This window comes from Silene latifolia, chromosome 2 (assembly GCF_048544455.1).
Source record: "Silene latifolia isolate original U9 population chromosome 2, ASM4854445v1, whole genome shotgun sequence".
Classification (NCBI taxonomy): domain Eukaryota; kingdom Viridiplantae; phylum Streptophyta; class Magnoliopsida; order Caryophyllales; family Caryophyllaceae; genus Silene; species Silene latifolia.
Genome location: NC_133527.1, coordinates 13,019,970 through 13,092,058, shown reverse-complemented (window position 1 = coordinate 13,092,058; position 72,089 = coordinate 13,019,970). Strand labels below are relative to the sequence as shown.

The 72,089-nt window shown below is 38.0% G+C and overlaps 4 protein-coding genes, 1 long non-coding RNA gene and 2 other non-coding genes across 7 annotated transcripts; 5 read left to right on the top strand and 2 right to left on the bottom strand.

The window, feature by feature from the left end:
• The first annotated feature begins 851 nt into the window (after nt 1–851).
• Nucleotides 852–1,325, top strand: LOC141634154 (uncharacterized). The gene has a single exon (XM_074446434.1). It carries the CDS (start codon nt 852–854, stop codon nt 1,323–1,325), a length of 474 nt encoding a protein of 157 aa, XP_074302535.1.
• Nucleotides 1,326–10,497: 9,172 nt separating this feature from the next.
• LOC141645071 (small nucleolar RNA R71) lies at nt 10,498–10,603 on the top strand. Its single transcript, XR_012544664.1, has one exon. It is a non-coding gene; the product is annotated as a small nucleolar RNA R71 (small nucleolar RNA).
• A 20,158-nt stretch (nt 10,604–30,761) lies between these two features.
• On the bottom strand, nt 30,762–30,868 carry LOC141644792 (small nucleolar RNA R71). The gene has a single exon (XR_012544399.1). It is a non-coding gene; the product is annotated as a small nucleolar RNA R71 (small nucleolar RNA).
• Nucleotides 30,869–31,976: 1,108 nt separating this feature from the next.
• On the top strand, nt 31,977–32,945 carry LOC141634143 (uncharacterized). The gene has a single exon (XM_074446428.1). The coding sequence runs from the start codon at nt 31,977–31,979 to the stop codon at nt 32,943–32,945; it is 969 nt and encodes a 322-aa protein (XP_074302529.1).
• Nucleotides 32,946–52,439: 19,494 nt separating this feature from the next.
• On the bottom strand, nt 52,440–53,534 carry LOC141634127 (uncharacterized). Its single transcript, XM_074446419.1, has 2 exons — nt 53,176–53,534; nt 52,440–53,064 (listed from the first exon to the last, which is right to left on the bottom strand). Exons 1-2 carry the CDS (start codon nt 53,532–53,534, stop codon nt 52,440–52,442), a joined length of 984 nt encoding a protein of 327 aa, XP_074302520.1.
• A 185-nt stretch (nt 53,535–53,719) lies between these two features.
• LOC141642294 (uncharacterized) lies at nt 53,720–62,612 on the top strand. Its single transcript, XR_012543237.1, has 6 exons — nt 53,720–53,845; nt 58,285–58,322; nt 59,814–59,938; nt 61,771–61,899; nt 62,082–62,168; nt 62,403–62,612. It is a non-coding gene; the product is annotated as an uncharacterized LOC141642294 (long non-coding RNA).
• A 5,064-nt stretch (nt 62,613–67,676) lies between these two features.
• Nucleotides 67,677–68,774, top strand: LOC141634123 (protein FANTASTIC FOUR 3-like). The gene is made up of 2 exons (XM_074446417.1): nt 67,677–68,321; nt 68,748–68,774. The coding sequence occupies exons 1-2, from the start codon at nt 67,677–67,679 to the stop codon at nt 68,772–68,774; spliced, it is 672 nt and encodes a 223-aa protein (XP_074302518.1).
• Nucleotides 68,775–72,089: the final 3,315 nt, after the last annotated feature.

Below are 72,089 nucleotides of genomic sequence, written 5' to 3'. Positions count from 1 at the left end.
TAAACTCATACACATAAAAAATCGGTTTTTTTTTTCGGTGAAGTGTATTGAAGAATTTTATTCAACGGCTGTTTGTGTTATTTGGGAAAAGTATTGAATAAGGTTTTAGTTGACAACATTAAAAAAAAGAAGGGTAAAATAGGTAGACCAAAAAGAATCAGATACCTGATTTCTCAACTGATACATGAGGTAGCTTTTCATATCAGATATCTTTTTTGGTCAAAAAAGTTAGTTGCCAAACACTTTAAAAAAAATAAGGTACTTGATTGTTTTTGACAAAAAAAACTACTTGAGGCAAATCAGGTACCTGAAGTGTACTGCCAAATTGAGTCTAATATTAATGAGGCAATTGACATGAGTAACACTTTAATAGTAGTCTAACATGTCTCTTTAGAGATGCTTTCTATTGGATATATAACTATAAGTTAGTTATGAGTTAGTTAAACAAAGTTGTTACAAAAGTTACTTATAATTAAGTCGGTTTAAGTTAGTATGTCGGTTAAAATAGGAAAGCTACATAGCCTATATATACTCAAGACATACAATATTGTAACTTAGAATTTCATATATACAAATTCAATATTTCTGATTCAAAGATTATACAATAATACTATTCTCCCTCTAAATGTCTACATTCTATAGTTTTAACATGGTATTATTGGTTTCATAATTTCTGGGTTTTCTCGTTGATTTTTCTGGGTATTTTCTTCTGTTTTTCATCCCAGAAGCATACTATAGAGGAATAACCTTCAGTTGATTTGATTCTTTCTTCATCTTATTTCACTCTTCCACAACATAATTCATCTTTATACTCTTGTTTTTCATTACACATTCATTAAAGTTATGTCAATATGCCTGAAACAACTATCAATTCTGGTTCTAGTTGTGAGTATTTTGAAGATCCACTTTTTCTTTCACAATCTGATCAGCCTACTACTACTCTTATCACTAACCCTTTTTCTGGTCATGATTTCTTGGGTTGGAGGAAGGATGTCTTAATGGCCTTAACTTCTAAAAATAAAGATTGTTTCATTGATGGTACTTTTACCAAACCTCCTTTAACTGACAAAAAACACAAGCAGTGGGTCAGATGTGACTTTATGGTTAGACAGTGGATTTTGAACTCTTTGCTTCCTTCCATCAAAGAAAGTTTGAAGTATGTTAATTCGGAAAAAGAACTGTGGTCTGAATTGCTTGAAAGATATGGCCAGGCTAGCGCTCTTGAAGTATATCAACTAAGTAAAGAATTAGAAGGAGTGTCTCAAGATAATTCATCTTTAGTTGATCATTATTATGGGAAAATGAAGAATTTATGGGAGACTTAAGATGGTCTGGAACCTTTACCTATGTGTTCTTGTGGCAAGATCAATGAATGCACATGTTCATTACTGAAAAAGATCAATGAAAAGGAAAATACTGCCAAATTGTTACAATTTCTAACGGGTCTTAATAGTGATTATGATTCCATTAGATCTTAGATTCTCTCAATGGATCCATTGCCTTCAATAAACAAGGTTTTGGGCTTATTACAAAAGATTGAAAAGCAGAAGCAGATTACATATTGATATGACGATTTTGTACCGTCTTTGCCAACCCAATTCTTAGCTACTTTATCCCTTAATTGTGTTATTTATAGTTATTTCAGCTCACTTATGTATTAGTGTAGCAATTGTGTTGTTTGGATGTGTTTTTGCGCATTTTCGATTTAATGTGTAGGTGATGTGATCAAGAATCTTATTCTGAGTTTGAGAAGCGACTTGGACTTTGACAGGGCTGTCGTGTACCTATCAAAAATAAACTAACTAAACTAACTATATAGCTAGGGAAGTCAGGTCGATCTCCTCAGGGAGGCAAGATATCTATAAAAGTCCGTCTATTTGGTCACAAATGGGGGGAGGGGGGGGGGGGGGGTTGTTTAAATTGGTTTTCTAAACTAAAAGGTTTAAAGGAAAGAGAAATAGAGAAAGAGCAATAAAGGTAGGAAAATAGAATTAAACTATCAAATAAGGAGGGACATGTCAGGATTTCGGTTCACTACGGTAGTCCAGTGACTCAACTGTAAATAACTTAGACAAATTAATGCGAGACGGATATGGAAAGGTCCTTCCGGTCCACTTTCTATCCTAAATTACCACTAACTTAACTTCCGTCCTCATCAGGGTAGTCTACTGTTCATAGCAGGCCTATTTAGTCCAATCTTCTGATCCAGGATTAAATTTAGCCAGATTAAAGGGATGACTCCGAAGCGTGCACTCAACTAAGTCGGTAAATACAGTTATATTGCTATGGTGACAGAATCTCACAATTAATTCATCTAACTTATTCACTACATCGTCACATTTCTACCGTAGATCCCCTAATCCTAACATGAATTAGATTTAGCTACTCATATTGCTATTAATACTATCAAAACTAACAGCAGATAAATAACCAGCATTCAACATATTAAAACGATAATTAAATTGCATAAAAAGTGAATTAGGGCAGAAATTAAATAAAGCAAAACAAAGAATTAAAGTAAACGAAAGATAGATTATTATTAAGAAAGGAGAAAGCGATTACAATCGTGAGAATCCGGCGTAAAGAACACACAAATCCGAGCGAAATAACCCCGAAAATAAAGTTACAGTAGAGAAGGGAAAAGCAACGTAATGTTTTTACTGTGAAAGCTAAAACTGATAGATGATAAGATAGCTAATGACCTAGTAAAGTTGCGTTTAAAGAGAAAATAAACTAAGTCCAAAAGCTAAAACAAGCTTACGGGCTAATTAAAGCCCACGCCAGACCAAACCACTCGATCGAGTAGAATAAATCCACTCGACCGAGCAAAACTCCAGAAAATCTACTCGATCGAGTAGAATAGTTACTCGATCGAGTAACCTCTCTTTTCATCACTTCTTGATCAAGTATAAAAGTACTCGATCGATCAACCAATGACGTGGAAACCATTCGATCGAGTAATAAAACCACTCGATCGAATGTTCTTCCTTCAAATCAGCTCAAACTCGTGCCCGACTGCCTCGTAAACCGTGTCTTCACGCATCTCAATGTAGAAACTCACTCCGGAAAATCCCGTCTCCTCAAAATGCATGCAAAAAGGACGAAAAATGGTACGATTCCACTACTTTCGCGTTCATTTCTACAAAACGGACAAAACGAACCAAAGTAGCCAATTTGGGGGCAAAATGCAATATAAACAGTACAAAGTACATGGAAATACGTGCTAAAATAGGCTAAAAAGACTATACATTATGCACGTATCAAATCTCCCCAAACCGAACCTTTACTCGTCCTCGAGTAAACTAAAATGCAACTAATGGAACGGAAATGAAAACTCAGAGCTGCTTAACTTGTCTACTTGAACCAATTTAATGCAACAAAAATTAACAGTCATAGCTAAGCAGTCAATACGCAAACGAGTTATAAGTTGTTCAGAAATATAGCCAACCTATTGACCTTGCAAGACCAACAAAATCGGACTCTCTCGTGGTCACTCTTCTCTCATAAAGCAAAGGGTGAATGTTATATGTAAAAGAGAGAGAGAGAAGGACAGTCACTCACCTAACTGCGACCTACATAGCATGCATGCAACAAAAATGAAAGACGATTCAAGTACTAATGCATACACTCCAACCAATAATGTCCGTCACAGCCGAGGGCTTACAAATAATATGGGAATAGTGAGGTTCAGGTGAGAAAAGGCAAAACAAGTTTTGGTAATGTGGAGGTAAAAGCGTCAAGCTAGTTCCTAACAGGACCATATAAAACCATCCGAATCTCAACTGACTGAAAAATAAAGTACAAGTGCCCTTCATTTGGCACACATCTCACTAATCTCATACACAATCTCCTCAAAAAATATGGAATAAGAACGGAGGAGTTAGACGGTCACAAACTTTCCTTTTTTAACACCGTCTAAATGAAATGACTAAAGCAAATCAATTATTTTCAAACTTCTTTTTTTTTCTTTCTTCCTTTCACGTGAAACTCAACTCTTTTTTTTTCATTTTTTTTTCTTTTTTTCTTTTCTTTTCACGTTTTTCTTCTTTTTTTTTCAATTCTTTTATTTTTTCTTTCTTTCTTTTTCTCTTTCCTCTATTTACACCAACTCCATACAAAGAGATACGGGCCAAACTGCAGACGGAAAATCATACCACAAGAGACATACTAAACTAGCTTGACTAGGCAAGCTCAGTTTGGTATGTAGCTAATGGGTTAAAAAGGCAAGTTTTGGCTTAAGTGTAGCTAAATGGGTGAAAAATATAAGAAAAGGGGAAATTTGCAAGCACCTCTCTGCATGTGACACCAACCACAAACCCAAATGTGTGCATTTGACAAGAAATTGAATGTCATAAAAGTGCAAAAATGATGAACATGCTATGCAAGGAGTACTACTCTCAATTCCTAATGAACTGGTCATGAATGTCACTAGTTATGGGCTCTAAACCTCAGAAATTGTAAAGTAGGTTGCCAATTTATCAGGTAAAGTCTAAACAGTCGGCTATATTTGAACAGAAACTCGTAGACTATGTGTATGACAAAGCTAATAACTATCAACAAAAGTGCAAGGCTCAAGTAAAAATGACAAGTTATAATGCAGTTTCATCACGGAAATCTACCGTTCCGACTCACCCTATATGCAAAAATAAACGTGAAAATTTTTTAATTTATTTTGATTTTTCTAATTTTTTAATATTTTTGATTTTTAATGAAATAAATAAACAATGCAAGCTGAAATAAATAAACGTGAATGCAAAACAAATGCAAACGCAGACTCAAAAGGATGCAATACCCTCCCCAAACCAAAACGGACAACGCCCTCGTTGTCCTCCAGCATACACCAGCAGATAAATACAGGGGAACGAGAATATACAACCAATAAAGAATAAAAATAAAATAAATAGGAGACAAAAATAAAAGAGTGAGATGTACATACAAAACACGAACTTCCCCAAATCAGCCATAAAACTGGGGAAGTGAGTAGACCAGTAGCTACTCGTCAGCCTCCTCGTCGCTGTCGCGCACGTCCTCCACCCTCACTGTGAAGTCCGGGTCCACCTCCCTCCCTCTCCTCCTCCTCTGCTCAGCTCGAGCTCTCTCCGCTGTCACCGCCGGGTCCTCGTCCTCCTCCTCCTCCTCGTCAGCAGACTCCGGGTACCTCTCAGCTGGGTACCGGTAAAAGGAAGGGTGTGGCCAACCCTCTTGGATCGGACGGTGTCGACTCAAGTGGTACTCGTATAGAGGGAACAAAGTCAAAGCTAAGCCCCTCTCCATACGAGCCTGTCTCTCTGAAATCTCAACTAACAAACCGTCACGGCGCCCTTGGTCCATGACCGAGGACGCCTCAAAGGGTGGTGGAGGTATAAAATTAGCCGGTAGGACTAGCTGTGTCTGTGTCTGGTCGGCGGGTGCGGAAGTAGGAGTGGAGGTAGGGATCGGGGTAGGTGTAGAAGTGGCCGTGGAAGGCTCGCCGCTCCCAGAAGGTGTAGACCCCTCTCCAGTCTCAAGTCTACGCCTCTTCTTAGAGGCGGGTAAAGTAGTAGGAGGTCGGAGTGAAAGGTGGTAGTCAGGCAGTGGTGGAAGTCGGGTGCCCCGTGCGACAGTAGGCAAAGGGGCTAGACGGGGGAGAGTGGTGCAAGGTAAGTCCACAAACAGGGAACCGTCTATCTTCCATGTCCGGAAGTGTGTGGTCAGCCAATTCTGAGAGTGCATGGAAGCCATGCTCAAATACCTCTTTCCCGTGAGGTACGGTAAATCACGAGGCCAGACAGAGAAAAGGGAACGGGCAAGAATGGTGGTCATGCCATCGCAGGCAATAGATCCCGTGACCTTCTCCCCCTGGGCCTGGAAGTACTTGGCGGTCAGATAGGCGATGTTGAGGGTAAAAGGACCCTCGCAGTCAATGTTCAGGTTACCGCCTAAGATGGAGAGCTCGTTGTTGTTTATGTTGTTTGGCTCCTTTCGGCCAAATATGGTGCTCCCCATCAGTCTAAGAAAGTAACGGGCAGGGGGAAGGTGGACCTGTGCGAGCTTGCGCTCGGGAAAGGTGGTCTGGGCCAAGGTCCGCCAAAGCTGACGAACGACCCTCCTAGGGGCGACAGTGTCGCCCGTAGAGGAAAGGCCAAGTCTTCTACCAAACTCCTCCAAAGTCATCGAAAAAGTCTGGTTGAACAACCGGAAAGACACAGAAGAACTAGTGGGGGCAGCGATGTGTGCCCCGGAGGAGAAGGTGAAGGAGCTGAGGAACTCAAGACTCAGCTCCAGAAAGGTGTGGCCACTCATAGTAATGAGTCCGGCCATCCCCGTGCCCCGTAAAAGCTCACAAACTGACTCGTAGAAGCCGAGTCTCTCAAGTGCCGGTTTATCTAAGAACCGGGTAGGTAAAAACTCACAGCCAACGAGGTTATAAAACCTCTTACGATGTACACCGTTAACGAAAATTACCTGCGGGTACTCAGGGTGGGAGTCGAGGGAGTTGTCCCCTCGGATGGTAACCGTGCCACAAAGAGCAGCACAAGTAGAAGTGGCAGGAGCTGGTGTAGCATGAGCACGTCCACGACCTCGGCCCCAGCCTCTAGAACCCGAAGTAGAAGCCCGTGTAGTGACGGTGCGAGGAACTAGATCCGCCCGAAAAGCAGTTGTAACTGCTGGTGAGTCCGCCACAGGTGTGCTCGTCGTGACTGAAGTAGAGGTTGTGGCTACTGTGACCACCACTGAGGAAGAAAGACTAGCAGCAGTGCTAGCAGTGGTGGTGGTGGTGGTCAAGATGTGGCAGTTAAAACAGGGCTAGCAAGTGCTAGCAGTGTAAAAACAAGATCTGGCGGTGGTGAAACTAAGAACACGAAGTGTTGGCAAGGAGACGGTAGTAACAACAGGGGACTACCGTCTCGCACAGATAAAGACGGATCGCGTAAGAGCTCGACGAAGGCATCGAGCTAGAATCCATCCCGAATAAATAGGGCAGGGGAATTGATAAGAAAATAGCAAAATAAACAAAGATGAAAATCAAAGATGAAAACGGCATGAAAATTCCCCTGGCCAGTCGAAAAATTCGACCTTCAGCACATAGATTCCCAACTATTTCCTCAAAAATTCGAATACAGCAAGTAAACAACGATAGGGGAAGGGTAGCAGGTATCAATGGCGGCAAATTAAGCATCAATAGAGACGAATTAAGCATAATGCAGCAGCACAGACCAATTTGCAGTCGAAAGTTTCGACTGTAAAAACCCCTAAGCGCAAATGTCGCGCAAAATTCGAATTTAAACATGTAAAAATCAATGAGGAATGGGAATTGATCATCAAGCAAGACAAATTAAGCATTAAATCGAAATTATAGTCGAAAATATCGACCCAAACAGAAAATCGAAACCTTAATCCTTGATTATCCTCATAAGAAGCAAAAATTAAAGAAACTAAAGGATAAAGAAGAGTAAGGATCACTTACTTGATGATATAAAACCCACAAAGAACAATTAATCGACAAGAAATAAGCAAAATAGGCGATTTTTTGATCGAAAACCGCGGAACCCTAATTCCCTCAATAGACCGTGTAAATGAGCGTAAATCAAAGGGAAAACAGAGGGCAAATGACGATTAATCAACAATAAGCACAATGTAGGTGACGAATTTGGCAAAAGGGCAAGAAATATGAGGGATTTGGGGTGTTTTTGTCGCAAAATAGGAAGGGTGTCGAAAATTTTTGGGGTAAAATGAAATAAGAACAAAAATAAGGAAGTTAAAGAAAACTCCCTGCGTGTCATTTCCCATTTCTAAACCACTCGATCGAGGACTTTATGGATCCATCTACTCGATCGAGTAGAAATTCACTCGATCGAGAACTCCCCTTTTCAGCTTTACTCGATCGACTAAAATGGAATCACTCGATCAAATATATTTCACTCGATCGAGTACAAAAAGTACTCGATCGAACTCTTTTCCTCGTGTAAGCTCTTGAATTCGTCATTCTTCCTTTGAATTTGCGTAAAATTCCCCAAACCTGCATAAAAACACTTGCAAAAGTATCCCAAAATACCAAATACGCAAAGTAACAGTCTATAGTCTCTAATCTACGCTAAAAATTGTCTAAATTCTAATTGTCCTAATTAAAAGCAATAAATAAAGTTCAACGGAAAATTTAAAAATTGTTTTTACAAGTTGGTACACGGGGCATTTCCTCCCTCACTTCCCAAGGCAATTCAGTAGCCCCTCGGAGGGCTCTTGACTGGAGGACGTCATCTCAGCAACATTTATTGTCCTCTTCAGCTTCCACGAGCTTGAACTTGAATCATTAGGAGGAGAATAGTTGACATCCACATATACGCGAACTTTTCTCATCCTTGCTCCTTTCTCACCGGCTTTAACACTGTCACTCCCACCTTGACTGACATTAATTTCACAATGCCCTTTGACAGCTCCTGCAATATTTTCATTTGTACCTACAGCAAGGAAAACAGACGAACTTTCCTCCTTTTTGCTCTCAACCTGAGGCGGAGGGGTCATAATAGCAGCACAATGTTCCAAATTCTCATTTGGAGTGTCAATAGGAGGGTCAATAGAAGAGAGGGCATTGCAAGGCTGAGCTTGCATAGGAGCCCTCCGGAACTTAGACTGATGGAATATCAGCTCCTCGTCCCCAACCTGAAAAGTCAATGTCTTGCCCCGACGTCTATTACTGCACGGGCAGTAAACAAAAATGGTCTCCCTAAAATAATAGGGGTATGGGCATCTTCGGGGATGTCAAGTACAACAAAGTCAATGGGAATAAAGAACTTCCCGATCTTAACAGGTATGTCTTCTATTACACCTAGTGGCCGTGATATGCTACGGTCGGCCATTTGAACAGTCATGTTTGAGCAATTAAACTTTGTCAAACCAAGTCTCTTAGCCAAAGACAACGGTAAGACACTCACGCTAGCGCCAAGATCGCATAACGCGTTATCAATCAAATGGGTACCAATATGACACGGAATCAGAAAACTACCCGGGTCTGACTGTTTGGGAGGTAACTTATTCTGAACTAGGGCCGTCCCTACCTCAGTCAAAGCTACCGTCTCATGATCATTAATGTGCCTCTTACGCGATAAAATTTCTTTCATAAATTTAAGGTAAGAGGGTACTTGTGTCAGCAGTTCGGCGAATGGCACAGTGACCTGCAAGCTTCTGAGGATTTCGGCAAATTTGCCGAATTGTTGATTAGCTTTAGTACTTTGCAAACGCCTCGGGAAGGGAACCGTGATGGGTATCTCGAGTCCCTTGTTCCTCTCTTCCAACGTGTCAGCCGGATCAAGCTCTAAGTCCTTCGGACTCTTCTTTCCTCTCGAACGAGGTCTTTCAGGTGATTTCTCACTCGATCGAGCACTATCAGCCTCTCAATCAAGCTGTTCCTTATCCATACTACTCGATCAACCAAAAATCTCATTCGATCGAGTAGTTTCTTCAACAGAGTCACTCGATCGAGCAGAAATTTCACTTGATCGAGCAGTTGCTTTTTCCTGTTCACTCGATCGCGTAGAAATTTCACTCGATCGAGCACTTTATTCAACACTTTTACTCAATCGACCCCCAGAAACTAGTCGATCGAGGACTTTCTTAGCTGTCAGCTCCTTTTCTTCGCCAGAACACTGTTTATCAGCAGTTGTAGCCTTCCTCGGGTCTGATTTCAACACTTCTGGTCCCTCATATGAACGACCGCTTCTCAAATTGATTAAATTTACCGTCTCATGTGGATTTTTGTCAGCTTGTGACGGTAAATGACCCGGTTTCCTTGCAGATTGGTTCGCGGCTAACTGGGCAACTTGAGTTTCAAGTGCCTTGATGGATGCATCTTTCTGTTGATCACTCAGCTGCCACTGCTTTGTAGAAGATTGCAACATCGTCTTTAGCTCACCTATCTCACTCACCCCTCCGGAAGATGATGCACCGTGATTGGGAGGAGGGAAACAAGGAGGCTTCTTAAAGCCTTGTTGATTCTTATGTGGAGGGACATACGACTGTTGTTGGTGCGGAGGAGGGGTGGGATTGAGCACATTTTGACTTGTCCACCTCAGATTGGGATGGACTGTCCCTTGATTGTTATAATAGGAACCCCCTCCTTGTCTATATTATTGAAAGGTAAGGACCTGCTCCTTCTCTGTAAGACAGCCAACAGCAGTATGGCCGTCGTTGCTACCACACCTCTCACATGTGACGGTCTCCCCTCTAGTAAGCATATGGACCGTCTAAGGCTCCCCAGCAGAATGTAACTCCAACTTATCAAATCTAGCATTCATGGCTTCCAGCTAAGCCACAACTTGCTTATCAACTGTATGAACTGTCCTAATACCATCCCTCGGGTTTCCATACTCAGCACAGTGATTCGCCATCTCTTCAATAAGGCCCCATCCCTTATCATCGTCAGTGTTCTCTTGGAATGTCCCATTAGATGACGCATCAAGTATGGCTCTGTGATCATCGTACAGCCCATTGTAGAACTGGTTAGACAGAAACCACGGATCAAAACCATGGTGAGGAATAGAACTCACTAACTTCTTGAACCGGGACCATGCTTCATATAAAGTTTCATCAGGTGCCTGCTTGAAACTTGTGATCTTAGCCCTCAGCTGATTGGTGCGATGTGGAGGAAAATATCTCTTGTAAAAAGCAAGAGCAAGGGTCTCCCAGTTAGTAACCCCTGCGGCTGTGCGGTCCAAATCAGTCAGCCACTCCCTGGCTGAGTCAGTCAAAGAAAAAGGAAACAGAACCTCCTTAATCTTGTCTTGAGTTACCCCCTTTGTGGCGGGGATAGTAGAACAGTAGTCCGTAAAGACCTCCATGTGATTCCTCGGGTCTTCACCTGCCACACCTCTATAGAGATTTCTCTCCACCAGATTGATATAGGAAGGACAGATGTCAAATGTATTCTCATCCTCAGTCTGGAGATTGAAACCCTTTGGAATTGAGGCTGCTTTAGGCTCCGAGTGACTAGCAATGTTCGGCATCTTTACTGGTTGATCGACAGAAATAAGAATGTCTTCTACTAAAGACTGGTCTTCTGCGAAAAGAAAATGGTGAAGCTCTGGTTCGAAAGTACTCAAGCCTTCCTTTCGTGATTCTCTTTGCAGACGAAGTCTATGCCTAAATAGTCTCTCTGGCTCAGAATCAGCTGCAACTAACTCAAACCTGTCTGACCTGGGCATACACAACACTGAAAGAAAATAAATAAGAACTGCCTCAAGGAATAAAAATTCCCTGAGACGGATAAAATAAACGAAACAAAGACAGATAAGGCAATTGCCTCCTGATATACGATTAATTTACTTCTAATTCCCCTCTTTCTTTTATGCATAACGACTCGTATCGAGTCGGTTTCGGTTGCTTTTCCTTGCATTTTGTGCCCAATCCCCGTACTTGTTATCTTGTGTATCCTTTTGCAGGAACCGATCCGAGTATAGAGGAATTGGGGCAAGGAAGGCATCCCATTGCCTTTACATGAAGAAGAGGGGGAAGAAATGCTGAAGGCAGTGTTCTGCCAGCAGACCGGCAGACCGGTAGCCGGTCTAGCCACCGGCAGAACACACACCAGAGAATTGCCAAAGAAATTGAAGAATTAACCTGAGTGCTGTGTTTTGCCGGCAGGCCGGCAACCGGCCCACCGGTAGAACACAACAGGACGAATTAATTGAAGATTTAGAGGAAAAGGAAGCTTGACCTCGCTGCCGGTAGGAGCACCGGCAGCCGGTCAACCGGTATAACACACTTCAAGGAAGAAGAAGAAGACCTGAAGGTTGTGTTTTGCCGGCAGGCCGGCAGCCGGTCTACCGGCAGAACACACTTGCCACATATTTTATTTATTTGCACGGTTTTGCCGGTAGGAGCGCCGGTAGCCGTTCTACCGGCAAAACACATCGAGCAGCGAAATTGGGCTTTTTCTCCCTTTTCTCCTCTTTTCTTCTTAATCTTGTACAAGCCTATAAATACCCTCTCCTTAAACCCCTTGTACACACAACCCTAGATCTAAGAATATTTCCTTTTCCAAGTTTCAAACTTTGTTAATCATTTTGTTAATCATTCCTTAATTAGACTAGTTCATCAACTAATTTGTAATTGAAATTGGGTTGTAAGAAGATTGAAGGTTCCTCCTTCTTTATTTTTCTATCCTATTTCCTTTCTTGCAATTGAGTTGGTATTATTTCTCTCCCTATTTTCATTTGTTTACATTTTGTTTTTCCTTCAAGTTTGTTTGATTGTTTATGTTAATTTTGCATTGTTGTTGTTTGGTTGTTGTTGTTTTCACCTTTGTTCATCCTTTCATTGTTCATCTTTTCATTATTTCTCTTTCCTTTGTTCACCCTTGCTAGTTGTCCTCAAAGACTTAATCTTTGAGTTGATTGTGTTAAAGATTGTGTCTTTTTGTTTGTTCATCCTTGTTATTAGATTGAAACCATCTTTCTTTATAATTATTGTTGGATTGGTGCATGTTTAGAAGTAGAATTCATCCTATCACCATGTTTATGCTTAAAGACTCTATCTTTGTTGTTTATTTTGCCTTTAGAAACATGATTAGTGAGTAGTCTTCTTCTAGGACTCGGTTCGACCCGATATGGGTAATTTCACTAACTAATTGTCACTAAGGCTAATTTGTGGGGAAAATTGGTGAGGGTAGTCTAGGGGAATTTGCATGTTTAAGGTTTGGGTTTTGGGTAGTGTCAACTTGTGACCCTTGTCCACCAACGGGAGTTGGTTAAGTTGTAAATTGGGTACCCGAGATTTGACCTTGTCACCAACTAAGGTTGAGACCGGAAGGGAGAACCGAGGGAGGGTGCCTCTAGGCTAGCGTTTGAAATCGACCTCCGGAAGGGGGAGTGGGATGACCCGGAATATGATGAGGGCTTAATGACCTTGACCATTTACTTGACCTCCTTGGGAAAATGCATGTTCTTGGGGTTGTCGGGTTTTGAGTTAGGGATACCGGCTTTCGAACCCAAGAGGGGGGTTAGTCGGAGTAGCTAGTGTTCTATTGCGAGACCGGAAGGGAGGTTCTAGGCGAATTAGAGCCATCTCCTGTTGGGAAATGTGTCCTCAACAATAGTGCGATCACATGATTTAAATATCATTATTAAATCTCATTTTAAGAATACATGTGGGATGTAATATTTTACATTCAACTGGTCCACACATATCGGTAATGATTGGCTGACTAGAGTTTGACATTACTGTCGTGCGACGGTGGTGATCAGTTGATCCCCTTAGGTCATATCTATAGGGAAATACTCTTAATTGATTATTTAATTAATCGTATACCGATACGAGTTAATTAAATTGCTTAAAATTGACGGATGATTTTGTGAGTATAATTTACGTATCTTATTGTAAATATGATTAAATGAGACACGGTCTAAGTAATCGAATTGTTTTATTACTTAGATGAAATCATTGTTTACAGAAACAATTGAAACGGAATGAATAAATTATTATAAATACAGAATGTTGTAATTTATAATTTGGAAACATTTTTGGTACGAGTAATTACGAATTACTAGTCGATTTTGTAAATGACATATTTTATGAGTATGTTGATTTTTAATAAGTTAAAAATACATTACATTGTGACATGTCATGTAACATGTTACATGTGACAAATTGACAAATGACAAAACAAAATGGACCATCCATTTTATAATGAAAGTGCCGAAATTATGGAGGGAGTTAGTGGAGAAATTGTGTTAATTGTTTAAGTGGAAAACACAATGATGAAAGCTAACAAGTAGCCATGCAAACCTAAGCTTTTGAGAAAAGCAAAAATAAAAGGCATTGGGCATACTACCCAAGGCCAATTTTTCGGCCAACCATAGAAGAAAAGAAGAGAGTTTTTCTTTTCAATTTTTCATTCATTCTTATCATCTTATTTTTCTAGTGTAAGAAAATCTATCAAAAACTCTCTACAATTTATGATAATTCTAGAAAAATAAACTCACAAAAATTACTCCCTCTTGACCGAGATATTCAAGAGAAAAACACAATTTATTTTGTGTCAATTTTATAGTAAAACTAATATTATTACTAGATCTAAATAATGTTGGTTGTTATGAGTGTTCCTTGGGTATATGTCTTTGGGAGAGATCCTATACTTGGATCTTAGTTCTTCCACTAAGGAAAGCACAAGAACAAGAGAGAAAGGTGATCTCTCTTGTGCCCATTTGAACCGAAAATCCAATGTAAGAATGGATGTTTCTTCCTTATTTTGTTTAATTGTTTGCATGTATAAGATCATTAGTTAATTTTATGACAAATTAAATTTAAACATATATGAATATGTTGAGTATATAGATCTACTTTTCCTTCAATTGGTATCAGAGCCATGGTTGTTTGCATGCAAATCGGTTAAAAGTTTTTCCGAATTATAAGAATAACATATAAAACTTGAATAATTTGTGTTATTATGAGATATCACGAAATTAATTTATGCATATTAAATTTCTGGTCCTAAAATGTTTTTTAGGATATTTTGGTTAATTTACGGATTTTTATTGTTCATATTATACAATAATGGCATTTAAATATGATTTTATGAGTAAAAATGTTATTTTCGGTCTAAAATTAGCTATACTTCGAATTTTCAAGTGATTTTTGGATATGTTGTCACATATATTATTTTGAGATAACCTGTAAATTTTCATATTTTTTGGACTTCTTATGCTCGAAAAATGGATTTTTCATTATTAAATTCGGATTTAGGTGAAAAATAGGTTAATATGAGATAAATTTCGAATCTGGTCATAGAAATTTAGTATGTTGTCACATGCAATTTTACAAGATATGTGTAAAATAATAGGCTATAGTGAAGTCTTTTTGCATGATTTATGGATTTTTGAAGAAAAATGGCATGAATAGTGACTTAATTAATGAAAAATTAATAAAACATACTCTATGACTAAAGAAAAACATCATATGTTGAATTTTATTATCTTTTTCAGATCTAAAATTGAAAAGTTAATGAATATAATTTTTCACATGTTTTTATGATTATTTTGTTAAAAACCGATAAACCGCAACATTGTTTTTCCGGAAACATTTCGAAATTTTTAACCTAAGTTTTTGAACATTATGAGTGTCATGGTATTTTTACAGAATGTTCATGAGTTTAAAATTTCAAATTTCAAATTTATTTGAAATTTTGTGATTTATTTGAAGTTTATAGCTTATTTTTATAATTTTAAGTCCATTAATGAACAAATTTTAGAAATATGAGTTAATTATGGTCAAATAATTAGTGAAGACTAAATTTTGAGTCCTAAGAGGTTAGGGTAATTGACTTATGCATAAATATGAATTTATGTAATTTTTGGTGATTATAAAATGTTGAATCACGCAAATCCGTAAAAACCGAGTAATATACGATATTGGCTAATTAAAGGCGATTTAGCATAAAATTGGGCATGTTCATACATATTATAATACTTCATTTTCCTTATGATTGTCATAATTTAATTTATGTAATTTTTGAATTATGTAATTTTACTTAGTATGGCCTTAGTTTTAATTGGTATTTCCCAAAATGTATGGGAATATCGATTCGGTTGTAATTTTATTGTGATCTCGTATCACCATTTTTTAATTTAATAGATTTATTTTATTTTAGTTACAAATGTATAATAGGAAATTATGTAATTTGCTATGTAATTTAATTTATCTCGGAGTTCCCCAAGACGGATTTCTTCAAGATGGCGATACATAAAGACGGTATTACCTCGAGATGCGTGCCACAACCGAAGTTCAAGGGACCAATGGAGTTGGTTTCCGAATGTAACACCCCGTAAATTTGAAGACCTTTATTATATTTTAAAAGTAATATTTTAATCTATTTTAATTTAATATTAATTTATTTGAAATAAAATTTATTTGATAAAATATAATATTATTTTATTTTGAAGAAATGTAATTATTTTTGATAGTTTAGAAATGTTTAAAAGTGATTTAAACTATATTTAAACATTTTCCCTTGATAAAATAGATTTTGGATAAAAGTCGTAAAATTGGGATTTTCCCATTTCTTACGGTCGTTGGGTAAACGAGTTTGGATATTGGGCATATGAGTACTTAATCTTTTAGTAAAATCGTGTTTAAGAACTTTAATTTTCTCGGAAATCGCGTTCGACGAATATTTCTAATTTCCGTCGAAACGAACCAAAACGTAAACAAATGATCCATCTCTCCATGCCTTTTGGCTGGCCACCTACCCTCCATTTGTCCCCTCTTTCAATCTTCATTTCCTCCATTCTCAATCTATCTCCTCCTTCTCTCAAACACCAAAAACCCACTAAAAATCCTCCTTACAAACCCTAAATCCTTCATAAATCCTTCATTCCTCCACCAATTTGCATAAAAATTATATATTTGGAATCCTCTTTTCATCCTTCATCTACTAGTAAGCTTTATTTTCATTTCCCCCAATTTTTGTTTAAGACACTTTTTTTTAGGGTTTCGAATTTAAGCTTAATAATGGTGTTTTTGTTGTTCTTATAGGTGAAGAATTTGAAGATGAGTTAGGTGACTCATATGTTGTTGAAGATGAAGAGTAAGTTTGGGTTTTAGAAGCTTTCTCAAGTTATTACTTGTCTCTTTGCTAGCTTAAGGTAACTATTCTGAGTTACTCGACGAATTAATGTCACATTAGTAGTTGTATTTGTAGGTGATGCATATATGGGGTACATGGACGAGCTAGCGAGCAAAGTAACCTTGGGACCTAGATTGGCTTTATTTTATTGTGACCCTTAAACACTTTTTATGTCATATATTTCTTAGGGACATATGTCTCCCTTTTTCATATTTGGGTTGTATAACTTTGTTTCGCGACTTTAGCGATGTTTTATTTATGAGATTTATTTTAGACCTTGCATGTTTGACACCTTCCCATTTGGATATTTTTGATAACAGGTTCAGGTTTTTGAAAATTACAGGTTTTTACCCAAATGAACCTATTACAAACATATCCATGCAGTTTTTATCTAGAATTATGTGTTTACTTTTCCGCAATAAATGAGGGTGTCACAGTTGGTATCAGAGCATATTTGCTCCCGACGCACGTTTGTGCACCCCAATATAAATAACTTGACCTTAAAATAATAAACTTGAGAGATGGGTAGGATGGGTAGACTTAGGACCTTATGTTGTAGTCTCTGTGTGTTTGCTCTTTGTTAGGTTCTAACATGTTTGTTGATTGCAATGTAATATTTGTTGTGCCTTGTATCAATAACCGTATACCTACCAACGTGAAGATCAAGATTTGGTGCCTATTGCCGAGGACTGAAGATTTGTTTACCTTTGAAGAATGCTTCTACTTCCTCGAAGATGTTTCTCATTCTTTGTGTACCTTGTCTTATTCTTTATCTCTTGGTGCTTATTCTCCTTCTAAACTCTCTTTTCTCTTTCCTTGAAAGTTAATCTTGTACCCTCCTAACTTGTCCTTTGTTCCTTGCTTATCCTACCTTAACGCCTTTTTGATAGTACTCTTTCTTTTGAGGAACGTTGACCTTGGTTTGGAAAATTCGACTTTTGAGGAGATTGTTTGTGGTTAACCCATAACCCTGGTTTTAAGAGGTTGTGATGTTGGAAAGACTTAGGTGGAATTGAGTGGTGGAATCGAAGGTGTAAGATTGAGAGAGTAAGTAAGTTGAATTTACGATTGGCTTTCGTGATCACTTTGGATATGAGGGTTTTATAAGGTATATGTTACCATATGAGAAATACTAATTTTGGGATTATTAGTTGGTATAAGTGAGTAATCTTAATTACTACTTGAGGTATGGAATGAGAGTGAGACTAAGCTACATTGTTGGGAAATCTTAGCACTTGTTTTAGTAACTATAAAGGATAATGGTATGGTTGACGCCAATTGTTAAATTGAAGGACATAGTTTTAATTTATGGTGTTAGAATGTGGGAATTTAGAGATTAGAATTAGGACCCTTGATTGAAGATTTTATCATTTTGTGAAACCCATGGTTGACACTAGTTGGATATGAGTATAGCTTTGTTGGAACTTTGACCTTGATCTTGTGGAAGTTGTTTGTGGATGTTTGAGGATTTGGAGTGGTGAAATCACACTTATAGTGGAGTACCCTGTTTCAGGGAATAGATTAGGATGAAGTAACATGAGTGTTTTGAGGAAATCCTTGGGAGTGTTTTGGTCATAAGTTTTGTTGTTGGGAAGTTTTCGGAACCGTTTAGGCTGATGTTGTAATTTGGGATTCGAGTACTTGGCGTTTCCTTCTTGTCTAATTCCCTTCTTCTTTGACCATGAGCGCTGCGGTTCATACCTCCTCCCCTCGCTTCATCTTGCTCCTCCCGTAAGTTTGATGCTAGTGACCTATAAAAACTCTATCTTTGACATCCTTGTTGACCTTACCTGAGGATGGTGTGGACTACGATGTTTATTGTGATGCTTCAAAGCATGGCCTAGGTTGTCTCTTGATGCAAAACCGAAGGGTTATTGCTTATGCTTCTCGACAGCTGAGAGTTCACGAGGTGAACTATCCGACTCATGATCTTGAATTAGCCGCCGTGGTACATGCCTTGAAGACATGGAGGCATTACCTTATTGGAGTTCATTGCCGCATTTATACCGATCATAAGAGTTTGAGGTGTATCTTTACCCAGAAAGAATTGAATATGAGGCAAAGAAGATGGCTAGAGTTGGTGAATGATTATGATGCCGAGTTGATTTATCATGAAGGGAAAGCAAATGTGGTGGCCGATGCTTTGAGTAGGAAGACTAGTCACTCTTTGAGCACTATCCGTGTGTTACCTGACGAACTTACCACGGAATTTCAAAAGTTAGGGATAAGCCTTGTTGGGAAGGGCTTTGACCATCTTAGTGCCTTGAGTGCAAAACCCGATTTTTACCGTGAGGTCCGTACTTGCCTACCTGAGGATGCTACTTTCAAGACCATTCAAGCAAAAATCCAACTTGGGCAAGCTAAGGATTGTGTGGTGGATAGTGATGGATACCTTCGTTACCAAGGTAGGATGTATGTTCCGAGAGTAGCCGAGTTGAGGAAGAAGATCCTTGATGAAGCTCACCTTTCTCCTTACTCTATTCATCCGGGTGGTGACAAGATGTATAAAGACTTGAGATTACAGTTTTGGTGGCCTAGGATGAAGATTGATGTCCTAGAGTATGTTAGCAAGTGTCTTACCTGTCGAAAAAGTTAAGATTGAGCATCGAAACCCGGGGTTTGCTACAACCTTTGGATGTTCCCCTTTGGAAATGGGAGTCCATCTCCATGGACTTTGTGATGGCTTTACCTAAGACTGCTAGCGGAAAAGATGCGGTTTGGGTGGTTGTAGATCGATTGACCAAGTGTGCTAGATTTATACCTATCAAGGAGACATGGAACTTAGTTGTCCTAGCTGAGGCCTACGTGAGGGAGATAGTACGCTACCATGGAGTGCCTAAGGATATAGTTTCAGATCACGACCCTAGATTTTGTTCCTGTTTCTGGACTGCTTTGCAAAAAGCCATGGGTAGTAAGCTACTGATGAGTACCGCTTTTCATGCCGCTACAGATGGGCAGACTGAGAGGACTATCCAGACTTTAGAGGACCTCCTCCGTGCTTGTGCTTTAGACTTCCACACTTCTTGGGAGAAATGTTTACCTCTTGTCGAATTCTCCTACAACAATAGCTATCATTCCTCTATCAAGATGTCACCTTATGAGGCTTTGTACAGTAGGAAGTGTCGTAGTCCTGTTTGTTGGGATCAAGTCCAAGATGCTCATGTGTTGGGACCCGATTTGGTGACTGAGACCATCAATCGAGTTCGAGATCATTCGAGAGCGTATGAAAACCGCTCAAGACCGACAGAAATCTTATGCCGATGTCCGTCGTCGACCACTTGCCTTTGAGGTTGATGATCGAGTGTTCCTTAAGGTATCACCTATGAAAGGGGTGAAACGGTTTGGTGTGAAAGGAAAGCTGAGTCCCAAATACATTGGACCTTTCCGTGTGCTTGAGAAGATTGGCCCCGTTGCTTACCGTTTGGAGTTGCCCCGAATTTGAGCAAGGTTCATGATGTCTTCCATGTATCTCGATTGAGGAAGTACATTAGTGACCCGAGCCATGTCATTCAAGAAGAAATCCCAGATTTGGAGCCTAACTTGACTTTGGAAGAAAGGCCAATCCGAATCCTCGAAAGAGCAAACAAGCAACTTAGAAACAAAGTTGTGCCCCTAGTTCGTATCCTTTGGCGTTGTGGAAATGTCGAAGAAGAAACTTGGGAGCCTGAATCTTCTATGTTAGCTAAATATCCCGAACTCTTCTCGTGAGGTACTTTCCGTTCCTTTATCTAATTCTTGTGAGTTTAGCTATCCTTTCGAGTGTTCCCTCTCCTTCTCTTAAATACTCTCCGCGTTAGTAGTCCTTTCTTAGTTGTTTAAAAGTCGTAGTTAGAGTTTGGTCATAGCTAGTGGAGTTATTATCCTTATTATAGAGGTTCGAACTAAAGATTTTTGAAAAATGTTTTAATGTTTTCCACTGGTTTTAACGTCAATGAGTGGTAAAGCTCGTTATTGGAGACGTCCGATAATTGGTTTTCTCATTTGTTGGTGTAAAAATATATATTTTTATGTCTTTGATTTGGAATGTTGATGTTCTTGAACGGCCGACGAGGATTTTCCGTTCCATTGAAAAGACACTTATACTTCATACGTCCATATTTTGAAGATTTTGTTTACTTGATTTTAAGGAGATAGACCTAGATATATACAATGTTCCTTCTTCTAAGTTTCGGGGACGAAACTTCTTAAAAGGAGGGATGATTGTAACACCCCGTAAATTTGAAGACCTTTATTATATTTTAAAAGTAATATTTTAATCTATTTTAATTTAATATTAATTTATTTGAAATAAAATTTATTTGATAAAATATAATATTATTTTATTTTGAAGAAATGTAATTATTTTTGATAGTTTAGAAATGTTTAAAAGTGATTTAAACTATATTTAAACATTTTCCCTTGATAAAATAGATTTCGGATAAAAGTCGTAAAATTGGGATTTTCCCATTTCTTACGGTCGTTGGGTAAACGAGTTTGGATATTGGGCATATGAGTACTTAATATTTTAGTAAAATCGTGTTTAAGAACTTTAATTTTCTCGGAAATCGCGTTCGACGAATATTTCTAATTTCCGTCGAAACGAACCAAAACGTAAACAAATGATCCATCTCCCCATGCCTTTTGGTTGGCCACCTACCCTCCATTTGTCCCCTCTTTCAATCTTCATTTCCTCCATTCTCAATCTATCTCCTCCTTCTCTCAAACACCAAAAACCCACTAAAAATCCTCCTTACAAACCCTAAATCCTTCATAAATCCTTCATTCCTCCACCAATTTGCATAAAAATTATATATTTGGAATCCTCTTTTCATCCTTCATCTACTAGTAAGCTTTATTTTCATTTCCCCCAATTTTTGTTTAAGACACTTTTTTTTAGGGTTTCGAATTTAAGCTTAATAATTGTGTTTTTGTTGTTCTTATAGGTGAAGAATTTGAAGATGAGTTAGGTGACTCATATGTTGTTGAAGATGAAGAGTAATTTTGGGTTTTAGAAGCTTTCTCAAGTTATTACTTGTCTCTTTGCTAGCTTAAGGTAACTATTCCGAGTTACTCGACGAATTAATGTCGCATTAGTAGTTGTATTTGTTGTTTGTTGTTGTTTGAGACGATCTTGTTGATAAATGAATGAATGGAGTAAGATGAGTATGCTTATGTTTAATTTATGTTACCCATTTGTATATTATTGTTTGGAACAAATTTGGATGAGGAATTATGTGTTGTGACAAGTCCGTGTTTTGGCTGGAACGCGTCAGTACCAGACCGAGACGGTTTCCAATGTTTCCAAAAATATGACAGATTGAACGGCGTCGAAAAATTAGGTGGTTTAGCCACTTGAATCACTCAATTCGGAGTCCGTATGAGTAAATGGCGTCGTTTTATCGATAAAATTTATAGAAAAGTTTACCCTTGTGTGAGACGGTTATTTATGCTATTTTATTATGTGAGAATTTTGTGGAATTAGTTATTTTGTAAGTTGGAATATATTTTCTTATGTTGATAGTCTTTCACATGATAGAAATTGGAATAGTTTATGAAAATGATATTGTAATGAATTTTGTGATTTGGGCCAAAGTAGGCCAAGACTCTGAGCTGGGCCAGATTGACCGAACGAGTTTGGTCAAACTAGGTTTAAACCGGTCAGCCTCGATTTGACCGATGACCCGTCGCGGGACTCGGGTCGAGGGTTTGTCTTTGAGGTGATATTGGTTGTCATTGGATGTTTTATGTTGATTCCTTGATATTTGTAATTATCATTTCACATGTTGGTTGTTGGATGCTTTGGATGCCTTATGCTTGAGTCTTGTTGTCTCTTTGCCATTTTAGCTTGTTCTCATGGATTATGGTACTAGTGGTTAGCTGGAATTTGGATTATTATTGATATTGGAGATATTGTTGGATTGTCAGCTAAATATGCTCTTGCGAAGCCTTTCATATGCTAGGGTGTGTATGATCATTTGTGTGTGAAAGTTTGAAATATTTGCCCCTTTTATGGTTAATTGGGTGTCCTACTTGTCTTGTGTGGTGTGGGCTAAAGTATTCAAGCTGGGACTAGGTCCTAGGTGAGTATTTCGGCCTTCATCATAGATAGGCCATTATAGTCTTTGACGAGTGTATGTTTGCGGCTTAATAGCCTTTGTGTCTTAGCTTGGTGGGTTTATATCCAAGTTAGGGCATGACCTCCTGACGTACTCGTAGAAGTATGTGGTCAGCTTAAGTACTAGCCAACCCTTTGGTGGACTCCTTAGGGGTACTCATGTGTGTGATCATGGGTCTTGGATGCGGTATTTTCCGCATGTCGCTAGGTCTCGCGCGGTTTAGGACTAGGGTGTTTACCTTACCTTGTGGTATAGACTCGAGTTCTGAGTGACTATTGACCGTCCTAAGAACTTATGCCTGTCTCTAGATATATTGTCCTTTCTTGTTTGATGATTCTATGAATCATAGAAGGTGAGATGCAAGCCGGCTATGGTTGATAGAGTTTGGATTCCTGGATGTTATGTGATTCACATGATAGTGTAGTATGAGTCGGTCTAGTATTCACATGCTAGGACTATGTGTTGTTTTATTGTTGTTCACATGATAAGCACAATTGTCTAGCATCTATATGCTAAGGCTATGTGTTATTCATATTCATATTCTTATGTCTACATGTTATATTAATTATGACATTTCGTGGCTGGGAGAACTCGGAGTTACTCCCCACTGACTGTGGCTTTCGTATTTGTATAAAATGCGATTGACAGGTAGGTCATGCATATATGGGGTACATGGACGAGCTAGCGAGCAAAGTAACCTTGGGACCTAGATTGGCTTTATTTTATTGTGACCCTTAAACACTTTTTATGTCATATATTTCTTAGGGACATATGTCTCCCTTTTTCATATTTGGGTTGTATAACTTTGTTTCGCGACTTTAGCGATATTTTATTTATGAGATTTATTTTAGACCTTGCATGTTTGACACCTTCCCATTTGGATATTTTTGATAACAGGTTCAGGTTTTTAAAAATTACAGGTTTTTACCCAAATGAACCTATTACAAACATATCCATGCAGTTTTTATCTAGAATTATGTGTTTACTTTTCCGCAATAAATGACGGTGTCACACCGAATATGTAATAGTTAAATAGTTTTTCTATTTTAGGAAGGCCATACTAGGATTTATTTATTTTATGCTTGCATTTTATTTTATGTCACATGCATTGCTAAATCGTCATAACTAAAACATGCATCATCTTTTAATCGAGTATATCGACCGTGTCAATTATAATTATCGTAGTTCACCGCTTTAGTTCACTTAAAACGTGATAGATAATAAATTGACATGACCTCTCGCTAAAATAAACAATTGAGACTTAGCCTTACCAAATAGTAGAAACCATGAAAACCTATTTCGTGAGGGAGTGCACTCGGCCACACCGGGGTACAAACCTTGTTACGTAGGGGAAGTGGGTGATAAATGTCTATCCACCGAATTCATGTTGATAAGGGATGTATCGGCTACACCATGCCCAAGTTGATGTGGATTTGGATCATGGACACATTTATTCGAAATTTGGGTTGAACTCAACAAAAGTTTTTGATAAGGGATGTATCGGCCACACTGTGCCCTTGTCGGATGTGTTTTGGGCTAAAGATAAATGTTAATGTAATTTTATCGACCAAGAGTTCTATAAGTAGAATCGATTAAAGAGTTAATCCACCGAGTTATATTGATAAGGGATGTATCGGCCACACCGTGCCCAAGTTAATATGAATTTGGATCTTGGAATCATTTATCATAGTTGGGTAGAGGACACTATGTAAATGCTATACTTGTTTTTCCAAGTATTAATAAAACGATAAATGTTAAGTTTTCCATTATTTCGTTATTATATTGTTCTATTTCTTTACCACAATTCATATATGATATCATTTCGATTTTTGATTCAAAACTCCATTAAAACATCGTAACTAAAGACAAAATTTGATTTTTCTTCTAAAGACCTCGAAAGAACCATTGCTAAGGATCTCTTGTAAAGAGTATAGATTAAAGTTATTCATTATCAAACAGGTTTTTGATTCTTGACTAACACATCTACTTACAATGGATTGTTATTCATATACTTAATTGAATTAAGTACCTTGAAGCGATAAATTATTTTGGTAATTAGATTTGAATTCATGTTAAGTCAGAATTCGTAATTGACCAAAATAACGCAACCACTTCAATGAAAGTTTTAAGACTAAAACGAACAAATGAAGAGTAATCTTCATGAATTCAATTTTGCTTCTCAAAGCAAAGACTCATTGAAATGAGTGGGAGCATTCTCTTAAACCGTTAAGATGAGAACGAGGTTCAAGAAGTAAAGATTGTAATGGAATTGATACAAGGTAATGTTAAAAGTAAAGTTGTTGAGAATGACGATACTAAACCTATCAATCCCGACCGATAAAGTTTCCATTGTCTTAAATGTTGGACACGAGAAAGGAAACTACCCCAAATTATTGAAGAATCAACAAGTTAGTTGTGGGACATCTAATGGGACCTTCTTCTTTAAATGTTTATTTGATTGACATAAAATTTTGCTAGTACTACTTAAATCAATATTAGAAACCGGTGGTGGTTTTCATCATTATGTTTGATACATAGGATGATTAGAATATGACGACTAGCAACAATGAAGTCGAGAGATAGAGTCATTGTGTACTAAATCTAGTTTTCGGGTTTGGAGTTGTACTTAATTATGACTATTAAGTACATAAACTCTAAATAAGAATACAAACTTGTTAAGATACAAAAGAGGTTTCACTTTTGTGACCCTATACACCACAATTTGATGTATGGCTAGCCCATTATCAAGGTGATAATATTCTAAACCAAACTAGAATGATATATCATGAAGATGATGCAAGACTCAAATTGGTAACCCAAGATTAAACCTTAAATTCCGGAATGATGAACGCAAAGAGTTATCGAGTACTCTTGAAACCATTAGATTGTTAATGGTATATGCGTATCTTGTATTCAAAGCAAGATGTCTCGTGCCTTTTGGTTGAAAAGGAGATCGAGGTTGTAAATCATCGATCCAAAATAGGTTGATCATTTTCTTTTACCAACGATTTAAGTTGACGCTAATGTGTTCACTTAATAAGGTAAATAGAAAAATCTTTGAAGAAGTTTAAAGAGTTCAAGGAATCACGATTTAGTCGTGATGGGATTATCAAAGTGAAGACTTTGATATAAGCCAAAGGAAATGTGATATAGTATCACAAGTTAATCTCTCTTAAGCACGCATTATGAAATAATGTGTGGTTGGATAAGAAATCAGACGCTATTCGATATGGTTTGGACTTCAATCAAGTTACTTTGAGTTACTTGATCCTTTTGGGGATTTTATCATTTTTGTCTAAATTATTTTTTCCACTAAATCGAATCATATGAGATATGAAATGGTAAGGGTACCATGTTTGTAAGTTTTCACAAGAAACAAATTCTCATTTTTCTCTTTTCAATTATCACGAGTACGACGGGTTTGCGGCTCGTGAAGCTGTCTTTCTAAAATACAAGTTTATTTCTAGAAGACAGAGTGGGAGAAATTATTCAAGAGCCACAAAGAATGCCACAGAGAATGTTATGTCGCAAGAAACTGGTCTTTCTTGGCTACATGAGACATTTTGTGTAAGACATTGTTTCTTCAAAACCTAGGAGGTTAAATTCGTCAGTTGTTAAAAATGATGAATTCATGCTACTTTTAAGAAAGTAAAGAGCTTATAACTTACAAAAGAAATTGTTTGATTCAAGTTGATTACTTCTAGAAAGTAATGAACATATGACTTACATAAGAGTGTTTAAGTCACAACTCAATACAAGGCTTAGAGCCATGAAAATCCGAAACAAAAGGGCTTGATTAGTGACAAAGGGTTTTGCACTAATAAAGAGAGATTTCAAAGCAAGATTGGTTGCAAAGGGTTTTGCACTAATTGAAATGCTTAAGTCTATTTGGATCTTCTTAGGGATTGTGTTTCATTATGAGGATACGCATACAACATGTGAATCTAAAATCCACTTCTTCAAAAGAAGGAATGTATTCAATACATGTCATGAGTTTTATAGATTCTTGCAATCCTAAGATAATGTGCAACTTAAGAGATGGTCTTAAGTAGGACATCAATAAGTTAGAATCAATGTTTTACTCATGTTATAAAACTTTTCTCGATAAGTCGAGAAGTTGTGTTTATACATGGAGTTTAGTGGGAGTTACGGAAATTTTTATTAGTCTTATATGTGTATGACATATTGATCATTGCGAGTGATTTAAGACTTTTGGAGTATTATAATACATCTTGAATATCCGGTTTTATGAAGATAAATCCACATGATATTAGCGTCAATAAGAAGTCTTATGTTGATAAGATTCATGACTAGTTCAATTAAATTGAACATATTTGATTGATTTCATTTGCTTCCGCTGTCGGATCAATTAAATGAGTAATGATGTATAACACTTCATATACTTTGAGTATGATGAGTTGCTTTCAAAATCGAATTTAAGTAATCTTTACCAAGTAAGCCATAAAGATTACCCTTAAGTGCTTGCAGAAGAATTAAGGAAGTAAAGCAAAGTGTTTATGATGCAATTTTGTGTAAGGGTGTTACACAAGTGACAATTGACAATTGAGATTACACATGGTTTCTGACAAAACCATAATCAAAACACATTAGGATGGTTAAGATACCATTGTGGCTATGTTAATTAAGAAGTAGATTTTCTAGAATCGTTCTAGGCAATAAAGAACAATGAGAAATGTTTACACAGAAATTGAGTACACTTGCAATTATGAGAGGTGCAAGAAGGATGAGTCCCGCACACTGTGAAAACAGTGGGAGCCATTCTTAGGCTAGAGGGCCTATGTCTTGATTGGATCTCGACACGTACTCAGAAAGTTTTGTAATGCAAATGTATACATTACAAAGGAAAACGAGTATGTAGTAAGGTTGAGTAAGGTACAAGAAATTGATAAAATCTACTAACCAAAGCCTTCTCAAAGGCTAAACATAATGAGTCATGTCATTTCAATTGAATTGAAATGAACAACTACGTACAAGATCAAATTACATTATAGAACATGAAATAGTAATCAGGCATTGACTATTCATATGTGATAATCGCATTTGTCGTTCGAGTTTTACTTTAAAACTCTTTTATTATACTTTGTTACATCCAAACGGGTTGTAGAGACAACGTTGAACACCGTTAAAGTGAACCCGGATTAACATAGTATTAGCCCATAGTCTCTTGTATGAGGTGACGTCTCGAAGTGACTAGAGTGTGATGCGATTGATGGCAAGTTCAAGTGTCATAGAGTCATGTGAGATGACTAGTCGATCACATAGGCAGACTGTTAGGAACACCTTGTCGGGCCTTATGACCGCTTATAGAGTTCTGGGAATTTATATAGCCTGGTCGTGGCGAGAGTTGCTATAGTATTCTAATGAGTCGATTCTTTTGACTAAAGACTGTTCACCTAAGATGGCACAGTTTCAGATTAACTTTGATTTGTGTTACTACGACCTTCGTAAATGGGGTCAAATGGGCATATTTTAGGTTATGATGGCTGTGGCTAGTCGAAGGGAATAAGTGCGATAGGAATTGTCCACCCCCTTGTCAGGGTTAAAACAATATCTGAGGGCCACTCGAGGAGTAATGAATTGGAAATGCGTGGCCACGCTCGGAAGGTATCTATGATAGATAAATCCGGTCAATCAGTTATTCTCCAGATCGAGGAAACCACTCTCGATATGATCACTTGCAAGTACGACCCGAAAGACACCTTGCATTGAGTGGGAGATAGTAATAGGACAAGAGAATTGGTGACGCACACTTGTCGAGGACAAGTGGGAGATTGTTGGGAAATGTGTCCTCAACAATAGTGCGATCACGTGATTTAAATATCATTATTAAATCTCATTTTAAGAATACATGTGGATGTAATATTTTACATCAACTGTCCACACATATCGGTAATGATTGGCGACTAGAGTTTGACATTACTGTCGTGCGGCGACGTGGTGATCGTTGATCCCCTTAGGTCATACCTATAGGGAAATACTCTTAATTGATTATTTAATTAATCGTATACCGATCTGAGTTAATTAAATTGCTTAAAATTGACGGATGATTTTGTGAGTATAATTTACGTATCTTATTGTAAATATGATTAAATGAGACACGGTCTAAGTAATCGAATTGTTTTATTACTTAGATGAAATCATTGTTTACAGAAACAATTGAAACGGAATGAATAAATTATTATAAATACAGAATGTTGTAATTTATAATTTGGAAACATTTTTGGTACGAGTAATTACGAATTACTAGTCGATTTTGTAAATGATATACTTTATGAGTATGTTGATTTTTAATAAGTTACAAATACATTACATTGTGACATCTCATGTAACATGTTACATGTGACAAATTGACAAATGACAAAACAAAATGGACCATCCATTTTATAATGAAAGTGCCGAAATTATGGAGGGAGTTAGTGGAGAAATTGTGTTAATTGTTTAAGTGGAAAACACAATGATGAAAGCTAACAAGTAGCCATGCAAACCTAAGCTTTTGAGAAGAGCAAAAATAAAAGGCATTGGGCATACTACCCAAGGCCAATTTTTCGGCCAACCATAGAAGAAAAAGAAGAGAGTTTTTCTTTTCAATTTTTCATTCATTCTTATCATCTTATTTTTCTAGTGTAAGAAAATCTATCAAAAACTCTCTACAATTTATGATAATTCTAGAAAAATAAACTCACAAAAATTACTCCCTCTTGACCGAGATATTCAAGAGAAAAACACAATTTATTTTGTGTCAATTTTATAGTAAAACTAATATTATTACTAGATCTAAATAATGTTGGTTGTTATGAGTGTTCCTTGGGTATATGTCTTTGGGAGAGATCCTATACTTGGATCTTAGTTCTTCCACTAAGGAAAGCACAAGAACAAGAGAGAAAGGTGATCTCTCTTGTGCCCATTTGAACCGAAAATCCAATGTAAGAATGGATGTTTCTTCCTTATTTTGTTTAATTGTTTGCATGCATAAGATCATTAGTTAATTTTATGACAAATTAAATTTAAACATATATGAATATGTTGAGTATATAGATCTACTTTTCCTTCATCTCCCCCTTACCTTTCTACCCCTTTTGATTAGCCGAGACGATTAGTATGTGGAATTACTTATATTCGTGGGAGAACCGAGTTATAGTCCTTCTCTTTATTTGATCTATCCTTTATCTTTTAGCTTGTTCTTATCTAGTCTAGTTTATAGTCTTTAAATTTGTTAGTTTAAGTGCTAGTTTGTTACCACCCTCTTTGTTATTTATCGACTTAGCTAAACCGGTGAATTAGAACGATTAGTACTCCACCTACTCCTTGTGGGATCGACCCTTTAAAGTGTACAACGATAAAATCGTGCACTTGCGAGGTTTAACTTGAGACCATCAAGTTTTTGGCGCCGTTGCCGGGGAGTACGGCTTGATATTAATCGTTTTTGTTCTAGTTTAGACTAAGTCCTTTGTTACTAATCCTTTCTTTCAAGTGCTTAGGTCTTTTGCATGAGTAGGCGACAAAGACGAGGTCAACCAACATATCCACTTGATCGCGAAATTGAAGCCACGACAAGAAGACTTAATTCTCTAAGAAGAAGGGGTTTACTTGATACACCACCAATTGAAGAAGTTAATCACCAAGAAGCTACCGAAGTGTTTGAAAATCCTTTTGGGGTTTTAGAAGAAGAACCTAACACCATGGGTGATCCGGTTCCGATAAGAGAGACTATGGCTCCTAAGCACATAGTCAATCCAAGCATCCAAAGGCCACGAATTCAAGCTAATAACTTTGAGATTAAAAATGCCTTGCTCAACCTTGTTCAAGACAACCAATTTGGATGAGGTCCCTTGGAGAACCCAAATGATCATCTAAATAAGTTCCTTGAAAATTGTGATATGTACAAGTCAAATGGAGTCTCCGATGACGCGGTTCGCCTTAGGTTGTTCCCCCGTTCTCTTAGGGGTTCGGCCAAGGATTGGTTGAAGAATTGTGACCCGGATTCCTTCAAGACATGGGATGAGTTGGCTTCGGCATTTTTGAACAAGTATTTCCCACCCTCAAGAACAGCCAAAGTCAAGAGTGAACTACAAAGCTTTACTCAAGAAGAGGATGAGACCTTATATGAGGCATGGGAACGGTATAAGAAGCTCCAACGGTTATGCCCTCACCATGGCATCTCCGAGGCCGAGCTAGTGAACAATTTTTACAAAGGGTTGACTCAAGACCTTAGGCTTTCATTGGATGCGGGATCGGGAAAAGGTGCCTTAGACATTTTGGGGCATAAAGCGGCAAAGGAACTAATTGAGGAGATAGCCTCAAGAACTATGGAATGGGGAAGTGATAGGCAAATGAAAAGGGCAAGAGCAAGGATTCCAATTCGGTTTTGAATGTGGAGGTTAAGGGTATGCTAGATGAACTCACCCAACAAGTTGCTTTGCTAAATTCAAAACCTAAAGGCTCCGATATAAGGCAAGTCTTGTCTTGTGAGTTGTGTGGTGAACAAGGGCACACTCCCATTGGGTGTCCCTTGATTGCACCTCTCCAAGAGGAATGCTACGAGCAAGCAAATGGAGTTTGGGAATCCACTAGTGCAAGGCAAGGGTTCAATAATAATAACAACAACCAATTTGTCAATGGAAAAAGAACTCACCCTTTCTTGTCTTATGCTTCACAAAATATTCAAAACCCAACTACTTCCCAACCTCAACAACAACAAAGGTTCAATCAAAACTCTCAATTCCAAAGACAAATTCCACCCGGTTTCCAAGGGAAACAATTTGTCACCCAACACCAACAACCATTTGGGGGTTTCAAGGGGCAAAACTTCAATCAACAACAAAACCAAAATTTCCAACCACAAAACCAAACCTTCCAAACCCCTCAAAAACCATCTTGGGAACAAGCCTTTGAACAATTGGTTATTGCAAATAAAAAATCCGACTCAAAGCTTGATAACCACATTGCCTCACAAAACCGGGTGAATGATGAAATACGGGCATCACAAAAGGCTACGGAAACTCATGTGGCCCAAATTTCTCAACAATTGAGTCAATTGGCTCAAAATCCGGGGAAGTTTCCAGGTAATACGGTTAACCCAAGGGAGATGAATGCGGTATTTTTGAGGAGTGGAAAGCAATAGGAGGAGATTGATAAATCTCCTAAGTGGAAGAGGAAGAGGGTGACTAATGAAGTAGTGAGAGAGAAACCGGTTGAAGTTGTGGAAGAAGATGAGATTGTGGTGGAGAAGTCTAAGGAGGTGGAGATGGTTGATCCTCCAAAGCAAGATGAGCCTATTGCAACTAATTAAGGCCAAAGAATATATTCCACCAACAAGGGAGTATGTAGCACCGGTACCCTTTCCACAAAGGCTTGCAAGGCCTAGAATTGAAAAGAAATATGAGAAGTTTGTTGAGATCTTGAAGGGAATGAATGTCACCATTCCTTTCCTTGATATGATTACCGAAATCCCATCTTATGGCAAGTTTCTTAAGGAACTTGTCACCTTGAAGAAGAAGAATGGAGAGGTGCAAACCATCAACCTCTCCAAGGAATGTAGTGCTATTCTTACTCACACCAACAAGCTTCCAAACAAGTTAGAAGACCCGGGTAGCTTCTCAATCCCTTTTTCTATCCAAGGGGTGGCTATTAAAAGAGCATTGTGTGATTTGGGGGCTAGTGTGAGCCTCATGCCACTTTCAATCTTTAAGATGCTTGATTTGGGAGATTTGAAACCAACTAGAGTTTCACTTCAACTTGCCGATCGGTCGGTCAAATTTCCCATTGGTGTGATTGAAGATGTACCCTTGGTTGTGGGGAAGCTTGTCATACCATGTGATTTCTTTGTTATGGATATGCCCGAGGATTACAATGTGCCTATTATTTTGGGGCGGCCTTGTCTTGCTACCGGTGGAGCTATGATCGATGTAAAGAGTGGCAAGCTATCTTTACAAGTGGGTGAAGATAGAGTGGAATTTGAACTCCACAAGTCCATGGAAGCTCCATCTCTAGGGGACACTTGTTGCATTGTAGACATTCTTGAGAACCCCATGGAGGAGCATGACCCAAAAGCTTCATCTATGGATCCTTTGGAGACTTGTCTTGTTAGTGGGTATGAGGTCGATGACAAAGATGTTGAGACTCTTGCATATGTATGGATGTTGGATTCGGCTCCAATTCATGAACAAGCTCCTAAGTTTGAAGTGTTGGAAGTCGGTAAGAAGGAGGAGAGTTCCACGCCTCCTCCTACGGTTTAACTTAAACCTCTTCCCTCTTCTTTGAAATATGAATTTCTAGGTGATGATTCTACTTATCCCGTCATCATCAATAGTGCACTTGATGACACCCAAACCTCAAAACTAATTTCTTTGCTTAAAAGGTTCAAGGGTGTCCTTGGGTACACTATTGGTGACCTCAAGGGGATTAGTCCCTCTTTGTGTACTCATAAAATTCTTCTTGAAAATGAGGATGCATCCTCAATTGAGCCACAAAGAAGGCTTAACCCCATAATGAAAGAGGTTGTGAGGAAAGAGGTCCTCAAGCTACTTGATGCCGGGATTATCTATCCTATTTCGGATAGTAGGTGGGTAAGTCCGGTTCATGTAGTCCCTAAAAAAGGAGGCATGACGGTAGTGCGAAATGACAAGAATGAATTGATTCCTACAAGGACGGTAACCGGGTGGAGAATGTGTGTGGACTATAGGAAGTTGAACAAATCCACCCGGAAGGATCACTTCCCCTTACCGTTCATGGATCAAATGCTAGAAAGATTAGCTCAACACAACTATTTTTGCTTCTTGGATGGCTATTCGGGATTTTTCCAAATCCCTATCCATCCAAGTGACCAAGAAAAGACCACCTTTACTTGTCCATTTGGCACCTATGCATATAGGAGGATGCCATTTGGGCTATGTAATGCTCCCTCTACCTTTCAAAGAGCTATGATGTCAATTTTCTCTGATTTCATTGAACAAGAAATGGAAGTTTTCATGGATGATTTCTCGGTTGTTGGGAAAAGTTTTGAAAGTTGTTTAATGAATTTGGAGAAAGTTTTGAGCAAGTGTCAAGAGTCTCACCTTGTGCTTAACTGGGAGAAGTGCCATTTTATGGTACAAGAAGGTGTTGTGTTAGGACACATATTGTCCAACCGTGGAATAGAAGTTGTTAAGGCTAAGATTGAGGTCATTGCTAGTCTCCCACCTCCCACCAATTTCAAGGGGGTGAGAAGTTTCCTTGGACATGCGGGCTTTTATCGCCGCTTCATCAAGGACTTCTCCAAGATTGCGAGACCTTTGACCGAGTTGTTAGCCAAAGATACTCCTTTCGTGTTCTCTAACCGATGTCTTGATGCTTTTAATAGGTTGAAAGAAGCTTTGACAAGTGCTCCAATTATACAACCTCCGGATTGGAGCTTGCCGTTTGAGTTAATGTGTGATGCGAGCGATCATGCCTTGGGCGCGGTTTTAGGCCAAAGGAAGGATGGAAAGGTGCATGCAATTCATTATGCAAGCAAAACTCTAGATGATGCTCAAACAAATTACTCAACAACGGAAAAGGAGCTCTTGGCCGTGGTATTTGCAATGGAGAAGTTCCGGACCTACTTGGTGGGAGCTAAGGTTATAGTGTTCACCGATCATGTTGCCTTGAGACACTTGCTTATCAAGAAGGAGTCCAAGCCTCGGTTGATTAGGTGGATATTACTTCTCCAAGAGTTTGACATGGAGATTAGGGATAAGAAAGGAGTTGAAAATGTGGTGGCCGACCATTTATCCCGGCTAATCAACCTCAATGTTGACAATGGGCTTCCTATCAATGATCACTTTCCCGATGACCACTTGTTGTCCCTAAGTTTGGGTGAAGCACCGTGGTATGCGGATATAGTGAATTATTTAGTCTCCGGGATAATCCCGCATGATTACGACTATCACAAGAAGAACAAGTTCTTTCATGATGTGAAGCACTATTATTGGGATGACCCATGTTTGTATAAGTCTTGTGCTGATGGGATGATAAGAAGGTGTGTTCCAAGAGAGGAAGCTACCTCCATAATGAGCCATTGCTATGACTTACCTTGTGGTGGCCATGCAAGCTCCAAGAAAACGGCCGCTAAAGTACTTCAATGCGGTTTCTTTTGGCCCTCTCTATTCCGTGACGTTGCCTTTTATGTTAAAGGATGTGATAAATGTCAAAGGAGTGGAAATATCACAAGGAACCATGAGATGCCAATGAATTTCATGCTTGAGGTTGAGCTTTTTGATGTGTGGGGGATAGATTATCAAGGTCCCTTCCCATCCTCGTTCAGAAATGAGTACATACTTGTGGCGGTCGACTACGTAAGCAAATGGGTTAAGGCAATCCCGACCAAGACTTGTGATGCTAAGGAAGTGATCAAGCTACTTCAAAAGATCATTTTTCCAAGGTTTGGGGTCCCGAGAGTCCTCATTAGCGATCGTGGTACGCATTTCGGAGAGAGAGCATTAGAAGCTTTGTTGAAAAAGTATGGTGTGCAACAAAGGAAAAGTCTTGCCTACCATCCCCAAGTTAATGGGCAAGCCGAGATTTCCAACCGAGAGTTGAAGACTATACTCGAAAGAACCGTGAACAAGTCAAGAAAGGATGTCCTTGAAGATTGATGATGCTTTGTGGGCTTACCGGACGGCCTTCAAAACACCGATCGGTACCTCACCATTCCGATTGGTGTATGGCAAGGCTTGTCATTTGCCGGTTGAACTTGAACACAAGGCATATTGGGCCATCAAGCATCTCAACTATGACTTGAAGACGGCCGGTGAGAAGAGACTTCTTGACATGAATGAATTGGAAGAATTTAGGCTAGAAGCCTATGAGAATGCTAAGTTGTACAAAGAAAGGACGAAAAGATTTCATGACAAGTGCATCATTAGAAGAGAGTTCAAGGAGGGTGAGTTGGTTCTTCTATATGATACCCGTTTGAAGTTCTTTTCCGGAAAATTGAGGTCGAAGTGGACCGGACCCTTCACCGTTGTCCGATCTTTCCCTCATGGGGCGGTTGAAATAAGCCAAGGAGACCGAACTTTTAAAGTAAACGGTCAAAGATTAAAGCACTATCACGTTGGCAATCCCGTCCAAAAGGAAATGAAGATCCTTGAAACCTTTCTAGTGAATTGAGATTTTTCCGTCCTCATCATGAAAATTGTAGGCTTGTTTACTTGGTCGAGCCTACGACATAAAACAAGGGTGCTACATGGGAGGCAACCCATGCATCTTTGTACATAGCATGCATTTTAGACTAGTAGTGAGAGATTTGGAATCGTACTTTGTCTATTTGGATTGGTGACGGAGGTCACTTTTGAAGAAAACAAGCATTATTTTCGTTGACCAGAAATCCCGACATCATGCGTCGGCGTAGCTGTGGAAAACAAGAATCCCGGGGTCAATGAAAAAGCTCGAGTGCCGAGTTAAAGAAAATTGAGCAAGTTGGAAGAAAACAAGTGAAAAGAGCTGAGTGTAGTGCCCTGCCGGTAGGCCGGCAGCCGGTGCCCCTACCGGTAGCGAGGCCAAATCAAATTGTTGAAAAATTGAAGTATTGTTGTGTTTTGCCGGTAGGCCGGCAGCCGGCTCACCGGCAGAACACACCTGGCGAAGATGAAAACACGAAGATTTGATAATGAGGAGTGTGTTTTGCCGGCAGGCCGGCAGCCGGCCCACCGGCTAGACACGCGTGAAGACTTGAAGAAACTTGCAAAAACTGGTGAAGAGGAGTGTTTTGCCGGTAGGCCGGCAGCCGGCTCACCGGCAGAACACACCTGGTATAGGAAAAATTCAAGTGAGGTGAGTGATTTGCCGGTTGGTCCACCGGTAGCGAGGTCAAAAATCCAAGAAGGAAAATCGAAAAAATAGAAAAGAGGGGCGTGCGTTTTACCGGTTGCCGGTTCGCTAACCGGCCAAACGCATACATCAGACCAAATTAAACCACGATAACACCCTTTATTTTCATTTCATTTCTTCTTTCTTCCTCCTTCACTCCTCCATTATTTTCCCCCTTTTTCAACCCTAACTACCTCAAATCTCCACCAAACTTCAATCAACCTTCACCAATCACCTCCAATCTTCACTATGGCCGGAAGAAGGACAAGAGCGGATGTAGCAAGGGATCAAGCGGAGTTAATTGCCCGAGCCGCAAGTGATACAAACCCCGATCCGGACTTTCCTACGGTTGAGTTTGCCACACAAACTCAGAAGGGTAAGTTTATTCTCTTCAAAAATCGTCCCCTCACCCCAACTAAGTTTTTACATCATCCCTCCTTATCGACCCTTGGGATAGCTAGGGAGACGGAAGCTCTCTTTACGGGGTGTGGCATGAGGGGAATATTTACAATGCATGAGTATACTTAACCCCGTATTACTTGGGAATTTTTGAGTAGTCTAAAGATTACAAAGCACCGGCAAACGAATATGGTGGCTACTCTTAGCTTTCGTCTCATGAACCGGGAGCACCATATTACTTTGGGTCGGTTGGCTAACATTTTTGGGTTGGAAAATGCGCCGTCACACAATCCACCCGCTGACTTTCACTATTCCCGAGTATGGAAAGCTATTTCGGGCCTTGATGATAGAGTTGGGGTGAAAAGGCCCGCGATTAGTTGCCACAACCCCGTCATTCGGGTGTGGCATAGATGTATGGGTTGCACCGTTCTTGCGGTAGATGAGCCGTGGGTGTTTAGGACCCACGAACTTGAAATATTGGGGTCCTACTTGTTCACAAAACCCACCCCCTTCAGAATTAATGTGGCTCACTACCTAGCCCTTAACCTATCAAAGATTGCAAGTTCTCCGGGGCACAAAGTCCCGATACATGTGGGTGGCATGATCACCCGAATTACCCGTAATTTAGACCGTCCGGTAGACCTTTCTACAATGAATTGGATACCCGGGGACACTTACCTAACAAAGCATTACTTGACCACGAGCCTCACGTGGCTCAAAGAGAACCCCGATGACGGCTATGAGTATTGGCAAATTAATTACAAGAACTCTATCCGGCTTCCCAATGTCACCGCCATTAAGATTGAGAAAGATAAAGATGATTACCTCCTCCCGATTGAAGCGGAGGCACCCACCGACCAACCTCCCCCAAACCCTCCTCGTGTTTATTCGCGAGACCGTAGAGTGGACACCCCTTCCTCCCTCCAATACCAAATGCCACAAACCCACCAACCCCCACCTTGGCAATTCCAACAAGGTGAGGGGTCCTCTTTGGGCCAACCTTCTTATCCTCCCTTACCACCTTCTCTCACCGAGTGGATGGAGAGGATGGATATTGCCACGGCCAAGGCCGCTAGTGAGAGGGATATCTTGGGGCGAAAATTGGACCGTATTTACTATGATCAAGCCACCGGTACGTACCCGATCTACGACGACTTTTGTAGACGGGATTACGTGCCCTTTGATGCCCCACACCCTTCCTACTTTGCTTGGCCCGATGGGAACTACACGAGAGCGGATGGGAGTATGGTCCACGGAGGTCTTAACCTCCAACCGGACTACTTTTCCGCCCCTATCTTTCCACCGGAGGGGCATGACGCCCATTGGGTAGGGGGGGATCGGCCCTACTTTGCTAGTGATGCGGGTACTTCGGGAGCCGGTGGGACCTTTATGGGAGATGCTTCTACGGGAGGTGAGGGCGGTGTAATGAACATGAGCGGAGACTTCACGGGAGGTTTCATGAGCGGCGGTAGTGGAGGTAATTTCACCTTCAACCCCGAGGATTTAGTTCAAGGCTCCGAGTTTACTACCGGAGAAAATGATAATTATGATGATGATGATGAGATGGACTCCTAGTCCCGAGAGGCCGAGTTGGTGGCCTATTCTACTCCCTTTTCAATCCAAAATGACAAGTATCTTCTTTCCCTTAATCCAAATTCTCTCATTCACGTTTAATTTCTCGTATGCATCTAGTTAGAAATTCACTTAGTTGCATTCATATAGGATTGCATTAGATTTCAATTATGTAATATATTGTCACATTTATACATTGCATTCACTTAGTATACCTTGCATTGTCATTTAAATATTGCATATAGAATAGAGCATGCATTGTATTTTCAAAATAAAAACCAACTAAAAATGAAAAAATGACAAAAACCACCAAAAACATGTTAATTTCTTTCCCTAAATTGCCCTCCCATGTCTATAAATAAGTGTGGGGAGGGTCTAAAAAAAATCTGAAAAATATGAAAAACCCAAAAACATGTCTTTTCATTTTAATTTCCTCCACACATTTATTTCCATTTGGAAGTAATGTAAATAAATAAGTGTGGGGAGGAGATTCCTATTTTAAAAACCAACAAAAATATGTCTTTTTAATTTTTCAAAAACAAAAATCTCATAAATATGTTATTTTTCTTTTGAAAATTCAAAAAATTCAAAAATATGTTCCTTTGTTTTTCTTATTCACTCCCTATGCTTTTGTCCATTGAGGACAATGTACATTTCAAGTGTGGGGAGGGAAATATCCACTCTTGTGAATATTTGTTTATATTTGTAAATACTTGTAAATTTGATAAAATTTCAAGAAAATGCCTAAAAATTGAAAAATTTCTGAAAAATTCAAAAATATTTGCATTGTATATATATGTTTTGTCTAACCTTTGGCATAGCACGTTGACCATTTGAGGCAAAAAGGAGACTAGAAGACCGCTTGGTAAATTCGTTCTTATCTCTTTCTCCTTTTGCATTCTCTTTTTTTTTTATATTGTTGTATAATATGGAGGAGGATGGGATTTTTGTGCCTTGGATGTTCCTTCGGGGAACTGTGGATTGTTGGTGTTGATGTGCTGCTAGGATTAGCCAACTTGTTGCACGTTTCATTTCATATTTGTTTAAATTTCCGCATGCATTTGTTCACATGTAAGTATGTGTTGTATTTCCTTCATGTTGCATTGAGTTTGTATATAAATTTTTAAGAAAGAACATGGTCAAGGAAGGGAACCAAGTAACCCCATGATGAGCTATTGTGTCCAACTGTGCCTTTCCCCTCCTCGTGACTCGCACCCGTGGCCTCTTAGTTAGCCGAGGGAGGCGGGCTTGACCTATGAGTTTAGACCGACCTTGTGAGACCAAGGGCCGTAGACTAGACCTTAGGCTCGACTTTGCTACTCAAAGGTAAAGGTAGAGCCTCCTAGGGTGGGTACATTCATACCCCGCCTTCATCTAGGTTTGAGAGTAGGTCTCCTCACGAGGCGTGTCACATCATTACGCATAAGTGTGTCGCATCGTCCTTGACCGTGAAATTGCATTGCATTTTTTTTTGTGCACATGATATGAAGCAAAAATCAGTTTTTATGAACCTCACATAGCCAAATAGCCTTGTTTTCTCCCCTACGTTGTTTCCCTTTTTAATTCACCCCCTTTGAGCTTAGTCTTTTCATTTGGCAAACCCACCTAAATAGCTACATTCCCATAACCACCCTTCCTTAATCAAGAATTGGTCGGCTTTTGTAGTTATGTTGTAGGAGGTGATTTGGGTCGTGATGGTGGATGGCATGCACGTCCACATGGGTCGGAACTTGTTGTGAATTTGGTTTTGTATATAAATAAGAGGTTGTAAAATTGTAATGAAAAGCAAAATAGAAAAGTGAAAATGTCATGAAAAATCAAAAATTAGTGAGTCGTGTTGTATATATGCTATAAAGGAAAGAAAAAGGCAAGCAACACCCCTCCTCATCATTAAATGGGGTAGAAAAAGCCGTTGCTAAATAAAGGGCAAATTGATGTTTTTCCAAAGATGAGTCGGGTTTACACATTTTTTGCATGGCTTGGGAAACCGAGTCGTTGTTACGGTGTAGACGTTACCATTTGTTGAAATAAGAGGAGTTTTAATCAAATTTTTCCTACTTGAGTTGGGTTTATGCAATTTTTGCATAGTTTTGGTCATCAATGCTATGTTAGGGCATAGACGTGTCTCATGTGTTGCAATAAGAAATGGGATGTGATGTGTCGATAATTCTTGATTTGAGCTCCACATATCCAAACGGTGCTTGCACCAATCCCGTTTCGACCTTCTCCTTAGCCCCGTTTTAACCCTTGCTTCATCTTGTGTGCATTCTACCTTTGCTTGCATTTCATCGGTCGTAGGACGGTCTTACACATTAGATTGCGGGCACGTTTTCGCCGGTTGAGTTAGTTGAGTGATTTTGGTTACTTTTGGTCACAAAAATCACCCTGTTCTTTCATTGAGCGATTTTGGTTACCTTTGGTTGAATCTCGTTTCGGTTTTGTAATTCTCGGCGGTCTTGCCCTTTCTCCCCTTTCCCCGCTCTTGAATTTGTTTCTTGAGCATTGGTCACGCGAGGGTTGCTTTAGTCAGGCTTAGGGGGTTGGCACCTCAATTGGCACTTCTGAGACGGTACTCCCGACCTAGACCGTGTTTTGTTTTTTGAAAAATTCGGCCACTTAGATGAGGAAAGTGGATCATTTTGTTAAATGCATTCTATTTATTGATTACGTGCTTTCATGATGGATGTGTCAAAAGTTTTGTAGCAAGACCCAACTTGCCTTGCAATAGGGCACTCTTCCCTCATGAGTGTCAAATTGTGAGTTGAAGGGGCGTTGAGTGCGCTAATACTCGATCGGCTAGTTAGTAGTTTAGTTGAGTGATGCTTATATTGTGCACCCACTCTCCATATCTATCATAATAATGATTTGTACATTGGTCTTGGGACTTACTCGAGGACGAGTAAGGTTTAAGTGTGGGGAGGTTTGATATACGATTAATTTACTTCTAATTCCCCTCTTTCTTTTATGCATACCGACTCGTATCGAGTCGGTTTCGGTTGCTTTTCCTTGCATTTTGTGCCCAATCCTCGTACTTGTTATCTTGTGTATCCTTTTGCAGGAACCGATCCGAGTATAGAGGAATTGGGGCAAGGAAGGCATCCCATTGCCTATACATGAAGAAGAGGGGAAGAAATGCTGAAGGCAGTGTTCTGCCGGCAGACCGGCAGCCGGTCTAGCCACCGGCAGAACACACCCCAGAGAATTGCCAAAGAAATTGAAGAATTAACTTGAGTGCTGTGTTTTGTCGGCAGGCCGGCAGCCGGCCCACCGGTAGAACACAGCAGGACGAATTAATTGAAGATTTAGAGGAAAAGGAAGCTTGACCTCGCTGCCGGTAGGAGCACCGACAGCCGATCAACCGGTATAACACACTTCAAGGAAGAAGAAGAAGACCTGAAGGTTGTGTTTTGTCGGCAGGCCGGCAGCCGGTCTACCGGCAGAACACACTTGCCAGATATTTTATTTATTTGCACGGTTTTGCCGGTAGGAGCGCTGGTAGCCGGTCTACCGGCAAAACACATCGAGCAGCGAAATTGGGCTTTTTCTCCCTTTTCTCCTCTTTTCTTCTTAATCTTGTACAAGCCTATAAATACCCTCTCCTTAAACCCCTTGTACACACAACCCTAGATCTCAGAATATTTCCTTTCCTAAGTTTCAAACTTTGTTAATCATTTTGTTAATCATTCCTTAATTAGACTAGTTCATCAACTAATTTGTAATTGAAATTGGGTTGTAAGAAGATTGAAGGTTCCTCCTTCTTTATTTTTCTATCCTATTTCCTTTCTTGCAATTGAGTTGGTATTATTTCTCTCCCTATTTTCATTTGTTTACATTTTGTTTTTCCTTCAAGTTTGTTTGATTGTTTATGTTAATTTTACATTGTTGTTGTTTGGTTGTTGTTGTTTTCACCTTTGTTCATCCTTTCATTGTTCATCTTTTCAGTATTTCTCTTTCCTTTGTTCACCCTTGCTAGTTGTCCTCAAAGACTTAATCTTTGAGTTGATTGTGTTAAAGATTGTGTCTTTTTGTTTGTTCATCCTTGTTATTAGATTGAAACCATCTTTCTTTATAATTATTGTTGGATTGGTGCATGTTTAGAAGTAGAATTCATCCTATCACCATGTTTATGCTTAAAGACTCTATCTTTGTTGTTTATTTTGCCTTTAGAAACATGATTAGTGAGTAGTCTTCTTCTAGGACTCGGTTCAACCCGATATGGGTAATTTCACTAACTAATTGTCACTAAGGCTAATTTGTGGGGAAAATTGGTGAGGGTAGTTTAGGGGAATTTGCATGTTTAAGGTTTGGGTTTTGGGTAGTGTCAACTTGTGACCCTTGTCCACCAACGGGAGTTGGTTAGGTTGTAAATTGGGTACCCGAGATTTGACCTTGTTACCAACTAAGGTTGAGATCGGAAGGGAGAACCGAGGGAGGGTGCCTCTAGGCTAGCGTTTGAAATCGACCTCCGGAAGGGGGAGTGGGAGGACCCGGAATATGATGAGGGCTTAATGACCTTGACCATTTACTTGACCTCCTTGGGAAAATGCATGTTCTTGGGGTTGTCGGGTTTTGAGTTAGGGATACCGGCTTTCGAACCCGGGAGGGGGGTTAGTCGGAGTAGCTAGTGTCCTATTGCGAGACCGGAAGGGAGGTTCTAGGCGAATTAGAGCCATCTCCCCCTTACCTTTCTACCCCTTTTGATTAGCCGAGACGATTAGTATGTGGAATTACTTATATTCGTGGGAGAACCGAGTTCTAGTCCTTCTCTTTATTTGATCTATCCTTTATCTTTTAGCTTGTTCTTATCTAGTCTAGTTTATAGTCTTTAAATTTGTTAGTTTAAGTGCTAGTTTGTTACCACCCTCTTTGTTATTTATCGACTTAGCTAAACCGGTGAATTAGAACGATTAGTACTCCACCTACTCCTTGTGGGATCGACCCTTTAAAGTGTACAACGATAAAATCGTGCACTTGCGAGGTTTAACTTGAGGCCATCACCTCCCCGGCAACGGCGCCAAAATTTGACAGGGCTGTCGTGTACCTATCAAAAATAAACTGACTAAACTAACTATATAGCTAGGGAAGTCAGGTCGATCTCCTCAGGGAGGCAAGATATCTGTAAAAGTCCGTCTATTTGGTCACAAATGGGGGAGGGGGGGGGGGGGGGGTTGTTTAAATTGGTTTTCTAAACTAAAAGGTTTAAAGGAAAGAGAAATAGAGAAAGAGCAACAAAGGTAGGAAAATAGAATTAAACTATCAAATAAGGAGGGACAAGTCAGGATTTCGGTTCACTACGGTAGTCCAGTGACTCAACTGTAAATAACTTAGACAAATTAATGCGAGACAGATATGGAAAGGTCCTTCCGGTCCACTTTCTATCCTAAATTACCACTAACTTAACTTCCGTCCTCATCAGGGTAGTGTACTGTTCATAGCAGGCCTATTTAGTTTAATCTTCCGATCCAGGATTAAATTTAGCCAGATTAAAGGGGTGACTCAGAAGCGTGCACTCAACTAAGTCGGTAAATACAGTTATATTGCTATGGTGACAGAATCTCACAATTAATTCATCTAACTTATTCACTACATCGTCACATTTCTACCGTAGATCCCCTAATCCTAACATGAATTAGATTTAGCTACTCATATTGCTATTAATACTATCAAAACTAACAGCAGATAAATAACCAGCATTCAACATATTAAAACGATAATTAAATTGCATAAAAAGTGAATTAAGGCAGAAATTAAATAAAGCAAAACAAAGAATTAAAGTAAATGAAAGAGAGATTATTATTAAAAAAAGGAGAAAGATATTACAATCGTGAGAATCCGGCGTAAAGAACACACAAATCCTAGCGAAATAACCCCGAAAATAAAGTTACAGTAGAGAAGGGAAAAGCAACGTAATGTTTTTACTGTGAAAGCTAAAACTGATAGATGATAAGATAGCTAATGACCTAGTAAAGTTGCGTTTAAATAGAAAATAAACTAAGTCCAAAAGCTAAAACAAGCTTACGGGCTAATTAAAGCCCACGCCAGACCAAACCACTCGATCGAGTAGAATAAATCCACTCGATCGAGCAAAACTCCAGAAAATCTACTCGATCGAGTAGAATAGTTACTCGATCGAGTAACCTCTCTTTTCAGCACTTCTTGATCGAGTATAAAAGTACTCGATCGATCAACCAATGACGTAGAAACCATTCGATCGAGTAATAAAACCACTCGATCGAATGTTCTTCCTTCAAATCAGCTCAAACTCGTGCCCAACTGCCTCGTAAACCGTGCCTTCATGTATTCCAATGCAGAAACTCACTCTGGAAAATCCCGTCTCTTCAAAATGCATGCAAAAAGGACGAAAAATGGTACGATTCCACTACTTTCACGTTCATTTCTACAAAACGGACAAAACGAACCAAAGTAGCCAATTCGGGGGCAAAATGCAATATAAACAATACAAAGTACATGGAAATACGTGCTAAAATAGGCTAAAAATACTATACATTATGCACGTATCAGACATCTTTACACTCATGTCTTGGACAAAACACATGCCAAATAGTGGACTAAGAAGTGTTACAACCTTGTGGTTTGAAGACAAGTCAAGGCCCAAAGTACCAGAGTCAAATCAAGGAGTCAAACACGAAGTAGCAGGTAGCTGCACGGTGCGGCTGGAGCCGCATCAAGCGGCCACGTCAGTCCACGAATATCAGTTGACCACATCACGCGGCTAGGGCCGCACCACGTGGCGGAGCACGAGACCGCTCAAATTGCAATGCCTCTTTGGATTCCTTCTTAAGTTATTACATTTACTTCATGACATTAATTTAGAATTTTATGGGCTATAATTAGTCTTCAGTTTTAGCATTGAGGATCATCTTAAACATTAGAAAGAATACATTGCATCTTCATCATCTTAGTTTTAATTTACAATAAAAATTGTAATCTTTAATTATTCATGGAGGGCTAATCTCCCAATTCTTGGAACAAGAGATTGAAACCTTCAAACTATTTTGATAGTAAGACTCTAATCCCTATTTTGTCATTTGAATATCAAGTATTGTTTTGTTTAATTGTTTGATTGTTAATTTACTTCTAATTTGATCACCTAGTTGTTTAATTAAGAGTCAATTGCTAGTTTAGGTAATCGAATCCGATTGTTCATTTACCTAGATATTATGTAGCAACTATATTTCATCAATTTGTATGCCGATTCATCATTGTTGATTTATAGTTAGATAATACTTGTATGAGTCAAATCTTATCCCGCTTGTGAATGCGTTCATTCATCTTTGTTAATTCTCATTGATTTATTCTACATTATGATTAAATTTAGACGCTCGGATTAGGTTGTCATATTCGTAAGAGCTATTTACGTACGCGTCCGTAGTGAATAGCTAAACATAAGTGAAAATAGAGATTCTGATTTCAATAACAAAGTATTTAATGACAAAGTAGAGTAATAGAGTCAATGATCAATCTTTAGTTTGTTGGTGGAAATCGTTTGTTCCAAGATTCGTTTTATCATTATTTTTAATACCAAATTTTTGCATCTTATTTTAGTAGATTTAGAATCAAATTTAAACACCCCCAATTGGTTACTTTAGAGATAATTTCTACACACATTTTATTAACATTTAGACCTTCCTTGTGGGATCGACCCCTACTTACCCTTACTATTAGTTTGAGTTTGTAGTGGATAAAAATACTAATTTGGAGACTCGCGACAAGTCTAGCCACAGATGCGGTTAAATCTTTGCCACAAGCCTCTGCATATGCCACTTATAAGTTTCCTGATCAGAAGAAAGGGAAGTCAGATAAAGATCCTAGTGGTGGGGTCAAATAATGTGACCATTGTGAAAAGAAAGGTCATACTCGTGAGACTTATTTTGGGTTAAAATAAGTGTCCTCACGGCAACAAGTATGCATATAATCTTGATCACTGTTTCTTAGTCAAAGTATTTCCTTCTGATAAGAATAAGGGAAAAAGCAAGTTCAATGGTGCCAAGTATGAGGCTTGTTGTCCTCCTAAAAGAGTTGTTAATGCTGCTGATATGGATAATTTTGAGTCTCCTCTTGATGATGGTGTCTTAGCTTCTGCTGCTTGTTCAACTAATACTCAAGTAACAGATGGGACTTCTGTTGTATCTTCCAAGGTCATCATTGGGTTTATTTCTTCTGTTATTGATCAGGTTTTTCAAATAATTTCGGATCAACAATCTGGTTTCCCACTTTGCACGTATGAGTTCTTCTTCTTTTTCTACTATTTGTGCTGCTCATAAATCTCTTTCTGTGAATGATTGGATTGTGGATATTGATGCTTCAGACCATATGACATACAAATTAGATCTGTTGATTGATATTTATTATCTTATTAGATGCTTTATTAAAGTAGGTTTGCCTGATGGATCAGTTAAGCTTGTGCAGAAGACTAGTACTATACAATTGATTGATAACATTAGTTTAAAGTGTTTTATATACCATATTTTAAACAGAACTTAATGTCTTTTAGTAGACTGATTGACAGTAATTGTTTATCTGTTATTTTCAATTCACAAGATTGTATTTTTCATGACCTTTCAAGCAAATATGTGATTGCTAAAGGCGGAAGGATTGCTGATTTTTATAGATTTTCTCATAAACAATCTACAGTTCTTTATGATAGCATTGCTTCTCTTGTTCAAAAAGCTGTTCAATCTAGGTTTCATTCTGTATTAAATAAGTCAGTTTGTTCTGTTGTAGTTTTTTATTCTTTGCAATTGCTTCATCATATACTAGGTCACATGTCTGTATCCAAACTCAGGTTTGTTCCTGATATGAAAGTGGTAATAAAATCAGATTTTTCTTGTGAAACTTGTATTCTTAATTTCAAAGCATCATAGGTTGTCATTTTCCGTCTGTCGTAAAAGAGCATCTGCTTGTTTTGCTTTGGTTCTTATATTGATGTTTGGGGACCCTATAAAACTCCTTCTATTTCTGAAGCTAAGTATTTCTTAACTATTTTGGATGATTACTCCAGGAATACATGGACTATCTTGTTCCAAAATAAGGACCATGTGTGTGGTTTACTTAAATGTTTTATTGCTTACATTTCTAATCATTTCAATAAAACTATTAAGATAGACAGATCTGACAATGAAAATGAGTTTTTACGGCAATATTATTCTGCTTTCTTTAAAACACAAGGTAGTGTTCATCAAACACACATTATAGGGACACCTCGGCAGAATGGGAGGGTAGAGAGAAAACATATACACCTTCTTGAAACTGTTAGGACTCTTAAGATTCAAGCAAATTTGCCTATTAAGTTTTGGGGAGGTTGTCTTTTGACTTCTATTTATTTGATCAATTTAATGCCTTCTCCTGTGTTTGATAATAAGACACCCTTTGAGCTCATTTTTAGATATGTTCCTAATTTTGACAATCTTAGAGTTTTGGGCTGTGTTTGTTTTTCTACTATGCCTTCTACTTTTTCTGATAAGTTTGGAAATAGAGCAAGAAAGTGCATTTTTATTGGATATCCTCATAATAAAAAAATGGTATAAGTTATATGATGTTGAATTATATAAGGTTTTTGTTAGTAGAAATGTTCTTTTCAGAGAACATAAATTCTTTTTTAAGCAAAAACAGTCAGAGGACCTGAATATCACTACCACCAGCTTGGTGAATCCAGCTTCTACAACTCTTATTTTATAAAAAAAGGTTTCAGTACTTCTGCAATAAACCAGGATTCTGGTGAAAATATTATTACACCTTCAGAAGAAGGTATTCAAGTTCAAGACAATTCTGGAAGAGATCTTTCTGATGGTGCATCTGCTGGATCAGCTCCTCCAGAAGGGCTTGTTAGAAAGTGTACCAGGCCAAGATAATTCAGTACTTGGCTTATAGTGATTATCATTGTTCGCATAAACTACGTGTATAGAAGAGTGGTTCTGCTAACTCTGTTGCATTACAAACACAAGTTCTAACTCAATTGCATGGTTTTGCACCTAAGTATGTCTTATCTCTTGCAACTGTCTTAAAAGAGCATGCGTCATACAGATACAAAGAAGCTCATCAAGATGAAATGTGGGTTCAGGCTATGCAAAGTGAAATATAATCTTTGACAAAGAACAACACTTGGGAACTGGTTGAGCCATAAGGCGAGAACCAATTGGCTCCAAATGGGTATACAAAATTAAGTATAAACCACATGGGTCAGTTGAATGGTTTAAAGGAAGGTTAGTGGCTAAGGGCTTCAACCAAGTCAAGGATAAGGACTTCAAGCACACTTTTTTCCATGTGGTAAACTGTAAAGTTAACTACTGTAAGGACATTGATAGTAGTGGCTGCAATAAATGATTGGCCTCTATAAACAATGCTTTTTCTCATGGTTTTTTAGATGAGGTGGTTTATATATATGAAGGTTCCATAAGGATATAATAATGTGCAGTGAGGAGTGGTTTGCAAGCTCAAGAGATCTTTATATGGGCTTAAGCAGGCTTCTAGGAAGTGGAATAAGCAATTAACTAAATTTCTATAGCAGTTGAGATATGTTCATTCTAGGCAGGATTATTCCTTATTCACCAAATTTGATACAGTAAGCTCTGCTTTCATACTCTTGGTTTGTATGGATGACATTCTCCTCACTGGAACATCTCTTGATGAGATTAATAGAGTAAAATTTGATAGACTTATCGTGTACCTATGTAAAGATAATTACCCTAGACACAAATTAATGTAGCAATAGGGGTCGAACACAAGGAAACGGGAATTACGTTGTGAAATGCTATGGGTAGATTCTTATCAAGGTCGATTTCGTTTTTAGTTTGGTTTGTTTGTTTGATGACTAATAAAATTTATGATGTAAATTATATAATTAAAAGGGAGTCTAAAAGGTTCGGGTCACACATGCAAAGGTAAACATATGATCATGATAATATTCGGTACTAATAACTTGTCAATTGTTTAGGCTTAGAGATACCTACCTTACGACATTAGTATCAACCATAGACCGGGTCCTAGAGAAACTCTCGTCCATGACTAGGTCGTCCTACTACACATGCTTAGTCTAATTCAATTCTGTGCCTCTCGACTTTAGAACGAATGAACAAACTTAATCTACGATTACGGCCGATAACCAAAGATTAAACGTGACAATGCAAACATGTGATAGAAACAATTGAACAATATTATTATCAACCTATTTAAACCTGTTATATATTTGATTTTGCATGGCCCCCCTAGCCTTTAGACTAGGAAATTTAGCTACTCATGTTGGAATATAAATTGCAAACTATATTAAAAGAAATGCTAAACATGGTTTTGTGATTTATAAAAACTAAATTAGATAACATGTACTATAAATAATGCTAATGAAATGTAGACGAAGTATTGATAATAAACTATGCATAAACTAAATGGGCGTATAAAATTATGAACTAGAAATGAAATACCTTAATAGACAAGAACTTGTATGGAAGAAACAAATTATAACCAAATGCTTGAATAACAAATGCTTGAACAATAACTTGTAGAACAAAGTATTGAAAGGTTAAACTAAGGGAAACCTTAACAATTTGTAAACTACAATGAAAACTTATTGAGAGAAATTATAATGCTTAAGGCTATGTAAGGAAATGAGACGTGAAGAAGAGATGCCCTAAGCCTTGGAATGCCTCCCCTTTATATAGGGGAGGGGAGTGAAACGTAAACTAGCTAGAAGCATGCGGCCCCGATCGGGGAACCAAATCCCATCAATTGCAATATCCCAAACAAGCTAAGCATAGTCATTTAAAACCCGAAACAACATGGGCAAGGAATAAAGCAAAACATGGATGAGATTTACACGACGGCGTAGCATAGAAACTTTGAATGAACTTTTAAGCTCTTGCATGATCTTTTGACTTATGGACTCTCACGGGGCACTCAAACTTTTTTATATGTTAAAGGACGATTTTGTGAATGAACACTCAACTATCCTCAACTTATAATAATGTGCCCGCAATCTAATATGGTAAACAATCAAAACTAGTAAGCCCAAAACAATCAAATGCAAGCATGATAAAGAAGTCAAATGGGTAGGAAGAAGGCAAATAAACATGGGTAAGAAAGGGGAACAAAAGAGTTATGGTAATGTGGAGCTAAGTTAATCATAGAACCATACGACTAGTCGACTATCATGCGAGTTAAAAATTCAATTTTAAAAACCTAAGTTACCTCACTCACTCACTTACTCACTCACTCACTCACTCAATTGCAATCCTATTTATATGACTTTTAGCATAAGTTTTTTTTTTTTTGAAGGAAAAGATCAATTCATTAATAAAACGCCAAACGGCACTTACAAAAGATAGGTATAATCGAAAACAATTCTAATAGAAACCAAAGGACAAATTTTTCCTGTAAAACTACGGATCTCAAAACATGATATGACAATTCGGCTCGTCCTTGTATCGCTCTCTTCATGTAACTTTTAAGGGGATCCTTCATTTGATTCATTGATGGAGAAAATTTATCTGCTAATGGCACCATAGATCGCTGACGAATACCGCATATCCATTGTAGAGTCGTATGATGAATCATCAACAAACCGCTCTTATCTATAATTCCAATAATAATACTAAACCCTAGAAAGACAAGGACTGAAAAAACTCTGAAAATAGAGACGGAAAAACAGATATTACCAAAAGGGAGACTTTTATTGATTAATTCATAATATTTCATATTAGTAATTGATAAATGAAACTATTTGAGGGGCTTACCATCAATCAATGATCGATGGAAGCCCCAAATTTAATTGATGGAGGCTAGAGTTTTTTTTAAAGAGAAGGAGGAGCAATGTTTTGTATCTAGAGAGAATGAGGAACAATGTTTTGTATCTAGAGAGAAGGAGGAGCAATGTTTTGTAGCAATGGAGGCTAGGGTTTTTTTTAGCATAAGTTTTAATCAACATATATTGACAATAAAATTATGGTTACAGTTAATTTGTATCTAGATTCTTAAAATTTTAAGATTTGATCCTACTAATCCATCTTATCTAGTCTATCGATTTAAAGTAAAATCTTAATTTTGACAACATAGAAAGCATGTGCATATTCACTATTTTTTTCAAAAGTTACGAACAAAATACTAAGTATTAATTATGAATTAGTAATATCAAAATATTTAACGACCTTTCATAAGCACTACTCTATATATTTTAAGTAAACTAAAATGTAATTTATGAATGAAAAAAATATACTCCCCAAGTCCCGATCATTTATTTACTTATTTCATTATTGTACCATTTTAAAGTTTACCAAAAAAAAAGATTATTGTAAATTGAGGGTGAACACACTACCCTAGTTTCTGAGCATTATAATAAAGTTTTGGAGTTTTGTTTTAAAGTTTTTGAGTTTCACTATGAAGTTTCCGAGTTTATTCACTTAAACATTAAGCTCTAAAAAATTAAAATCTAACTTATAAACTTTAATATGCTCAAAAACGAATAAAGTTTGAGGTAATAAGCTCAAAAAAAATACATATATGCTCAAAAACAAAAAAGTTGGAGGTAATGCATCCGATGTACGTTCCTTTTTCTCCACACCACCATAAGTTAGATCTAACACAAAATCTCACTTTAAACAGACACTATCCATAATGACCTCTCACAAAATGTAAGTGAAAGAGCAAGTGAAGGTATCCACGACTCATTAACCTGTATCAAACCCACTACCTTACTTGCTCAGAAGTAGCCCAAAAAATCAACGTAAAAGGCTCAACCTTGCTTTTGAAGTTTGGTCACTTCTACAGGACCAACCTCCTTGTGTTCCGTACCGGTTGTTTGTTTACTTATTTCATTTTGAGTATCTCAATCAATTGTTTGCTTTTTTTATTTTGGAAATGTGTTTTTCGGGAATTGATTACCCACTCTCAATTTTATTTTGCGGGAAAACGTGGGCTTGTTTATATTAGATCCAACTCCGCCAAACAAGGACGAAGGGCGGAAAATCAATTACATGAACCAGTTCGTCACCCTCAACCGAACAAAGCCTAGCGGTCAAGTGTGCAACTGTATTGCCCCCACGCTTTACATGAACAACTCCTCGACAATCAAGGGAATTAGCTAGCTCACACACATCCTTAATGCATAAATCAAACATACTTCTACCTATGCCATTTTTCTTCACAACATGGATCACATTGAGAGCATCCGTTTCCACGATTATGCTTGACAGTTCGAGCCTCTTTGCAATCTCCATTCCGAAAAGCACAGCCTTCGCCTCGGCCATCTTCACGGACCACCCTGCACGACACCGTTTGCTTGCCACCAGCACCATCTCCCCATTCGAATCTCTCCCAACCACGCCCAAACCTACCTCTGCATCCCCAATAATCGCTGCATCCGAGTTTATTTTGATCACCCCATTCTCCGGCGGTGTCCACACGTCACCTCCAATCCCCTCTCCCACCCTATCCGTGGCAGTCATCAACCCAGCCTCAACGTACCCTTGATAATCCGAGACCAGCCGAGTGAAGCCCATCACCACTACCTCAGGGCACACCCTATCTTCCTTCTCAAATATGCGTGCATTTCTGACAGCCCACAAACCCCACAGCAGAGCCAAGAACCTCCCCCACTCCGCCTTATCCAGGCTCTGCAGTGCCCATCTCAGCCATTCTCGAAACGATACCCAAGGCACCTACACTATTAGCTCATCAAACTCGTTGGCACCCCAAAAGCTCCTCGTCCATGGGCACTGCAAAAGAGCATGGATTTCCGTCTCCTCCTCCACCCAACATAAGTCACACACTGCGTTACCACAACAATGGTGCCTGAGTAAATTCGATTTGACTGCTAACATACCAGTACACGCCCTCCACACGAAATGGATGAGCTTCGGAGGAACTCTCAGACCCCATACCACTTTCCACCATCCCTCCCCTGTTCCATTATCAGCCTGCTCCTCCCCCGACCCCACCAAGCTCATACCCAACCAATACCCCGACCGAACTGTGTATTCTCCATTCCTAGACGGCCGCCAATACAATAAGTCACAAGGCATCCTCTTACTTAGTGATTACCCACTCTCAATTTAATTCACTTGTTATTCAATAATGGGCTTTCTATTCTTTTCTTACCAAAACCGAATGTAAACAAATGACGAAAAGAGTCGTATATATACCGCTATACGCCTAAACTCCGTAGAAAACAAATGGATATAACGGACACATACAAAGTAGCCCTTTTGCCGCTTAAATAGCGCGCTCCAAGAAAACTCTGCTCTGACAATGGAGCGGCCACCCAAACACCGTCAGTTTCATACGAGTAACAATGTTCGCAGTTCAACCCTAATTGCATCATACGCTTACGAAGGTAATCAATTACGAGTGTTAATTACGTTCTCTCTATTCTTTATCATTTAATTGCATTCAAGTATTGGTATGTTTCTATCGACGAAATTCCGTGATCGTTCTAAATAATCTACCTGGTTTTTTCCAATTTTAATTCGCAATTTCATTTGTTTTTGTTTTCTATATAATTTGATGAAGTATTATACTTGTGATTGATTAAAAATGTAATTGTGTAAATAATTTGATAACACTTTGCATTTAATTTGATTAGGTTTGTACCTGGTTACTATTGTATTGCATTTTGTGATTTATTTTTGAATTTAATTGAATTGTTGTCGATTAATCAGTTCTTTGATTTATTTTTGAATTTAATTGAGCTGTCGACTAATTAGTTCTTTTAAATTACCGTGTTGTTGTTGTTGTTGTTGTTGTTGTTGTTGTTGTTGTTGTGGTGGTGGTGGTGGTGGTGGTGGTGGTGGTGGTGCTGTTGCTGCTGTAGATACAACTTTTTTGATGATTTTATCATGAATGTCGGAGTGAATCCATAAGTGTTTCTAGAATAGATGTATAGGATAGTTTGATATAGTAATCTATTCCTGGTTGATACCCGATGAATTACTCCGTATCTCGGACATAGGAGATGATAAGGAAGAATGATATTGTTAACCTTTGTTGTTTTGACTTAGCTGTAAGTGTCGGACATGATATGGTATTAGAGTGTTGAATATACTATTTTGTGAGAGTGAAGTCTTTGAGTTTCATGTCATGTTGAAATGTCATCACGAATACATAACCTATTTGAAGTGTAGAAGTAACATAGTTGTTGACTATCAAAACTTTCTCCAAATTCCTAAAACCTTTTTGACAAAGTTTAATGATGATTGTTAATGGATAGCCACTAAGTGAATCATTAGGGGAATGGGAACTAGCAATGGAGCTAGCAACATTGTTACCGTCGTGTAATATAGATTAAGTTTTACAGATATCAATAAATGTGGAAATGAGGAAATGACTAATAGTAATATTTATAATAGTTGGGCCTCAACCATCGCCTTAAGGTTTTGGTTGAGATGGTTCATCTATCATGGTATCAGAGCCAGTGTGACCGAAGGTCACGGGTTCAAATCCTGGCAACCTCAAAACTCCTCAAAAACTCGAAGTGGAATTCCAGCACACGGTACGGGGGAGCCGGTGCACAACCAACCACTCTTCAAGCCCAATGGGCATTTGAGTGAGGGAGCGTAATAGTAATATTTATAATAGTTGGGCCTCAACCATCGCGTGTTTTTGTACTATGATTAGTGGGAAAGAGATTCTCCAAGCTTTAAGCTGAATTTTGCCATCACGTTATTTTAGACTTTTGGTTGTATGATGAGGGGATGGTGGTCATTCAGCCAGGTGTATCCTTGTAATGAGTAAGTTGTGTATGGGAATTATGATTGAAAATACGACAATTGACAAATAAAGTCTTGGTTGCAGCTCCCTTGTTTCAGCAAGATCTGTGGTGGATTGATTCACATCGTATGTGATCTAAATGGGAACCTATTAGATGTTATGGATTATGAGAATGTTTATCAAGGGTCAAGAGTAAGAATTGCAATAATCCTTATAGAATTGCCTACAAGCTCTTGCCTTTCTTTCACGGTCTGTGCTTTGTTTAAATAAGTAGTGTTCCCACTAGGAACTTAGATTCTGGGGTTCAACTATGCTAAAGTCTGGTCACGAATGATAAAAAATCACATGCTCCATCAACTATTCCATTCTGTAGCAGTATCTAAAAAGCTTGGCAAATAGCCTCTTGCCGTTTCTGGCCTCCCTAGATGTGAGCCTTGGCAAGGCACATGGTTACTGTTTGGGGGCAAAAGGTTTTCTGTTGAGAAGCTTTCATTCTTATGTGTCAAAGTGATACGGAGTAGTATTTAGACTGACTATCTATATAGGGCATGATTTGTAAAACAAGGATTTCATTCATTTGGAATGCGGTGCAAAAATTTGGATAAAAATTTGGACCACCACAACCATAATATGTCAATAGCAAATTGAGAGCTCATGAATCATGACAATAAGTCAACTAGGATAGGTAGTTTTTATAACTAGTTCTGGTAATCATTTAACAAAATTTGTATTTTCTGGGGGAAACAATTATGTAGAGAATGATATAGAGCCAAAATGTCTCTTTTCACTGTATTCTGTAGCAAAGCCTCACACACTGACATGGAATTTCATCTGTCACGGTTTTAGTCCTTCGCCTGTTTCCTTTCTAAATTTTGTATCTGTCTCTGGTGCAGTCTTTGCTGGTTTCACTTGGGAACAAACTGTGACTTAGTTGGTTCATCATTCCCTTCTGTGTCCAGTTTAAACTCTTTTCTTAGTCATTACTATGTCATATTAATTATACATGAGCTACATGCTTCTGCGCAAGTAATAGTTTGTTGCAAATTCGCAATCCAACTAATTATGGCTTATGTTAGTTAGACACCACTACGTGTGTGTGCCTGGTGTCAGGCACTTCTATTTTTATGGAAATAACAGTGTTTTGGCTCTAGATGAAGTGTCTTACGGTCTTACCCATGTCCCAGTGCGGGACATGATTACTTTAGGTAGTATGAAGTGTCAAGAGTAAAATAGATTATTGCCCTTGTAATCTTGTATAGGCGTCATCATTAAGATTGAGGCTAAAAGATTGACATCACGGAGGATCATGCTCATTATCCCTGATAATTTAACATAGTTTACTTCTTGCAATGATGAGTTTTGGCCAACTCATGCCAGACGGATAATGCCAGCAGTTGCAGAACTAGTAGAACGCTAGGATAACTTTGCCAAGGCTGTACATCATGGAGTCCTGATCTTGGAGCAGGATCACAACTTTGTACTATGGGTAGCACACGATATCACGGTACTAAATGTCCGTTGAAACTCTCTTAATCAGTAACCTGTTCTATTCACGAGGAGTTCTAATCTAGGGGCTGGATGGCAACTTTGTATGATAGTTAGCACTATGGCGCATTAATGCTATTGAGTCCTCCTCAAAATGGGGTTATGATAACCTCCAAAACACCTTAGAATTCTGTACCAGGGATAATATCGTTGCAGTTTACGTCAGTCTTATCCTTCACACTGCTGAGTACAATAGTAAGTAACTGGTGTTGACGCATGACACTGCTACGCTGTTACACCCAAGTTTGCAGTGGTGATTCTTGTGTGGGATAAGGAGATCAAATGTATGTTAGACTCTTCCTCTTATCTATTCTAGAGTTTTGTGGGATATGTGTCAACTCACGAGGTAGGAAAGAGATGGAAGATAGCTAACACAACCATCTTAATCAGAAAATCTGCACAAACTGTTGTGAATTTTCCTGGCGTTGCATTTCTTATATTTTTTCTGAGTTGAGAAATAAGAACAATTTAGCACATTCATGGAAGAGTAAGAACCACTTTCTTTCTTGGTATATGAAGTATAGCCCAGAGACTGATTTACTTGAGTCAGAGCTTTCCTCTCAGAAGAGTGGTGCCACAATCATGAGGTTGATCATAGAAACCTTCAACAGGTCTATCTGCTATCAATTTCACGATTAAATAGAATTCAAGTGATGATATTATTTGCATTGTAAGAATTTTGGTCTTCTGTTGTTGCTTAATTAGCTGCCATTATAATAGAGATTGAAAAAATTGCAAGTTTGAAGTTCATGAAAATCATTTCAGAAAGAGCTAATCTATTAGGAGTAGTTGTCGATTCCTGTAAGAATTCTTGTGTCCTTATGACATGAAAATGATTAATTTCAATACTTTGGATAAAATTTTCACAAGTTAAAAAGTGGTAGAATTAATATCAGAATTTTTTGCCAGTTCAGGTCATTCTTCAATTGAGTTCTCTCAGGTGGCCCTCTAGCGCCACATCCTTTTTTTACATGTCATTCTTAGAATCTGAGGAAGGGGATCGTAAAGTAGAATGTTCCGAAAAGTCCTCCTTGACTTCTCCTTAATTTATGAATCTGTCACGCTACTCAGCTGGCAGAAGCGGCTGTGTACGTGGGTCGGCAGTGAAGTTCTGGAGTAAATTAGTTACCAACATCAAAGTTTGTTTTTATTTTTTTTTTGTCTTCTGCTGATATTAATTCTACCACTTGTTAACCCGTGTCTTGTGGTTTGTTAGCATATAGTTATTTTTGTACTCGAGTTAGGTTGATTTTTTTTATAGTTTTTCGAGAGTGCTTACATATCGGACGATTTTGTTCGATCATCCCTTCTTCAGGAACTGTTCTCTTTGGATATGGGTTCCAACTTGTGAGAAGTTGGTTAGATGGATAAGTCTACAGATCTTGAATGATAAATGACACATTGACACAATGCTAGTTTAATCTACAATTCAACTGGTGAACTACCGACTTTTTAACACCTGCTGCTTGTCTATATGATTAGTTTACTTCCTTGATCTAATCATTTTTTCTCCTTTTTCAGATCACTCAGATGATGGAAGCCACTTCAACCTCTGTTAGGTAATCCTTTCACAACATCAAAATTTAATTATATTTCTTCGACCTTTTCTCATACTTCTTTAACTGTTTGAAAGCTCCATTTCGATAATTATCCAAATGTAGGTTGGCTTCTTTGTTACATCATCAAGGTCAAGCTCTTATCCACATTCAATACTTAAATGAACTAACATACTTCATAAACTCATGTTTTTTTAGATTAAGTTCTGTTTATGGATAGTGTCGCAATAATTATCGATGGACCTAATGCAATCTCTGGAAGCAAAGCTTTGGATAAAGTATTTTTGGCAGTGTTAGTTTGCTTTCTTATAATGCTCTTTGAAATTGGCAATTAGTTAAAGGTGAAGTATTATTCATCATTTTTTTGTGAACATGGATGTTTACATCACTCAGTTTTTCTTCCTTATTAAGCATCTATAATCAGCTGACGTACCAACAAACTATGTCCATCAGACAATAAAATAATCTAGTTTGTAATGCATGGACATGCAATCTAATTTCCCCACTTCCTGGGCCCCATGGGCCCCAGTATGTTGCTCAGCCCAAATTGTGCTGAAAAGATTGACCCGTACAATATTCCAAGACCAAGGGAGCTACAGGCTACTTGATTTATAGGCTTGTTAGGTGTTGCCCACTTGGCCACTATTACAAGAGTTGCTTATTGGAGCTCCAATTAACACTCTCTGCTGATTAAATTCTTGGGTGGGTAGTATGTGTTAGAAAATTAAAATCCCATGTGTGTGAATTGTTTCCTTCATGAGAAAATTTCCATACTAAATATGAGTAATTACGAAGTAGTATATATTTGACATTATTCTAGGAAAATTACCACTTTGATGGGATGAGCCGATGAGGTTCGGGGCTATTTTCACCGACGTCATTTCGTAATTTGAGATTCAAAAATTTCACACTGAGATGACTAAAAGTGTAATATTACCAAAGTGAGCTATGTAATATAATGTTATCTTGAATTTCTGGCCTGGACAACCTTGTTAGGAAGGTAGTTATGCATATCTTTTCACACTCTCTGTTGATAATATTAGCAGAAATATATTTCGAGGGTATTTGATGTATAGGAAGATTTGAAGGGGAACAAAGAGTAAAACGGAGGGAGGTACTTTGTTTGTTTCATTAGCAAAGTTTAGGTGAAGGAATTTGGAGATGAAGGAAATAAATCCCTCTATTTCCCTTCTACAAGGCAAATTAAAATTCGTAAAATGTGCCCCCTTGCCTAAACACACCCTAATACATGGTTATGGGGAATGGAGGATGAACTTACTGTGAAGCGTCTAAATTTTCTGTGTTCTGCTTTGTTTCCTACATGTACTTTATCACACTTGACTAAGTTGTTTGGTTAACAGTTGCATTTACATGTTTTTTATGCCGAATTTTGTTATTGATTATCAGCTGAATGACAATTTTATTATGGTTTCATTGAAATAGATTTTCACGCAAAGCAATTCTCTAAGATTTTGATATGAACATCTCTTGAAGCTGCAGGATCTATGTTATTTGTCCAAACTTATGCGTGTATCTCACTGCTGCCAAGTGGTAAATGATGTAATATGCAACTGCTGAAAGATCAGAAGCAAAATTCATATCAGGTTATGGTTTCTTAGGTATGCCTTTACCAAACTAATTTATGAGAAATTATAGATTACATGCCTTTGATTGTACCTTTTTGGTTATCTTAATTCATATTTATAAATTATAATTTCCTAATAGTCATCTATGATCTTCTCATCTCCCTGCAACCAGATAAATGAATTTATCAATTTCTTCTCGAAAGTAAAATATAGGAAGGATTTATTATACTCTTGTTGCCAATCATTTTCGTAAACTTTATTGTTTGACTCATATACTCTAGTTATACCTCTTAACGTTTTTCCGTTTCTGTCTTAAGGCAAACATTCGTGATTTTTCGCGGTCATTGGAGTTTTATTAATTTTCACACTTAATCTTCCGTCCTGGCTTTTTGCTTTAGCTTCTTCAGAGTAGTGAAGCTAATATTAGTTAAAAAAGATTGCTCAATGAGACAATGCTGCAGACTATACTATAGACCTGCGCCGTTTATCTCCTCTTACAAACAAACTACATGCTAATATAATCATATCCCATTTTAGGAAGACTTAAACAGCGTAGTGAGAGTGAAATTGCCACCCCGTAATCATCGGAATTTGCATATGTTTTCAGCTACTCTGATGTTGCAATCACCTTTGAAGTACATAATGCAATGACACAAGTTATTCTTGCTAGACCAATGTGTGTCATACCCCGTGAAACTAAAGGATGAGGGTTAGATAGAGAAAGAACAAGTTGCAGTAATGTACTGGTCAAAAAGGAGACCTAGTGGGTGGCTTTCTTTGGTGCCAGTATGAGCTTAATGTCCTCCTCTTCCTTAAAGTTTGCTTTGTGGAGTTAAATATTTGGAGGGAAAGAGCTATATCAAGAGCCGACTCTTTAGGTTCATTTAAGGCCAAGTGAAGCTGATGTAAGCCTGTAAGGTAAGCTCATTATTTCTCCTTCATTGCTACCTTTACATTCTACAGGCTTTAACCAATCTGACCAATCACCGATTTTGTATGTTACATTAGGTAACAGACCAATGACGTAAGATTCGCGAGAAAGACATGAGCTGCAAAAGCACTTGAAAAATGTAGTATACAATTGGTGCTCGGATTATACTTAAATACACAATGGAAATATCTTTAGCTTATAATTGGAATAAAATACTGTAGTACATGGCGGAACTTGACATTTTTCTGCCCTTGCAAAATGGACCTATATAATTATATAGACAATGCACATTTAGCAGGAAGGGATTACGTGAGATTACATATGCACACTTTTCAATCAGTGTCGGTGAGAATGACACCTTTTTGCTGTTAGATGCAACTTCTTTTCGGTTCTTGTATGTCTTTGATGGTTGTTGAAGACCACTGGACTTGTAACTATAGGTTAGAAACCATATGACTAGCACATGAATACATCTTCTTTGTGCAAACAAAAACATGTTATTGTGAGAGTGGGGTAAGGGCAGGGTATTAGAATCTCAGTCGAGATTCCATCACAGAAATGGTCTTTGTGGCTTGATCTATGTCGGTTTGCCATAAATGTGATTATTACAACCCCGAAAATGTGTTCGTGATAACCTTTTTAATTTGGTGGTGATGCATTGTCCGAGCCTAAATTTCATTCCATGGATAAGGTGCATTCGAACATATGCAACATTTCCCCCACAATAATAAAGAAGCTATGTTAAAGCGCAAAGGATCATTCAGAGGGTGTTATATTTTCATCTATGAGTGCAGTACTTCATTAATAAAATTGCCGATAATTAGCTTGGAGTTTCCTCTTTTATACTCCTATGTTATTTTTGATAATATAGTCCAGCTTTTATCTTCGTCCACATATTCTTATGTTCTTTTTATTATTGTGCACGTCAAAGTAGGAACTGTAATAGTAGACGACTAAACGGAGAAGTACTTCTTATGTGATCTACAACTGGAGATGACCTGCCCTTTCTTTTAGAGATTGCATTGTACACCCGAAAGCAAGATCTGCAGTACAAGGCTAGGAGGTAGGGTTTGATTCCAATAATTCATCTCTAATTGTTAATTAAGTTTCATTCCGTGTGCACTAGCTGTTTTGTGGTGTAGAATTCTTCCCAGTCTGTATGCCACAACTCCGTATAGTAAATATATTCGTTTGTACTAGTTTAACTGTTTAAGTACACTTTCTTATTATCTTAAACATCTGCAGATGTAATGCGAGGTTCCTGCATCTCTGCTTTTGTCTCTTTGGCTTGCTGAGCGCACACTACGATTAGCCTCCTTCGGACCCTCTAAGGTTATTAGCTTGCCCCTTTTGTGCACTGAGCTGTTACTTAGGCTGTCTTTTTTTATTGAGACTGGGTTAAATTCTGCATTAGATGCAGGGGACCAGTTTAATTTTTTATATTAGGACTTACTGTAAGATGTTGGGTTCCATTTCTTAAATCAGTTGGTTATTTGTATTTGTTTAATTGCATTGGTGGTGGTTAGTTGGGATCATTAGTTTTGATGTTGATAATTTGTTTGGCAGATTAAAAATATATATATTCGGATACAAAGGCGTGAGTCACTATCTATGTTATTCAGGCTCGACTTTCGAACGTACTCAGTCACTCAGGTATGAATTTAAATGTGAAGCTTTGTTATATTATGATCGTTTTGTTTTTTTAGATTTTTGCTTAAAATGAAGTATTTCGGTATTGTGTGATGAGCATCTTGATGTGAGACTTGGGTATGTTATAATCGTTCTGTGTTTTTAGATTTTGGCTTAAAATAAAGTACTCGTATTTAAGAATTGTGCGCTGAGCATCTTGATGTGTTTGACTCGGACGTAGGAACTACTCGTAACATAATAGAAGAATTAGAGTTTTTGGAATTAAGTTTTCATCATAGCTTAAGGAATTTGTTCTTTCATTAAATAATCTTTCAAATGAAATGATGCTGATTTCATGCAAAACTTTGCTGTTTGTTACACTAATCAATCTAATTAAAAAAGAGTTGACATACATTACGTCACAGAGCATACAAAAAGTTTCTATCGAATATTAGTCCAATTAAGGTTTTTATATTAAAAAAATGTTATACCTACACATATAAGTCAACCATAGTGAAGTAAGAAATTCATGGAGGGGTTGTGTCGTTTTTTCATTTGTTGAGTTTTCAAAGCCAAATAGATCGCACTAGAACTTGTAACTCCTGCAGATATTTTCAATTCAAAATTTTTTGGGAAGATAAAAAATATAATTCACTCATGAGTCATGTCTGGTCATGGTAGTAAAATGTTGTATGCTTATAGGGGTCCCTTATTGATAAACAACTTTGTTTCGAAATAATTTAGGTTCTGCTAACATAAATCATCATTCAAAATCGTTTAAGGAGCGTAAGAATGTGACTTAATAACGTACTCCTTTTCCTCCAATCATTGGTTTACCACAAACGATTGGACGGAAGAAGCAACTTTCCGGGACTCAATCGTAAATGCAACCAATGGTAGCATATTTTTGCGTGGTTCTGTACCACCCTTATCTCGATGCACCCCTTTACAGCCTTGTTCTTTAGGACCTAATTTCAGTTTACTTTGATTTAGTTCAGTTTGGGCTTTTTATAAGTTTAGTTCAATCCAAATAATGTTCTACAAAGGATAAGTTTAAATTTAGTTCAAGTTCAATATATCCGGCCCTTATAAGTTTAGTTCAATTCAAATAAGGTTCTACAGTAGTTCAATACATCCAACCCTTGTAAGTTTAGTTCAGTTCAAATAAGGGTTTACGTATAAGTTAAAATTTAGTTCAATACAGAAAATTTCAGTCCAAAAGAATAAAACATCCGTGATTACTTTTAATCAAATATGTATTCCCACCAATGAGACATGGAGATCTGATTGCCTGCCATTTAAGTAATGACAGCCCTCGTGTAGTTCCTGCATGTCCTTTGACAAATGAGGATGAAAGCCTGTAATTTTATCATTTCACTTGATGAAACATAGGAAGCCCTAGCTAACTGTACATGTTCTAGCAAAAGCACATACCTAAAATCGAGTTTTGATATTTTTCATTTCTTTTTTCCGTTCTTCATTATCTAAATCAATGTCCGGGATGATGCAAATATACTCACTCTTCATTGCCTAATTTATTCCGGGCCGTTAATTCAATAGCGGACATTCCATTTCGTCGCCTTTCAACCTCCTCTTCTAGATGTAAGAAGATGAGTCACTCTTTACACAATGCACATGGTAAAAGTGGAAGAAAGGTATCAAATAGTATAAAATACTTAGCGCCGATTTTTATACTTAGCAGCTACTATTTGCCGCAGACAAGTTGGGGTGATACGAGTAGTAGTTTTCTACTCTGGGAAAGCCAAGCTCGTAGAATCCAGGAAAATCCGCAAGTAGGAGGACTGTCTCTGGGGCTTTTAAGTACTTTAGGTCAGTTGGCTTCCACCATACCACATGGTCTTGGCTATAATACTATAGTGGGCGTACCTTCACATTTGTGTACCCATGTTCCCTTTTTTTTTTTTAATTATTATTGAAATTAAGGTTGTAGCCAAAGGATCTCTTGAGGATAGAGTATTAGAATACAAAGAAATATAGGAAAAAAAAATTAAACAGACTAAAACCAAAAAATTTTCATTCCGTGCAAATCCCAACTTGGCAAGAGCATCCGATATCTCGTTTGTGCCTTTGTCAATATGTACAATACAAAGCTTGCAATGTTTATCACCTTGGGGTTGTTCCTTCTTCTATACAAAGCTCACCATCTGGTTTTTTCTTTTTTTTCCCCAAGGTTTATTTGTCATTTGCAAATTCTTACAATGTTTCGAAATTTTTTTTATTGAAAATCAGTTGGTCTTCCTAAGACGGCTATATCGTCCTTAAGACGTCTATTCTGTATACAAATACTATTGTATGGCCAAAGCTAGAATTCGATGCCTCTTGCTAAGTTAGAACAACTTTTTATTAGTTGATCTAAGTGTTCATGAGTCTCATATTAAAAACTAACCGAAAAAGTAAAAAGAAGAAAACATAAACTAAAAAAGTAACTACCTATCATGTGAGAGAATCTCACAATAAGCTTATTGTGAAACCGTCTCATATGAGAATTAATGTTCGTCTACTCGTCTAAAAGAGTAAGAAGCCCTTACATACTAGAATAACGGAAAGAGTAAGAACTATAGGTCTATAGTCTATACTCTATAATGATAGTAAAATGTAATTGCACCACCGACTTGTGAAATGATGTGTTACTAAATAGTGAATTATTTCTTCCTTTACCTTTGGAGTTTAGAGCCTTCACGTAGATGAGCAATTAAGCAGAAAGTGGTTTGATGCTAACTAACGTCACCAACCTAATATAAACAAAACATATAGCCTTTATAGACCGATGTTAACCTGAACCAACTTTGCAAATTGAAATGGGTGCTGAGTTAGAGCGCGTCTCATACTCCATATAAAGAAAAAAACCTAATTAATTCAGGCACATAAAAACACTGCTTGATTATTAAACTAATTCAGTGGAATTCGTCAGCCGTAATTATAATTAAAAACTCGCACAGAAAGGCTTAGCTAAGCATCAAACTTGTTTTGTGTTGGATTAAATAGAATCTAAAGTAGGTCATGTAAAGTCCACTGGAGATGCATAGCCATGTTATACTATGTTGTCCTATGAGTGTGTAATTGTGTATGGATGAGATTAGATGTACTCTGTATGTGTGTTTTAGTTTTTTGGTTTTAGTCATGCAGATTGAATATTTAATTATCTGATTAGATGAAAGCAAAAAACTTGCCATTTGATGTAAATTAATGATGTCATTAGCTGAATTGATTATTCAGTTTGGGTTCCACACTTCCATTGTTGGGTTCCACACTCCCATACCATCCAATATATTAGGATTAGCTTGGTTTGCCTCATGCTTTTGATTTGAAACTAAGACCATGTTTCTTGCCATGTTCAGTTAGGAGTTGTGTGGGTATGCTTGCTTCCGAGGTTGGGTCGGTTGGCGTTTGGGTATGCAAGGGGTTGTGCTATATTCTAATATTTTGGGGTGTGCCTGTTTGCCTGTTTGGGGTAGTATGTTTGGAGTCGAGTAAGATCAGGTCAACTTGGGTTTGGGATCATGAGTATTGAGTAGGCTTGATGTTAATATGTTTAGTTACGTGGTATGGGTCGGGTTAGTTTGGTCAAGTCAAAATTAGTAGACTTTAACATTGAAAACTCTTACAAAGTTTTGGTGCAATGTCAATTGCCTGATTTAATTCCATGACCCAATTCCCATACCCGAGAAATTGTTAGGAAAAATTGAAATGTTCGAATAACAACCTAATGGACAAAATAGTACATTCAACCTTAACAACGGGCAGAGGCGACTCTAGTGGGGGTGCAGGGGGTTCATCTGCACCCCCTCTGATCTAAAGAACAAATAAGATTTGAGCGCAATAAAGAATCATGTGTTTCATATTGGCTCAGTGGTAATGGTATCCACCTCTTAACTCTCAAACCCAGGTTCGAATCCCACTCATGGCGTTTTATTTTAGACTTCCTTATATACTTTGCCCAGCGTTTTTGCTCCTACAATATTTCCATATATTAAAAGATATAATATAAGGTATTATTTTTGTTGATTTTATGCTATAAAAGTTCAGTTTTCAAAAAAAAATCAGTTTTAAAAAAAATATTTTGTTCAAACTCAAACCTCCATCGCTAGAATCTTAATCTCACGCTAATCCAATGTCTCGTGTTTTGTTAATTTTCACACCCCCTTTACCCAAATCCTAGAATCGCCCCTGACAACGGGGCGTAGTCACGTAGAAACATTGCCACACTTTGAAAGCTCAACAAAATACTTGGAGTAGTAGTACATATAAGAATTCAGGATAGTCGTATGTTGAATGTTCTCACACACAACCCGTATTTTTCTCGATCTTGAAGCCGACTATTGTGCAATATTTTCTAGCCTTTTTAAATGGGTCTCCCATTATGAGGTTAACTAAAGCAATGTTTTATAAGACATATTGATTCAAATTTGATTTCATAGGAAACAGAGTGGATCAATCACTATCAGAAAATCTTTATCCATGGTCTTTTCTTTGTTTGGTTACGGTTGGAAATGGAAATGGAAATGGGGAATGAAAGGTTAGTATGAGCCTAAGACACCTTTGAACACTATCTCCTCTGTCCCCTTCATTTCTTTTACTGCACTAATTAGTCATCCAAGATAATCATGAATATAAACCAACACATCTACACCACAAACCCTTATTCCCTACAATTACTCATTCTTAAGGCCGTACTAACAACAAATAACACTAGGGTATATTCTTTGTTCCCCAATGTTGATTTTCATATCATTTTTTGAATATTTTTTTTACGGTTAGTCTCCTTTAAGATGAATATATTCATTTAACATTAGAACGAATTAACTATCATCCTACTTGTGCATGTAGACAAATCTGTTGCTTTTGCCTATGCATTCTGCTTTTGTTTTATTCATACTACTTGATCCGTCTTAGGCTTAAGATGGATATATCCGTCTTAAATATGGTAAGAATTTGGGTTTTTTCTATGAGTGTATTGTAGACTAAGTTATTGTATAATCCAAGTGGTCTCAAAAGCTCAATTACCCACATTTCCATACCCTCTCTTTCTTACGTTAGAAAACTTTATGGGTGCCTTTTAGGATCTATAAATACTCAACACTACTCTTCCCTTCTCATATTCATTCATCAGTCTTCTTACTTGCTTCAAACAAACAACATAAACCCTATTAATATCATATAATCTTCTAAACCTTTCGTTATTTGTACAACATGTCAACGGTTGTTTATCAAAACTTGCACCATTGTTACGACTCTAATAACTTTGTCGAGTCGAGACAACTTAGCCTCAAACTCAATGCACCAAAATCCCAATCTTTTGTTAACTCATATGTTGAAGATGTTAGCTCAAAACCCGACAATGAACCGTATAATAAATACTCGTCTTCCAACATGTTTGGTTGGAGTGGCATTGAAACTCCATCAAAACAAGAAGAGCCTGTATATATCCACCCTCTAGTTAAGAATTCAGCATCCAAGCTTAGTCAAAAGAGCTTGGAAATGTGTACTGAAAGCTTAGGTTGCGAAACCGGTACATGTATAATGGATAACAGTGTTTTCCTCCAATCAACAATGGCAAAAGAAGTGAGAAAACCGCGGCCAATGTTTCAAACAAAGAAGGAAATAACACATGTAAAACTCCCACTTCCACCTCCATTGACTACTATCACAGGTCCGAATTCTCTTCGAGTTGAACCTGTTCGTGAGAACGGTCGTCTAGTGATTAAGGCCGTCTCTACCCCTACAAAGCAGCCTTGTTTACAAGCGGAGAGAAGTAATGGCCGGCTTAGGTTGTCATTGATCAGGGATTATTCCTCTGATGATGACTGTGAAACTTCAGATTACAATGAGCCTGAAGTTTGTATAAACAACAACGACAACAACAACAACAACAACGATGATAACAATAACAATAACAACAACAACAACAACAACAACAACAACAACAACAACAACAACGAAGAGACGGGAGTAAAGGTAAATGAAGATGAAGTAGGTTTGGGTGAAAATATGAAAGAAGTTAAAATAATGTACGGAGTAAAAGTTGAGATGGTAAAGATGCAAATACCAAGCAGGTGTAAGGAAAGAGGACAGGGGAATCAGAGATTAGTTAATTGGGAACCTTTTTGGGTGGCCACTTAATTAGAAAGAAATATGAATGTATAATTTTATGTCTTAGAAAAGGTGCAATGTCCCTTTGACTTTGATTTGTCCATCACTCCATTTAGTCCCATTGTATTCTTGCACACATTTTTTCCCATTACTTTGGGTTTTTAAATTCAGGATTTCTCTCTGTTAAAGAGTTCTTAATTTCTGAGAGTTATGCTTTCTTAGTACTATTACAACACAAATTCTTATTTCAGATGGGCTGTTTTCCCGTCTGAAATAAGACCAAAAAAATGTCATTTTTTCAGAAAATGTAACCATTTAATTCACAAAATGTTATCACTAGAGGTGTTACTTATTACCCTGAAAATGATTGTGAAAAATAATGGTAATATGTTATCAGAAAATAACAACATTTTATTGTAATATGACATGTTACCCGTTTTATTTCAGACGAGAAATAGCCGTCTGAAGCAATACGCTCTGCTATTACAAATACACATTACTTTGGGTTTGTGGGTTTTTCTTTTTTTTGCTTCTTAAGCACAAGTGCAACACGAGTAAGATTCTGTCTTTAAGAGCAATAAAAGAATAACGGAAAATTCACGTGGTACCCTCGAACTTTGTCATTTTGCATGTGGTACCCAACTTTTTAAGTTTGTGTACATGATACCCTTCATGTTTGATTTTCATGCACAACAAGTCCTTTTTGTCGTTATAAAAAAACTCAATTGCGCGTAACTCCTCAAACCTTTAATGAAAAGAACTAATAATGCCGAAATATATGGCGCTTTTACGTAACTTTCTTTATTTTCGGTTTACTATTAAGCATTTTAAGTTATAATCGTCGCAGATAAGGGCTTATATTTGAAAACCAAATGAAATTTTGGTTTGTTAAGTGAAAGGAGTGGACTAAATCGGATGAAATTTTGTTCAGTTAAAGGGGGCATGGTTGTGATACCTCTACCAAATCATGGTCTAAAAGTGGTCGCTTATGGCAGCTCGTTATCTTCCTTTTAGTGTAAAGGGAACATAAGGGCTATTTGATGCTAACGGGGTTTATCATGAGTATCAGCTCTCATGACTTTACCAACGAAGTTAGTTGACATCTACAATGACCGCCAATAGGGCTATCTGCTATGGCAGCTCGCTGGGTTGTATACCTCCACAAATCAACATTTCATGTACACTCTAGTTTCACTCTTTTGCACCTTGAGAGACTTCCTATAAGGTTATCATCTTAGGATTACCTAGTAAACACGCTTAAATGTAAAGTTCTTAATTTACATAAGCATTGGGAAAAAGGCGAATCGGAAAGCCTTAATGCTCTCTTGTTCTCTTATTGATCTACTCCATTTTCCAAGTTCCCAATATAAAAGGTATTAGAAATATTATGTGATATTATAAAAGGATCCTAGGAACGTACATCCAAAATATTTGAACACATGTTTTATCATAAGAAAACATCATTGTCAAACATATGTTGGCCCTAGTTATCCAATGCATGTATGGATGTTAATTCACACACAGTTGAAATTGTCACTATATTTACATCAATGCCTCCTTGTCCCTTCCCACATTACTGAAAACAAATAAACCAATTGAAAGAGAGATTATAGTATTTTCCGTAAACTCTTTGATGTGAAGCACAATATTCTTTTTATATGCTTGTTTCTTTGCGCTTTTAAAAAACAAACATTTTGAAATGCACCGGAGTTACATTTTACTCAAAATTGAAATGAAAAGAGTATTATATTAGAGAAACCGATTACAAATTTGATTTTTAGTGAATTAATGTGTATATAAGTGTCGATTTTTATGAACTGAGTTGATCGAATATCATATAATGTAAGGACCTTAGAATGATAAATAGTCACATTCATTGATCAATGTATCACACAATATAAGTATTCCGTGTGCTAGGTAAGTATCTAGAGAAACACAAATTCTCAGTTGTGAGTTGTGAGTTGTGGCTGACACTTTTCGTCACAAGCTTGTGACCTCTCACAGTCTCACACGATACAAGTGAGAGAACAAGTGGGAAAGTAAGTGGGAGAGAGCTTGTGAGACGTCACGAGAGACTTATTAAGAAACAGAAAATAGCCAAAAGTTGCTCGTATAATCTAACAGTAACAGTACAAGTAGGGGTGAAGCTACTGCTGGGCCAAACCGGGCCATGGCCCCTGCCCACTATTATGGATATATACATATAACGTTGCTATGGAATCAAGTAAAACATCTAGTTGAGTTGGTTAGGCAATGTGGCACTCAAAGAAGACATGGGTTCGATTCCCTTTGTCAACCATTTTCGTTTTCCTTCCTTAACAAATTTCCACATTTTCAATATTGCTTATTTATGTCCTATACTATTCGGCCCGGGCGAGACTTTGATCCTGGCTACGTCCCTGAGTACAAGCTAGATTACCATAGTCAATGTAAGTGGTGGGAGTTAAGCACGTGTGCTGACTCCCGTGACTCCGTGAGAACTTTTTGTGCATAAATGAATTCAATGTTGATGTGCTTTGGGTGATGGCCAACAGTCGACACATTTCGACACCCTTAATTTGAATTATAATGGTATCCGCCTATTATACATCTGTATATTTCCGCGTCTTAATTTGAGTAAGTAGGACAAATGCAAGTCATAACTTCCTGCATATCGAACCTCAGGTCATGACATTAGGTTTTGTATAGGTTTCTATGCTTTTATAAAACATGCCGCTTTATTGTACCATTATACATGTACTATAGATAAGTCTCTTTAGGGAGTGCTCGTTAGTGAAATCTACTTGTTATCAAGCTTTGTTATTGATATTTGCCTCCTTTTAATATAAGAATCATTACTCATATTTTCTTTTATTCGTGTGTCGGATGGGGGCTTGTTTGGACAGGGGATTTGGAGAGAAAGGAAGGGAAAAGAAGGATACAAGTATACAACATCCCTTGTTTGGATAACAAAATGTGCAGAGGAAATATAAGAGGGGGGATTTGGAGAGATCCAATTTCCCTCCTCCAAAACAAATCAAAATCTCTTGTAAGATTTGGCGGGAAATTGTATCCAAACACTCTCAATTTTTCTCCCTTATTTTCCCATTCTTCCCTTTCTCTTCCCTTCTTCCCGCTCCCCTTCCTTTCCCTCTTTTTTTTTTTTTTTTTTGTGTCCAAACACGCCTTTAGAATGTGTTTGGATAACAAAAGTGAAGGGAATGGAGAAGTGGGGTTTCCTTCCAAATTTCTCTGATGATAAAAAGAATTTAAATAGGCTAAAATGAGGGAAAATAAATCTCTTTAAATCTTTCCCTCTACGTTTTTCTCCTACCAAAAATGTTATCCAACCAAAAAGTTTTGTATCCCTTCCTCCCCTTCTTCATTTCTCTCCAAATCCCCTCATCCGAACAAAATCTTAAAGTTAGCATTTTTGCTTTAAAGAAAGGCACGGATGAGCTTCACATCTGCCTCGAGTACCCATTGCATTTTTGTACATATTTCTTTTATCTTCTTCTTCTTCTTCTTCTTCTC

What these genes read in the sequence shown, in the direction of transcription:
- LOC141634154 (XM_074446434.1), top strand. Translation starts at nt 852, where the DNA reads ATGCCTGAAACAACTATCAATTCTGGTTCTAGTTGTGAGTATTTTGAA.
- LOC141634143 (XM_074446428.1), top strand. Translation starts at nt 31,977, where the DNA reads ATGAGCCTATTGCAACTAATTAAGGCCAAAGAATATATTCCACCAACA.
- LOC141634127 (XM_074446419.1), bottom strand. Translation starts at nt 53,534, where the DNA reads ATGCCTTGTGACTTATTGTATTGGCGGCCGTCTAGGAATGGAGAATAC. An exon ending in GAGTTTGATGAGCTAATAGT is followed by an intron (nt 53,065 to 53,175) that starts GTAGGTGCCTTG and finishes GTGGGCTGTCAG; the next exon opens with AAATGCACGCATATTTGAGA.
- LOC141634123 (XM_074446417.1), top strand. Translation starts at nt 67,677, where the DNA reads ATGTCAACGGTTGTTTATCAAAACTTGCACCATTGTTACGACTCTAAT. An exon ending in CAGATTACAATGAGCCTGAA is followed by an intron (nt 68,322 to 68,747) that starts GTTTGTATAAAC and finishes TTTTAAATTCAG; the next exon opens with GATTTCTCTCTGTTAAAGAG.